Source organism: Hyla sarda, chromosome 9 (genome assembly GCF_029499605.1).
Source record: "Hyla sarda isolate aHylSar1 chromosome 9, aHylSar1.hap1, whole genome shotgun sequence".
NCBI lineage: Eukaryota > Metazoa > Chordata > Amphibia > Anura > Hylidae > Hyla > Hyla sarda.
Genome location: NC_079197.1, coordinates 18,725,648 through 18,788,078, shown reverse-complemented (window position 1 = coordinate 18,788,078; position 62,431 = coordinate 18,725,648). Strand labels below are relative to the sequence as shown.

Here is a 62,431-nt window from a genome sequence, read left to right as displayed (position 1 = left end):
CCGCTAATTAGTACTGGAAGGATTAAGATTTTTTAAATAGAAGTAATTTACAAATCTGTTTAACTTTCTGGCACCAGTTGATTAAAAACCTTTTTTTTTTTTTTCCAGGGGAGTACCCCTTTAAGTGTTTAACACTTACCACAGTGTTTCTCAACCAGGGTGCCTTTAGCTGTTGCAAAACTACAACTCCCAGCCTGAATGGTGTATGTGCTCATGCGCGTCCTCCATTCTCGGATGGCAGAATTAGTAGACGTATCTGTTGTTCAGGAGTCTGGGAAAGCTGGGTGACTACCTGTATCAGTATAGAGGTCACTCAGCTTTCTCAGACTTTAGGCCAGTAAATCTGCTTACATTTGCAGGGGAACATTTTAAAAAAAAAATCTGGACAGCCAACGGCCGTCAGGGCATGCTGGGAGTTGTAGTTTTACAACAGCTGGAGACACACTGTTTGGAAAGAGGTTGACATGCTGAAGTCTTTCCCCTTTTCCTTGTAGCTGGTGATCGCAGCCTTGAAATGTCACAAGTACGATAAAACCATCCAGGTTACCGGGAGTGCAGCCCTCTTCTACTTGACGAACGCCGAATACCGCGGCGAGCAGAGTGTCCGGCTCCGGCGACAGGTTATCCAGGTCGTGCTGAATGGCATGGAATCCTACCAAGAAGTCACAGTAAGCTGTTATTCATACTGTATTGTACTTTATATGCAAAGCAGAGAAGTTTTTGCAGAAGCCCATTTTTTTTTTTAAAGTCCATCGGAGTAATACAAAGATAGGGGGGAAAAAAAATAAAAAACAGGATCTGATGATGTCATCACATCTATTAAAGCAACATTATTTATTACATTTTTTGGTCCACGTTTTTTTGATCCTCACATTCTAAGACACATGACTTTTTATTTTTTTATTTTACCACTGACAAAGTTGTATTAGGGCTTCTTATTTGCGGGACTCGTTGTACTTTTCATTGGCGTGTACCGTATTTTTCGCCCTATAGGACGCACCGGCGTATAAGACGCACCCAATTTATAGGTGCAAAATCTAAAAAAATAAAGATTTTGAACCCAATAGTGGTCTTCAACCTGCGGACCTCCAGATGTTGCAAAACTACAACTCCCAGCATGCCCGGACAGCCGTTGGCTGTCCGGGCGTGCTGGGAGTTATAGTTTTGCAACATCTGGAGGTCCGCAGATTGAAGACCGCTGCATAGGCGGTAATACTCACGTGTCCCCGCCGCTCCGGACCCGTCACCGCTGCCCTGGATGTCGCTCCATCGCTGTCGCCGTTTCCCCGTCGCTCCGGAACGTCTCTGCTGCCGGCTGGGTATCCTCGCTCTCCGTCGCCGCCATCACGTCGTTACGCACGCCGACGCACGTACGCGACGACGTGATGACGAGGAAGGAGAGTGCCGGCCATACAGGGGATCTCTGAACGGAGAAGACACCGAGGAGGCAGGTAAGGTCCCTCCCGGTGTCCTGTAAGCACTAACCCGGCTATTCAGTCGGGCTGTTCGGGACCGCCGCGGTGAAATCGCGGCGGTCCCGAACAGCCCGACTGAACAGCCGGGTTAGTGTCCCTTTCCCTTCAGACGCGGCGGTCAGCTTTGATCACTGCGTCTGAAGGGTTAATACAGGGCATCACCGCGTTCGGTGATGTCCTGTATTAGCCGCGGGTCCCGGCCGTTGATGGCTGCAGGGACCGCCGCGATAGGGGTGTATTCGCCGTATAAGACGCACCGACTTTTTCCCCCCAGTAAAATTGCCATCATATGTTGAGGGACCACTGTATTTGGCTTTTTTCCCCCCCACTTTTTATTACGTTTATTCAGGGACGTGATTTGACCAAAATCAGCAATTCTGGCATTTGGAATATTTTTGCATTTACACCTTTTAGCGTGCAGCATCAGGAATACGTTTTTTTTTTTATATGGACGTCAATGGGAAACGCACATGTATACGGTTCCATACGGGGAAAACATATATGTTTTTACTTTGCACATGCGCATTTGAATCCTAAAGTCCCCACCCAAGACCCCTCCCATTAAAAATGGACAGAATTTTCAAAAACGTATGGGATTTTTTTCTATAAAAACTGACGGAACTGTATGCACAGTATACTGTTTAAAAACGCATACAGTTTACTTTTTTCCATCCTGTTCCATCCGTTTTTTTGCCATACGGTCTTCTTTAGAAAAACGGATTGAAAACAGTATGGCAAAAACGTAGTGTGAACCCAGCCTAATTGTATAAGCCTCCACATCCGCTACTGTAGGAAAACCTATAATTGTCTCTGGATTCCACCAGGTGCAGAGGAACTGCTGCCTCACATTATGTAATTTTGGGATCCCCGAGGAGCTGGAGTTCCAGTACCAGAGAGTGAATGAGCTGCTGCTGAACATCCTCATCCCCACCCGGCAAGACGAGTCCATCCAGCGGATCGCGGTTCACCTCTGCAATGCTCTCGTCTGCCAGGTGGACAATGACCACAAGGAGGCCGTGGGCAAGATGGGCTTTGTCATGGTAAGTCAAGTGTTTCCCAACCAGTTGCTTCCAGCTGTTGCAAAACTACAACTCCCAGCATGCCCGGACAGCCTACGGCTGTCCGGGCATGCTGGGAGTTGTAGTTTTGCAACAGCTAAAGGCACCCTGGTTGAGAAACACTGTGGTAAGTGTTAGACACTTAAAGGGGTTCTCCCCTGGAATTTTTATTTATTTATTTTTTTAAATCACCTGGTGCCAGAAAGTTGGACAGATTTTGTAAATTACTTCTATTTAAAAATCTTTAATCCTTCCAGTACTTAGCTGCTGTATGCTCCACAGGAAGTTCTTTTCTTTTTGAATGTCCTTTCTGTCTGACCACAGTGCTCTCTGCTGACACCTCTGTCCGTTGCAGAAACCGTCAAGAGCAGGATAGGTTTGCTATGGGGGTTTGCTCTACTTCCCAAAATAGACAGAGGTGTCAGCAGAGAGCATTGTGGTCAGGCAGAAAGGAAAAAAAAAAAAAGAACTTCCTCTGTAGTATACAGCAGCTGATAAGTACTGGAAGGGTTAAGATTTTTAAATAGAAGTAATTTAAAAGTCTTTTTAACTTTCTGGCACCAGTTGATTTAAAAAAAATGTTTTCTGGTGGAGTAAAATCATTTATTTTATTTGCATGTTTGTTTGTTTGTTTTTTTTTTTTTTTTTTTTTTTTTTTTACACTAAGCCTTTTGCTTTTATCTGCACAGACTATGCTTAAGCTGATTCAGAAGAAGTTACAGGACAAAACAGTAAGTAATGTCACTTCTGCCTTGTATGTGTGTTTGTTCCACCATCCTTTCCCAAAAAAATTAAAAATAATGCACTACTCAATGTAGAGTGCAGATGTGGGTAACGTCATCCAAAGGCAAGTGGCCCTAATGATTTACCGTATATACTCGAGTATAAGCCGACCCGAGTATAAGCCGAGGCCCCTAATTTCAACCCAAACTCCCAGGAAAAGTTATTGACTCGAGTATAAGCCTAGGGTGGGAAATACATCATCCCCCCCTATCATCATCCAGAGCCCCGTCATTAACATCATCATCATCACCACCTGTCATCATCCAGACCCTCATCATCATCACCTGTCATCATCCCCTTGTCATCATTCCACACCCCCCCCTTCATCATCCCCTTGTCAACATCCCCACCCCCCTTCATCATCATCCCACACCCCCCCTTCATCATCCCCTTGTCATCATCCCCACCCCCCTTCATCATCCCCTTGTAATCATCCCACACACCCCCCTTCATCATCCCCTTGTCATCTTCCCCACCCCCCTTCATCATCCTCTTGTCATCATCCGCCCTCAGTGGTCTTCAACCTGCGGACCTCCAGAGGTTTCAAAACTACAACTCCCAGCAAGCCCGGGCAGCCATCGGCTGTCCGGGCTTGCTGGGAGTTGTAGTTTTGAAACCTCTGGAGGTCCGCAGGTTGAAGACCACTGCGGCCTTCGACATCATCCAGCCCCCTCTCACCCCCTTTAGTTCTGTACAGTACTCGCCTCCGCTCGGCGCTGGTCCGGTGCTGCAGGACTGTCCGGTGAGGAGGTCGTCCGGTGGGATAGTGGTTCCGGGCTGCTATCTTCACCGGGGAGGCCTCTTCTCCGCGCTTCGGGCCCAGAATAGACGCGTTGCCTTGACGATGACGCAGAAGTACGTTGGTAATGAACGTACCTCTGCGTCGTCGTCAAGACAACGTGACTATTCTGGGGCCGGGCCCGAAGCGCTTAGAAGAGGCCTCCCCGGTGAAGATAGCAGCCCGGAACCACTATCCCACCGGACGACCTCCTCTCTGGACAGTCCTGCCGCACCGGACCAGCGCCGAGCGGAGGTGAGTACTGTACAGAACTAAAGGGGGGTGAGAGGGGGCTGGATGATGTCGAAGGCCACAGTGGTCTTCAACCTGCGGACCTCCGGAGGTTTCGAAACTTCAACTCCCAGCAAGCCCGGACAGCCGATGGCTGCCCGGGCTTGCTGGGAGTTGTAGTTTTGAAACCTCTGGAGGTCCGCAGGTTGAATACCACTGCGGGTGGAGAGTTCACTCGAGTATAAGCCAAGGGGGGTGTTTTCAGCACGAAAAATCGTGCTGAAAAACTCGGCTTATACTCGAGTATATACGGTACATCTATAAGGCCATGTTCACGTGGCGTAAAATGTGCGGAATGTCTGCAAGGAAGACACAGACAGACATTCCGCACATTTGAATAATCCTGCAGGCGCTAGGACCGCTCAGAAATGCACCATCCCATAGACAGCAATACATTTTCGAGTGAAATCCGCAAAAAGGACGGACAAGTCCTTCTTTTTGCGGGCGCCGGAATCTGGATTTCTGAATTTCCTTTCTGTCTGACCACAGTGCTCTCTGCTGACACCTCTGTCCGTTTCAGAAACTGTCCAGAGCAGGAGAGGTTTGCTATGGGAATTTGCTCCTACTCTGGACAGTTCCTAAAATGGACAGAGGTGTCAGCAGAGAGCACTGTGGTCAGACAGAAAGGAAATTCAAAAAGAAAAGAACTTCCTGTGTAGTATACTGCAGCTGATAAGTACTGGACGGGTTAAGATTTTTAAATAGAAGTAATTTTGTGAACAGTGCAGCAGAATCCGATTGAAATCAGTGACACTCTGCTGCAACAGTCTGTGCAGAATAATAAGGCAGAATTCCGCACAAACATTCCACCGTGTGAACATAGCCTAATGCTGCAGATATCCCTTAAACTATAACACTGCAGATATATCTAATGCCACTCCAGTCCATAGGCTGTGTCTGGTTTGCAGCTCAGCCCCATTATAGTGCATGGTGCGGAGCTGCAAAACATATATGGCCCGTGAACAAGAGTAGTGCGGCTTCCTAAAATAAGCAGACCCTTTATTCTGATCTCAGAACAGCTCTTCATTTGACATGCTCAGAAGTTATTAAAGTGTTATTCCCATCTCAAAATATGATGGCCTCGCTTTATGATCAGGGCAGCTCGGTGGTGAGCACTGTTTGCTTGCAGCGCCGGGGTCCTGGGTTCAAATCTCACCAAGGACAATATCTGCAATGAGTTTGTATGTTCTCCATGTGTCTGTGTGGGTTTGCTCCCACACCACAAAAACGTACTGATAATATGTGAAATTAGATTATGAGCCCCAGTGGGGAACAGTGTACACTGCTGCGGAATCTGTGTGTGCTATGTAAAGTAAAGACTTATTATTAGCAGTGGTCCAGCCTCTGGGACCCTCACTGATCTTAAGAAGGAAGGGCTTGTTGCAGCTTTATACATCTTATCCCCTATGCAAAGGATAGGGGATAAGATGTATGATTGTAGGGGTCCTGCCGCTGGGGATGTGACGCCACGCCCCCTCCATTCATGTCTATGATAAGATGTATAAAGCCGGAATACCCCTTTAAGTCAATTGGGACGGCTACAGTTCCTTATACATCTAGTGGCCAGGGTCCCACTAGGTTATGAAAATTTTAAGACACAGCATTAAATCACCACTGGGGCTCCGTAATTCTCTGGATCAGTGGGGTCTCACAGGTCATACCTACTATAGTAGCAATAGGACATCATGACCTAGTAGCAATTTGACATAACTTTATGAGATGGAAACAGCCCTTTAGTAAATTCTTGGACTCAGTGCTGTTAGGGTATGTTCACTCTACGTAATTCCCACGGAATTCTGCGCACGGAACGGAATTACGTGCTGTGAACATAAACATCAGCGTGAATGGTTTTCCGTGAGACCCGTTCACACTGCGGAATTTCAGACAATTCCGCCGCTGAAATTGTTAAGCGCAAAGAAAGAACATGTTCATTCTTGGCGTGGAAGTCCGCGAACACTGAATAGCCGCCAATGCGCAGTGCCGTGCGTTCCTAGCGCCGAAGTATTGCGGTGGCAGGCGCCAGAATGGAATCTCCGCTTGTGGAATTCTGAGAGATTCCGTTCGTAATCCGTAGTCTGAACATATCCTTATAAGAAATGGTTCATTCCCTTTTTTCTTACTTGGCAGTGTGACCAGGTGATGGAGTTTTCCTGGAGCGCCCTATGGAACATCACAGATGAGACCCCAGATAACTGTGAGATGTTCCTCAACTATGGCGGCATGAAGCTGTTTCTCGACTGTCTACGTGTGAGTGTACCCACTTTCACTTCTTTGCATCTTTCTTTCGCACTGGTGTAAAACATAACCAAGTGCTCCCTTTGTAATTCTCAGGAATTCCCAGAGAAGCAGGAACTGCATCGTAACATGCTGGGACTTTTGGGAAACGTGGCAGAAGTCCGCGAGCTGCGCCCCCAGCTGATGACATCACAGTTTATTACTGTTTTTAGGTACTTTCCTTTGCCTTAGTTGCATTCTGTTTTTTTTTTTTTTTTTGTTTTTTTTTACAGGCGGGATATTGTTCTAACTTTTGCTCTTCTTCCTCTTGTCAGCAATCTCCTGGAAAGTAAAGCTGATGGGATTGAAGTCTCCTACAACGCCTGTGGGGTGCTGTCACACATAATGTTTGATGGTCCTGAGGCTTGGTTTATTGCAGAACCCACACGCCAAGAGGTGGACGAACGCATGTGGGACGCCATTCAGAGCTGGGATATAAGCTCCAGAAGAAATATCAACTACCGGTCAGAGGAACAACTATTTTACCTTTTAGTTTTCCCTTTTGTACTCAACCTTCTTTTGTTTTCTCTCTTCTGTTCTGGCCAGCTGTGGAAAACGTCCCCTGTGACTACTTACCTGGGTCCTAGCAGCTTTTCTAAATTATGACCTGAAACCGAGCACATCAGATTAAACCAGTGTTTCCCAACCAGGGTGCCTCATTGTTGCAAAACTACGGCTGGCACCCTGGTTGGGAAACAATGGATTAAACCATAGTGTATTGGGACCCTGCTCCTGTTTCATGCTGCCTGTGGTTTGGGCAGCATGAAAAAGATGACAGATTCCCTTTAAATTGATTATCCCAAGATCAAATCTTATTACCCCTACACAGGATAGGTGATAAGTCTGATCTGTGGGGGTCTGACTGCAGGGACTTCCACCGATCACAAGGACAGGAGTCCTTTGTCATCTCAGTGAATACAGCTGTGGTCATGCATGCATGTATGTTTCATTCCCTATCCTTTGGAAAGAGGACAAGATGTCTAGGAGCAGAGTACCCCTTTAAGTACCTATCCTGTGGACAGGTGGTAAGTTGGAATCTTGGGATAATGCCTTTTAATAAGGAGATTTTTTTTTGTACTCCCCATAAAATCTCTTTCTCGTAGCCTTGATTGGGGAACACCTATACTGATAGGTATATGCTCTTGCCACTAGGAGGCGCTGACACTAGGAAATAAAGTCGGCACCTCCCTGGCACGATATACCCGCCCACTGGAAGTGAGGTAATCAGTTTTGTCACAATGCAGTAGGAGAAGCCAACCAAGAAATATGTCCAAAGGACCTTGAAAGGAATCCCGAATAAAAAAAAAACAATAACCGTAAAAGAATAACAGGACAAATGCAGAAATGGGTGGGTGCGGTGTCCCCCAATGAAGGCTATGAGAAAGAGATTTTACAGTGAGTACAAAAATATCTCCTTTTCTTGGTTGCTCTTCATTTGGGACACCAAAGGAAGGGACCGTCCGTGGCAGAGACTCTAAACCCCCGGTATAGAAAGACAAGAAAGAGTCGACCAATAAGCAAGATGGGGCGGAACCATGGAGGTAGGAAATCAACTCCAAGGAACACAGAAGTAGACAGAGTGCTAACCCGGCTGTAAAACAAAAATGGAAAAAGGCACAAAAAGAGAACCCTATCCAGAGTCAACCGAGAAGAGAACATGGCGGAAAAACACCAGGAAAGCAGCGTACGCCTGAGCAGAAGGCGAGCACAGAAGGCGGAGACCAGAAAACCACTGGAAAAAGACGGAAACTAGTTGGTGCAGTAGATCGATGGCCTGGTGCAGAAGATCGATGATCTGAACATCTGCAGACCCAAAACCCCCATCCAGGGGCCTCCAATGAGCCCCCGGGAAGCGAAACAGCTGGACAGGCGTAATATGGACGACCAGAACGCCCTCCATCTCGAGAAAAGATGGACCCCGAAGGAGGAGACGGAAGGTAATAACGGCTAAAAAAGGAGCGGAATGCCCTGAAAAGGGGACATCCCGGAACACCGGAGCGACAGACATGTGAACTGGAGGTTCCTGAGTCACCTCGAAGATGGACACGGAAGAATAAACGGTCAAGAAAGGAGCGGAAGACCTTGAAAAGGAGCATCCCGGAACACCTGGGCAGCCGAAATGGGAACTAAAGGTTCCAGAGTCTCCTGGTGTTCCAGAGTCTCCAAAGGGTTAGTAAAACCAACGCTCCAGGTGACAAACATCCGTGCTGAAACTAGAAGAAGTGCAGTACAGAAAGACCGCCCCATAAATGGATTGCGGAGAAGTCTGGGTAGGACCGCTACACATGCCCAAGACCTCAACTGTCGCTAAAGCCCAAGGAACCAGGATGGCCGACCTAGAAAAGAAGGCACGCCAAAGCATCCCAAAATAGTGTCCAAGATAAGGAGACCAACTGGTCTTGGACCCTTGGTCCAAGCAGACCAGAGAGCTCCGAAACAACAACCGTCAGGACGGGAACGGAGAGGGAAGCAAAAGGGAACCCGGCTGAGACTCCCAGGCTCTGGAGAGGAAGGTTACTCCAGAAGACTGCGGTGTCAGTGTAGCGCAACTGACACCGTCATGGGAAGAAGGAACACACCTTACTAGGGAGATTGTGCCGAGGGGGGGGGGGAGGAGAGCAATGGCAGGACCCAAATGACAGACAGTGGCTAGACCAGCCGTCGCCGAGCCATACCTGATTGCATAAACCCCTCCAACAGAGGAGAGTGCCAAGGCTGCATGAGCAGCAGTAGATAACCAAGAAACAGAAATAGAGCCAGGCTGCAATAGTGGGCAGAAAGCACACAGGCATAGACAGCGGAAGGCTCTTTTGAATGCTCCCAGCCAGAAACTCAACCTATATAGCGGGAAGAGAGATGGCTCCAACTTGGCAGTAGAAAGCGCCCAGTGAAAAAGTCCCCCTAGTGGAGGGGAAAATAAGGGGTGGTCAAGATCAGGCACTGACCATGCCAAGCCTTCTGATCCCCATACCCCAGTATGAAGATCAGAAGGAGCAGCATGGTACTGTAGGAGCAGCAGATGGGCGCCAACTTAGCCAGTCCGGTCATGTGTAAGGCAGCAGAGCCAGGCGCCAAAAAATACCTGGAGGCATGGGGGGGGGGGGGGCGCTGAACTGACTGTGGTGCCCCGCAAGGCCCCATGCCAGAACAGAGGTGCTTAACCGCCACAGACCTTTGGAAACAAGATCAAAGGAAGGCCGGAGGCACACCCCACCGACAGAAAGGAAGGTGGGCTCCACAGGTGCAAAGGGATGGTAGTATACGTAGGGACACAGACATGGATTCCTCCCTAAAGTAGTAGGGTACCAAGACAGCCGGTCCGAAAGAAACCGCAGATCATCCAAAAGTCCGGCAGTATGGAAGACAGTGGAACTCTTAGAAAGGTGAACAGAGTGTGCTGCTGCTGCATACTCTCCTCAGTTGCCACGTACTCACCCCTTGACGGCTTCAGCCAGCTTATGGCCACGCTGCATCATACCAGGCTGAGATAGTGGGGCGAGCAGATGCAAGTAGGGGACCCGGACCCAGGGTACAACCTCCAAGCGCTGGCTGTTGTTGAGAAGGGGTTAACAGTACATACTTGTAGCCTGTCTGTGCTCCTTTGTTGCATATGGGGGAACAGGTAGCGCCATTATCCTGAACCCCCACCTGAAGAAAAAGGGAAATAAAAGGGAGATAAAAAGCCTAACTAAACATCCCTTACTTGAAAATGATAAAAAAAAGGACCAGGTCTGGGGAGCACCCAGACCTGTGTCTTGCCTCCTACTGACACTAGCTAAAACTGATGACCTCACTTCCAGGGGGCGGGTATATCCTGCCAGGGAGGAGACGACTTTTTTACCTAGTGTCAGCGCCTCCTAGTGGCAAGAGCATATACCCATCAGTATCAGTGTCCCCCAATGAAGAGCGACCGAGAAATGACTTTATCACAGGCTTGGTTTCTGCATTTTGATACTAAGTTCCAAATCAAAGTTCACAGACACTTGTCCAGCTCACCAAAACCTCTCCAATGTGCACGGATCGGTGTCCAGCCAACACCCAATAGTAGAACAAAAAAGCAGGAGATCCAGCACTATTCTTTGCAGCTTTATTGCAACACAGCACTCAGATAAAATCGGCCAACACATCAAACGCGTTTCGAGCGCATGCGCTCGAAACGCGTTTGATGTATTGGCCGATTTTATCCGAGTGCTGTGTTACAATAAAGCTGCAAAGAATAGTGCTGGATCTCCTGCTTTTTTTGTTCTAAGTTCCAAATCCCCTGAAGCCCCCACTAAGGGGAACGTGCTTTATGCATTTATACATTCCAGCCGGGCATTGGGACTACAGAACATGGCACATTTCAAGGATGGAAGCCACATCTTATAATAACCACCAGAATCTCTGATGTTTTACAATGATTCCTAATACCCTCAAATTTCTTTTTTTTGAAGGTCATTTGAGCCAATTCTACGGCTTTTGCCCCAGAGTGTTTCCCCTGTGAGCCAGCACTGGGCGACGTGGGCCCTATACAATCTTGTATCTGTATATTGTGAGTATTACGTCCCATCCTATCTTATTACTGAATAATTATGGGAGATAATACATTTTATTTTAGGTAACAGAAGTCATCTATTGGAGTAAGAACAGGCATAGGTGCACATCTGTAATAATGGGGAGCATGGGGGAAGGGCTGCTACAAGGAATAAAAGGGGTAGCATAAAGTTATGTAAACAATTACTAAGTACGGCGTACAATTGTATAAAGAAATTGATGGCCGCATATACCCAGTGTACAGCTAGATATGTCCAAAAACCAGGCACATGAAGGACTAGGTGCCAAATTTACAGTTCTCCTGGTCTTGAATTTGACTGGTATAATGGAATGAGAACCCATTCGTGTTTCTAATACATTTTTCTTGCCTTTACTTTAGCGGACAAGTACTGCCCCCTGTTGATCAAGGAAGGAGGACTCCCTCTGCTGCTAGATGTGCTCAAAATGACCACTACACGCCAAGAAACCAAGGATATGGCCAGGTATTGTACACCACATCCTAGACGCATGCTATCAATGGTTACACTTATAAGGTTTTATATTGACAAAATATAATTAATTAAAAAGTTATTTTTTTTCAATTCAGTGACATTAGGATACGCCATAACTAGTTACTAGGGGTACTCCGGTGGAAAACTTATTTTTTTTTTTAATGAACTGGTGCCAGAAAGTTAAACATATTTGTAAATTACTTCTATTTTAAGGGTACCTCTCATCAAAAAAACTTTTGATATATTATAGATTAATGTATGCAGAATAACTTTACAATTGCATGTTATTAAAAAATATGCTTCTTTCTATTTAATTTTCCATTTTGAAGAAATGACCACTAGGGGTCTCCCTACCAGTCCTGGCAGCAAGCATTTCAGACTCATGCTGGAGTCCTAAACACTACGAGCTGCCAGTCTGCTTTGTTCACAAAGGAGAACACTCAGAGCTGCCAGCCTGCTTTGTTCACAGCCTGTTTGGCTGTGAACAAAGCAGGCTGGCAGCTCTGAGTGTTTAGGACTCCAGTATGAGTCAGAAATGCTTGCTGACAGGACTGATCGGGAAAAATACAATAGATAGAAGCATATTTTTCATTAACATGCTATTGGAAAGTTATTCAACATTCATTAATCTAAAATATATCAAAAGTTTATTTGATGAGAGGTACCCTTTAAAAATCTTAATCCTTCCATTACTTATTCGTAGCTGTATGCTACAGAGGAAATTATTTTCTTTTTGAATTTCTTTTTTTTGTCTTGTCCACAGTGCTCTCTGCTGACACCTCTGTCCGTGTCAGGAACTGTCCAGAGCTGCATAGGTTTGCTATGGGGATTTTCTCCTGCTCTGGACAGTTCCTGATACGGGCATCAGGTGTCAGCAGAGAGCACTGTGGACAAGACAAAAAAGAAATTCAAAAAGAATAGAATTTCCTCTGTAGCATACAGCTACTAATAGGTACTGGAAGGACAAATATTTTTTAATAGATGTTATTTACAAATCTGTTTAACTTTCTGGCACCAGTTGATATAAAAAATATGTTTTCCACCGGAGTACCCCTTTAATGGGTGTGAAGCCGACCCTTGGGGCCCCACTAATCACAACCTTTAGGGTCTATTCACACGGACAGTTTTCTGCACAGAATTGATGCGCAGGATTTCAAGCTGTGTTCAGTCATTCAGTTTACATTGAAATCTGCAGCAGAAAATCCTGCGCATCAGGGGTACTCCGGTGGAAAACAGTGCTCTCTGCTGACACCTCTGTCCGTGTCAGGAACTGCCCAGAGGAGCATAGGTTTGCTATGAGGACATTTCCTGATACGGACATCGGGTGTCAGCAGAGAGCACTGTGGACAAGACAAAAAAGAAATTCAAAAAGAATAGAATTTCCTCTATAGCATACAGCTGCTAATAAGAACTGGAAGGGGAAGGGTAAAGATTTGTTAGTAGAAGTAATTTACAAATCTGTTTAACTTTCTGGCACCAGTTCATTAAAATAAAAAAAACATTTTCCACCTGAGTACCCCTTTAAGGCTCTGCAGCACTAGTGACTGTGTATTTTAGCACTGGTAAAGCACAGTAGACCAAAATTTGTTCCCTGCGCAGTGTCCCCCCCCCCCCCCCCCCCCCTCTGGATCAGGCCCAATTTACTTAAACTAGTTTATGTCACCACATTTTAGGAAGCTGTAATAAGACTATGCTGGGAACAGCGCCAAAGTTCTTTAAAGTCCCTGAGGGTTTGGAGAAGATGCAGACAACAGTTTATTAATATACTTAATATTGGGCATAAAACCTTACATCTTAAAGATTGCAAGAGGATATTTAACAGGGGACAAGTTAATTTGTAAATGTACTGTGTAAGTTGGCTCTGCCCCGATTGCTGCGTCTAGATCAGTGTTTCCCAACCAGGGTGTCTCCAGCTGTTTCAAAATTACAACTCCCATCATTCCCGGACAACCAACGGCTGTCCGGGCATGCTAGGAGTTGTGGTTTTGCAACAGCTGAAGGCACCCTGGTTGGGAAACACTGATCTAGATGATGGCCCTTCAGGCATATATGCATGTGCTATGCAAAAGAACTCATGTCAGCCTTGTAAGTTATCGATCCTGTGCCCCAATATGAATGACATTGTGGCCCTACAACAGATGTTCTTGTACTTATAAAGGAAAGACTTGAGGGCATTCTAAGCCAAGAAGGATAGGGTCACATGTTCACGTCTCATTTATTTTTTTTGGCTAATAAAAATAATAGTTGTCCAATTAGACAAAAAAATTTTGATGCGCTATCCACATGGTAGGCCATCAATAAATGATCGCTGGGATGCCAACACTTGGCACACCTGACGATCAGCTAATGGGCAGAAAATAAACAATGTTCAGGAGCCAAAAGCCTTAAAGGAGTACTCTACTGGAAAACATATTTTAGTTTTTTTAATCAACTGGTGCCAGAAAGTTAAACTGATTTGTAAATTCCTTCTATTTAATAATCTTAATCCTTCCAGTACTTATCAGCTGCTGTATGCTCCACAGGAAGTTCCTTTCTTTTCTTGAATTTCCTTTATGTCTGACTACAGTGCTCTCTGCTGACACCTCTGTCCAGTCTCTGAACTGTCCATAGAAAACCTCTCCTGCTCTGGTCAGTTCCTGACATGGACAGAGGTGTCAGCAGAGAGCGCTGTCGGTCAGATTGGAAAGAACTACCCCGCCTTCTCTGGAGCATAAAATAGCTGATAAGTACTGAAAGGATTAAGATTTTTATATAGAAGTCATTTACAAATCTGTTAAACTTTCTGGCATCAGTTGATAAAAAAAAAAAGTTGAGTGGAGTACCCCTTTAATTCCATACGCTCTATGTAGTGGTGATGCTGGGTAACTGCAGAGCAGCTCTTTTTCAATGGGAGCTGCTAGTCTGTTACAAGGGCTGAGTCTTCCAACACCATGGCTCTTCTGATCTGCGGAGGTGCCCATTGGAGAATCAATTATTAATGGCTTGTTAGGCCAGAAAACAACCTAAAGATGTGGTATATACTAGTGATTTGTTTCATTTTACAAAATGACTAGAGATGAGCAAACTTACAGTAAATTTGATTCGTCACGAACTTCTCGGCTCGGCAGTTGATTACTTATCCTGCATAAATTAGTTCAGCTTTCAGGTGCTCCCGTGGGCTGGAAAAGATGGATACAGTCCTAGGAGACTCTTTCCTAGGACTGTATCCACCTTTTCCAGCCCACCGGAGCACCTGAAAGCTGAACTAATTTATGCAGGATAAGTCATCAACTGCCGAGCCGAGAAGTTCGTGACGAATCAAATTTACTGTAAGTTCGCTCATCTCTAAAAATGACTTCTATCTCTCTTTTTTTTTTCCAGGAAAGTGATCGAGCATTGCAGTAGTTATAATGAAGAGAGTATGGACACATTACTATAAGGAAGCTGAAGGCAGCCACATGTATCCTTCTGTGCCCCCCAACACCAAGAACACTTCTATTCTACTGTGACACCAGGAGGGGGGGACGTGTGCACCCAGTACCACCAGACACCAGAAAGAAGTTACTTTGCACAAGAAACTATTGTTATTGGTGTTTTATTTCTCTCCGTTTGGGTTGTTTCCTAGAGAAAGCTACGTCAGCAACCAAGTAAGCAAGACTATAATCCCATTGGTAACCCTACATCTGATGTAGACTTCTATAAAAGCCTCCGGGCGGGGGATGTGGTAAACAATGAAGCCACCATGAAGACGGGCTCCTCGCACCTTACAGACAGCTACACTCCGTGAATCTAGGTGATAGAAAGATCAATGAGCCCTATGTACTTCCACTTGTCACCAACCCTACCATGGCCATAGTTCTCCAGCCAAAAAGAAATGGAAGAGCGCTCCGTAGCGTAAAATCGCCAATGTAAGGTTCAAACTAGTGTAGTGAGGAACTCTTACCAGAGGCGGTTGTGTGAACTCGCACACAACAATAGTCAGCGTGAGTGAGTAAGTGCCTGGTCTGCAGCCTCCCCCGACTATACGAGACAAGACAAGTGAGAACTTCCACAGAGCGGTGGGTGGATATCGGCGCTGACCAGGATGAGACACGTCATCCAGTGAGTAAAAAGGGGATTAAAACAAATGCAACCCGTTTCACCGCGCTTGCGCGGCTTCCTCAGGCAACGCCTGAGGAAGCCGCACAAGCGCGGTGAAACGCGTTGCATTTGTTTTAAAGGAAAACTGTCAACTTTCTCCCCCCCGCACTAACCAGCAGTACTGGCTGGTAGTGCAGTGGACACTGATCAGTTTGATCCTTACCGTGCCCGGATCCGCTGCGCAGTACTGCCGTAATCTTCTATTTTTAGCATATGTAAATGAGGTGTTAACTGGCACAGACCGGGCTAACTGGCAATGTGACGTCAGTGCTGCCGGCCGCAGCACCGCCCAGCTCGTTAATATATTCCTCCCCGGGGAGAAGAGGGAGGGGAGGAATATTGATGAGCCGGGCGGCGGCGCTGCGGCAGGCGGCACTGACGTCACATTGCCAGTTAGCCTGGCCGGTGCCAGTTAGCACCTCATTTACATATACCAAAAATAGCAGATTACGGCAGAACGGCGCGGCGGATCTGGGCACAGTAAGGAGCAAACTGATCAGCATCCCCAGCACTATCAGCGAGTACCACTGGTTAGTGCGGGAGGAGAAAGCTGACAGTTTGCCTTTAAAACAAATGCAACGCGTTTCACCGCGCTTACGCGGCTTCCTCAGGCGTTGCCTGAGGAAGCCGCGCAAGCGCGGTGAAACGCGTTGCATTTGTTTTAATAAATCCCCTTTTTACCCACTGGACGCGTCTCATCCTGGTCAGCGCTGATATCCACCCACCGTCTGTGGAAGTCTTCACTTGTCATAGTTCACCAGACGACAGCTTGGCAAGTATACTTCCCACCTTTTTCTGCCAGACTGGTTTATTAAGCGTCACGTGGAAGTAAAATGGCAGCTCACACTACAGAAACCCTATGTGTTAGAACCAATACATTACATCACTCCTCCAGAAGATATAAAACTGCCTCTCTAGTGCCACCTATAGGGGACTATTCAAGGAAATTCGGTACCCTCCAAGAGGTAACACACATACAACGTTATAATGGAAAGTGTTTTGTGGCATGGAATAGCTTCCAAGAAAACAATATGGTGACAGATGACGAAAGCCACAAAGAAACCGCCAGGTCCTAGGCTTAGTCGCTATATGAGAAGCCTGAAGAAAATCAATACACAAAAGAGCAGAAACTGTACACGGCCACTGCCAATGTTTCCTCCACAGGGCACCATGAGATCGGCTCGGGCCAAATTTCCCATATGCTTGCAATTACCGCTCACTGTAGTCTGTACTGAATTTTTTATAAGTTATGACATTGCCAGGTAATCACGGCCTATTCATGTGTTCTTACCGAAAATTTTCACGAAGGATTTCAGTGGAGGACGTTCACCTTGTTCTTACATGTTTGCAGTGATCTTGGTAGTAAAACGGCATAGTGTATTGTCTATAAGCCTTTGGCTGTGCGGGCATGCTGGGAGTTGTAGTTTTGCAACAGCTGGAGGCACACCAGTTGGGAAGCACTGGTCTATAAGGGTATGTTGACACTACTTAATTCCCGCAGAATTCCGTGAGCGGAATGCCGCGAACGGAATGACGCGCTGTGAACGTAAACATCAGTGTGAATGGGTTTCCGCGAGACCTGTTTACACTGCGGAATTTCCGCCGCTGAAATTGTTCCGCGCAAAGAAAGAACATGTTCATTCCTTGCGCGGAAGTCCGCGAACACTGCGTAGCCGTCATTGGTGACAGTGCGGTGCCGCGCGGTCCTACCGCCGAAGTATTACGGCGACGGCAGCCAGAATGGAATCTCCGCTTGCGGAATTTTGCGAGCGGAGATTCCGATCATTATCCGTAGTGTGAACATACCCTAAGAGACAATAGGCCTGTCATATAGGAGATTATGGCACGCCAGGACGAGTCTGCAAAAATCATGGCCTCCTGATTTTGGACAACCCCTTTAAAAGCCTAATTCTACTCAAAACCTGACAATTAGTATCAATATATCATTTAAACAGTTAAACAGATTGGTAAATTACTTCTATTCAAAAATCTTAATCCTTCCAGTACTTGGCTGCTGTATGCTCCACAGGAAGTTCTTTTCTTTTTGAATTTCCTTTCTGTTTGACCACAGTGCTCGCTGCTGACACCTCTGTCCATATTAGGAACTGTCCAGAGTAGGAGCAAACTCCATAGCAAACCTCTCCTGCTCTGGACAGTTCCTGATGTGGACAGAGGTGTCAGCAGAGAGCACTGTGGTCAGACAGAAAGGAAGTTCAAAAAGAAAAGAACTTCCTGTGGAGCATACAACAGCTAATAAGTACTGGAAGGATTACGATTTTTAAATAGAAGTCATTTACAAATCTGTTTAACTTTCTGGCACCAGTTGATTTAAAAAAAAATGTTTTCCACGGGAGTACCCCTTTAAGTGTTTCTCAACCAGGGTGCCTTTAGCTGTTGCAAAACTACAACTCCCAGCATGGCCGGACAGCCAACGGCTGTCCGGGCATGCTGGGAGTTGTAGTTTTGCAACAGCTGGAGGCACACCGGTTGGGAAACACTGGTCTATAAGAGACAATAGGTCTGTCATATATGAGATTATGGTACGCCAGGGCTACTCTGCAAAAATCATGGCCTCCTGATTTTGGATAACCCCTTAAAAGCCTAATTCTACTCAAAACCTGACAATTAGTATCAGTAAATCATTTCTATATAGGTCAAGGGTGCTGAGCCCTACTCTGTTGTATGCTGAGTCTGTGCATTAAAGGGGTACTCCGCCTCTAGACATCGTATCCCCTATCCAAAGGATAAGGGGATAAGATGTCTGATCGTGGGAGTCCCGCAACTGGGACCCCCGCAATCTCTGTGCAGCACCCAGCGTTCGTTTAGAATAGGGATTGACCGATACTGATTGTTTAGGGCCGATACCGATAATCTGTAGACTTTAAAGGGGTATTCCAGGCAAAAACTTTTTTTATATATATCAACTGGCTCCGGAAAGTTAAACAGATTTGTAAATTACTTCTATTAAAAAATCTTAATCCTTACAATAGTTATTAGCTTCTGAAGTTGAGTTGCTGTTTTCTGTCTAACTGCTTTCTGATGACTCACGTCCCGGGAGCTGTCCAGCTCCTATGGGGATATTTTCCCATCATGCACAGCTCCCGGGACGTGACATCATCATTGAGCAGTTAGACAGAAAACTTCAGAAGCTAATAACTATTGGAAGGATTAAGATTTTTTGATAGAAGTAATTTACAAATCTGTTTAACTTTCCGGAGTCAGTTGATAAATAAAAAAAAGGTTTTGCCTGGAATACCCCTTTAAGGCCGATAGCCGATAATTTATACCGATATTCTGGTATAAGTTATCGGCTATTTCAGCGGGCGCTATAAATCAATTTACTGCATCAGGTTTTGTGGGGCCAGAGGCCGCCCCCGCCGCCCGCTTCTCTCCCCCTGCCGGTCCTTAGTCCAACCACCGCCGCTGCCCCATTGCCTCCCCCATCCCCGGTTTTATAATGACCTGTTCCCGGGGTCCGCGCTACTTCTGGCTCCAGCAACGTCCAGAGCTGTCACTGTGCGCACTGACGGTGTCCTCGCGTTGAGGACGTCACTCGTCACTGTGCAGCGCACAGCGTAAGGTAGGAGCCAGAAGTAGCGCCGACCCCGGGAACAGGTAATTATAAAACCGGGGATGGGGGAGGCAATGGGGCGGCGGCGGCGGTCTCTGGTCGGGGGGGGGTGCGGGGCATTATCGGCAAAGTCCAAAATCGTGAGTATTGGCCGATAATCGGTCGATCCCTAGTTTAGAACGCTGGGTGCCGGCGGCGGGGGTCGTGACATCACACCACGCCCCCTCAATGCAAGTCTATGGGAGGCTGTGGATTACGTAGAAGCGAACGCCATGCGCAGCACTTGTGCCTCCGTTCCTATTAAATGAGAGGGGGTTGGGTCATGACGACGTCCACAATGTTATCAGAGAAAATCAAAATGGCCGCTCAGTTGTGAAGCTAGCAATGTCGCAGTCATGGATTTTACGCTGTAATTATGTATGTGTATTGTCTCATTTTCTGTTTTGTCTCCTCTTATGAACACTTTCCCTCCCCCATAACCTTTTTTTTTTTGCTTGTTCTGAAGTGTTCCTTAGAGGGTCCACATCTGTGTCTTCCCTACAAGGACCGCCAATAGCAAAGCAAACTAAGCAGAGACTTCACCTTTTACCTTCCTTTTGTGCCTAAGGCAGAAGATAAGCGCGACCGTGGAGCAGGAACACCCCATGCTCTTTTTTGTATCACAAATTTTTGGGACTTTTTATAGCCATAGATATTCGGGTACTTATTATCGTGGACGGGCATTCCACTGCTGGGCCTCCTGAACACCTATAAGATCGTTGAAGTTTTGGAAATCGCTCCGTCATTTTTTTTTTTTTGCACCAAGTCCACTCCGTAACTTCAAATTTTCAAATTCAACTTTTACAAGCTGAATTATATTCACGGTGTGTTGTTCATTTCTATAGGTGTTCTATCTGGATCGGGTCTTGTTACCTCCTGCAGGGGGCGGCATGCTGAACAAAGTGGGTGTAGTAAGGCCAGGTGTAAATTAGTGCTACTGTGCATCATGTTTTGTAAAAGCCTCAATCGATGACCTAAAATAATAAAAGCCCCATGTTAAAAAGGAATAGTCTGTGTGTTGTATTCTCATGGCGGGTTAAAGTTGCGTTGCCTTCAGCTGTTGCAAAACTACAACTAGTAGTTTTGCAACAGCTGGAGGCAACACTGGTTGGGAAGCTATGTCACCTCCAGACCTAACTAACTAACTAACTGTTATTCAGGGTGGATGTGCAATACTACGCACAACCTGTGGACAGCGGTGGCGCTGTTTTTGTAACTAACGCGGATCTTATTTCTATCTTTACATAAGGGTTGACACATTTCTGCCAATCGGTAGATAAAGAAGTGACCGCGCCGTTAGATAAGAGTAATGCTGCTATTAAAGGGGTACTGTACTAAACTGTTGTATGCTCCAGAGGAAGTTGTGTAGTTCTTTCCAGTCTGACCACAGTGCTCTCTGCTGCCACCTCTGTCCATGTCAGGAACTGTCCAGAGTAGCAGCAAACCCCATAGCAAACATCTCCTTCTCTGGACAGTTCCTGACATGGACAGAGGTGGCAGCAGAGAACACTGTGGTCAGACTGGAAAGAACTACACAACTTCCTCTGGAGCATACAGCAGCTGATAAGTACTAGAAGGAATAAGATTTTCTCGGTCGGCTCCATTGGGGGACACAGAGACCATGGGTATATCTTGCTGACACTAGGCAACAAAAAGAAAGTCTGCCCCTCCTGGCAGGATATACAGGCTCTGAGCTAATCTGTTTTTAGCTTAGTGTCCGTAGGAGGCAAACACATGCCTGGAGTTCTCCAGACAGAACGGGTCTTTTACTTTCTTATTTTCTATTCTAGGGACGTGTATGTAGATTTTTTCCTCCCTTTTAATTTCTCTCTTTTTAGGTGGGGGTTCAGGAGCATAGCGCTCGCTGTTCCCCCATTTGCAAAGAAGGGACACGGGCATCGAGTTATGCACTGTCAACCCCTTCCCGCCACCAGCCAGCACCTGGGGTTGTACCTTGGGTAGGGTAGGGTCCCCCTACCTTCCCTGCTCATCTCACTGTCTCAGCTTGGCATGATGCAGGTGCTTAATAGCTGGCTGAAAACATTGGTAGGTAAGTTTTCCTGGGACAGGATATTTTCCCCCTCTTTCCTCATTCCCCCTCTTTTTCCTGGGGTCTTTTATTGGGGTTATAAACATTTGGAGTCCCCCTGTTTTGGGCCCACTCCTCCAAACCTCATGTTCCAGGGACCGGTTTTCCCCTGCTTGGCCATCCTAAAGTCTGGGGTGCTCTGTCAGTCTCCGGGGCCAGCACTCTTTACCCAGGTGCATTTTTCAGAGCCCCACAGCCCGCAGTTCCTCTTGTATAAGCGAGCGATGCACTGGCCACCGCTACCTTCAACCTATGTGCCCTTTCCCTGTCGGGTGCGCTGCACGAACGCGGCCGGCAGTTTACTTTCACTTTCGGCCGCCTCCACTTGTGAGGCGACTGGAGTGCAGTGGGTCACTAATTGAGGCCGCGGCTGCGGCCTAATCGCGGCATTTAGCTCTGCCCACTCCCCGCCGGCCAGGCATTTCGGATCCATTTTCTCTTTGCACTTCATTTTTGGCCTGCACCTATGTCCGAACCCAGACCCGACTCCCCCTCCAGACAGGTCACTGCGGCCCTGGTCACTTATTACTAGTTTGGGCTGCAAAACTAAAATGCCTGGTGGTTCTGCTGAATCCACCTGTCCTGCCTGCACCACTGCATGTCCCTGCATCCCGACAGCGCCCCTGCTCTAGGGGTCGCTCTTCTGGTTGCCGTCCTAGGTCTCCAGGTCTACGTGCCAGGTCTGCCTCGCCTTCATCTAAGGCTGCCTCCACCCGCTCTCATTCTCCTTGGGAGCTGGAAGATGAGGCTTCAGGTTCTGCCTCTGATCCAGAGGACCGAACCAGCGTTTCCGACATGGTGGACAGCTTGGTATCAGCTATCAGGGACACCTTTCACCTAGAGGACCCTGGAACTTCGGACCCAGCTCCAGAAGTTTCCTTCCATCGCTCCCGTCGCTCTCCTAAGGTATTCTGCTCTCATGCTTAATTTGACACCTTGATGGAAGCCGCATGGAAGCATCCAGACAAACACTTCCAAGGGTCTAAGAAGGTTCAGGCACAGTTTCCTTTTGCCCAGGAATTGCAAAATGGATGACACCGCCTGCTGTGGATCCTCCGGTTTTCAGTCTGTCAAAATCAACTACTCTACCATTGGCGGATGCGGCCTCCTTTAAGGATCCGGCAGACAAGAGGATTGAGAATCTGGCCAAGTTCGCCTTTTGAAGCGGTGGGTTCATCCTTACTTCCTGCTTTCGCTTCTACTTGGTCTACAAAGCCCTTTCTATTTGGGCTTCCCAGCTCCTCCCGGGCATTTTGTCTGGGGCCCCTTCGGAAGATTTGGCGGATCTTGCACTTCAACACTCCAATGCTGGAGACTACTTGTGCTCTGCTTCCTTGCAGTCTGCCTGTTGTATGGCTTTTGCCAATGGTATCCTGGTGGCGATTTGTCGCTCCATGTGGCTGAAGGCTTGGGATGCCGATGCCGCTTCTAAGAAGTCTGTCATGGATCTTCCTTTCTCCGGGACCCGGCTCTTCGGAAAACGCTTGGACAAGATTAACTCTGAGGCTACTGGAGGTAAGAGCTCCTTACTACCGCAGAACAAGTCCAGCCGTACCGATTCCCGCCAGAAGTCAACCTCCTTTTTGGTCTTTTGGTTTGGGTCGGGCAGCCAGGCCGGCACCCTCACAGGATAGGAAGGTCCCTTCCTTCAAGGCATGCCCTTCCTGGAAGTCGGATAACCGTTCAAGCCGCTTTGCAGCCAAGTCAGGCACCCGTAAGCCTCCCTCCGCCTGAAGGTATGCCCCCCACCCGAGAATTCTTTTTGGGTGGGAGGTCATTTGTCCCTGTTCCGGGACGTTTGGCTGGCTCAGGTGCAGGACTCTGGTCCGGAATGTCGTTTCAGACTGCTATTGGATCGAGTTTGTTTCCTTTCCAAGGGACCGCTTTTTTCTTTGTCGACCTCCTTGTTTTCCTTCCTTGGCGACGTCCTTTCGGGTCGTACTTCGGACCCTTCTTGCTCAGAGAGTGTTTGTCCCAGTTCCTCCCAGGGAGCGTTTTTCAGGGTTCTACTCAAATCTTTTCATTGTCCCCCCAAAAAGTGGCTCTGTCCACCATATCCTGGATCTGAAGCTCCTCAACCGCCACCTACTCCTGCTTCATTTCCGTATGGAGTCTCTCTGTTCTGTGGTGGTGTCCATGGATCAAGGAGAATTACTTTCATTGGTGGATATCCGGGACGCATGTCTTCACATCCCAATTTTTTTTCCGGCTTATCAGTGTTATCTCCACTTTGCCGTTCTGTAGGGCCATTTTCAGTTTGTGGGCCTGGCCACGGCCCCAAGGGTCTTCACCAAGGTCCTGGCGGCAGTGATCGCCATCCTTCGAGCCTGGGGTGTATCCGTGATCCCTTACCTGGATGACCTCCTGATCAAGGCTCCAACCAGGGACCAGAATCAGGAGAGTTTCCTCCACACTCTTCAGACCTTGTCTCGTTTCAGCTGGGTGATCATTCAGGGAAAGTCCAACCTGACTCCCACTCAGTCCCTGATCTTTTTGGGACTCCAGTTCGACACAGCTGCCTCCCAGGTCTGGCTCCCGCCGGACAAGCGCCGCTCTCTGTCAGCAGGTGTTCACCTTCTCCGTTGTCCTGTTCCAGTTTCCATTCAATTCTGCATCGAAGTCCTGGGTCGGATGGTGGCGGCCATGGAAGCCGTCCCCTTCGCCCAGTTTCATTATCGCCTTCTTCAGCTGGCCCTTCTGTCCCGGTGGGACAAGTCTCCGCTTTCCCTCGATCGCAGGATTCTTCTCCCCCCCCCCCCCCCAGGATTCACCAGTCCCTCCTGTGGTGGCCCCAGTCTCCTCTTCCTCGGCAGAGACGGTCCTTCCTGCCCCTCACTGGCAGGTCATCACGACAGACGCTCTTCTTCCCATCAACATTCTGGAACTCCGGGCAATTTACCTTTGCCTCCTCCATTGGGAGCGGCTTTTCCAGAACCGTCCTGTTCGTGTTCAGTTGGACAACTCCACGGCTGTGGTGTATGTCATTCACCAGGGCGGCACTTGCAGTCCTGCGACAATGTCCGAGGTCTCCAGTATCCTGCTCTGGGCGGAACTTAGAGTTCCCTCCATCTCAGCGATTCACATTCCGGGGGTGGACAATTGGGAGGCAGACTTCCTCAGCTGCCCCTCTGCCGAGCCCGGCGAGTGGTCTCTTCATCCGGAGGTGTTCGCGGAAATCTGCAACCTCTTGGGGACTCCAGACGTAGACCTCTTCGCGTCTCGCCACAACCAGAAAGTTCCTTGCTTAGTCGCAAAGTCCTGCAATCCTCTGGCTCTGGCTGTTGATGCCTTAGTGATCCCCTGGTCGCACTTCGTCCTCCCCTATCTCTTCCCTCCTCTTCCTCTCCTTCCCAGGGTCCTTAGGAAGCTCAAAGCGGAGGGCGTCTCTGCCATTCTCGTGGGTCTTGACTGGCCCAGATGAGCGTGGTACACCGATGTTGTTCGCCTAGTGGCCAATGTGCCACTTCGTCTCCCAGTTTGTCCCGACCTGCTTTCTCAGGGTCCCCTTTGCCACCCCAATTTACTTTCGCTGCAATTGACGGCGTGGCGGTTGAAACCTCGGTTCTGAGTGCCAGAGGGTTCTCTTCCCAAGTGATCCGCACTATGATCAGGGCTCCTAAGCCCTCCTCTGCAAAGACTGTACTTGGGGTCTTACTTTCCCTGTAGTGAATCTCAATCATTCTCTCGAGTTATCTTCTCCCTTCCGCACCTTCTTTCCTTTTTACAATCTGGACTGGAGCAACATTTGACTCTCAGTTCATTTAAGGGTCAGGTGTCTGCTCTCCGTTCTCTTTCAGAGCCCCCTGGCGTCCGATCCACACCTCCGCACTTTTCTGCAAGGCATAGCTCATGCGGTTCCACCGTATAGATCCCCTACTCTTCACGTCCTTTCCTGGAAAGTGGCCTTTTTCATTGCTTTCACTTTCATCCGGAGAGTTTCAGAGCTGTGTCCCCCAATGGATCCACCGCGAAAGAGATTTTTACGGTAAGCATAAAAAAAATCTACTTTTTAAATAGAAGTAATTTACAAATCTGTATAACTTTCTGCCACCAGTTGATTAAAAAAATAAATAAATATATATAGTTTTCCACCGGAGTACCCCTTTAATGCTTCTGCTCAGCCACAGATCATTAACCATGTAATCGCCTGAAAGAAAACAAGTGGAGCCGACAGGAGGTGAAACGCCATGGTCATAGCAGTGGGACGCCCACCAACCAGACATCGGGGATATATACGTACTAGCAGTCTCATCCTTTACGTGGGAGTCGTCGTCTTCTATCAACCTGTTAAGAGAACATTTTTACAATATTAAAAATTTGCACTTTTTTGAAAATTGTTTAAACTTTTTTATTTTATTTTTTTTTATTTTGAGTTGCTTATTATTCTTCTTCATTTAGGTGAGTTTACATGTGTTTATATTGGGGAGAGGGGAGAAGGCTGCCACTAGTTCTCTCTGGAAATCTGCCTGCCTGATCCATTTTGGGAGGTTGCCATTCATAGTGGAAGGTGAGCTGGTCTCTCTCATCTTCACACGGCGGAATGGTCGCCCAGAAAATTGCCGGGCGGGCACTCCGCAGACAGTGGGTGCCAGCAGAACCTGTCGGCGCTAGGATCACTCGGAAATGTGCCATCTACATAGACTGCAATGCCTGGAATTTGATTTTCTGCAGCAGAGGTTTCTGCCGTGGAAATTCTGCCGTGTGCATGGTGCAGCAGAATCCTATTGAAAACAATGGGACTCTGCTGCAATGGAATTTCGCAGATGGATTTTTCTGGTGGATTTCGCTCGGAAATGTTACCGTGTGAACATGGCCTTAAAGGTGTACTCCGCCCCTAGACATCTTATTCCTTATCCAAAGGATAGAGGATAAGATGTCTGATTGTGGGGGTCCCCAGTGGCGGGACCCCCGCATTCTCGGCTGCAGCACCCCAGACATTCGGTGCACAGAGCGAACTTCGCTCTGTGCTGGATGACTGGCGATGAGGAGGCTCATGATGTCACGGCCACGCCCCCCTCAATGCAAGTCTATGGGTGGGGGAGTGATGTGAAAGATTCAGTATAATGTGTAGTTAATGGATCTATATCTTTTCTCACTTTGGGTCTAGGAGTCCAGTGGGCGGTCCTACTCTGTGATTTATAGCCTTCCCTGTAGCTTACGGATGAAGATAGATGCCAATTGTTTATTAGGACCGCCTGCTGGACTGCTTGACATGCAGTGGCCAATGGCTGCATAATGTTGCAGCAACGTTGTGTAGACGCCATAGATTTGCCCAAGTGTGGTGGTTACAATATATATAGTACCGGCCACACAGTCTGTCCCCATCAAGCAGGAATTAAGGTATACTGCTCTGTCGGCACGCTCCCTAGAAAGTTTACACTGCAGGTAAGCAATATCTGTTTTCGCTGGAAAGCAAAGATAAGCAATATCAATTTTTTTTTTGTGCTTGGATAACCCCCTTCATCACTGACTTTGTGTTTTATCCAGTCCCTTTGCCCCAGGTGTATAACATCCATCCCCTACCACTGCAGTCGCCTTTTACAGACATTATTGATAGAATGGATCATTCTATAGCGCTCACTGTAATAGGGTCCACCGCTGCAACAAGTCACTTCCTGAAATGTCTTTCTTCCTAGATCAGTGGTCTCCAACCTGCGGACCTCCAGATGTTGCAAAACTACAACTCCCAGCATGCCCGGACAGCTGTTGGCTGTCCGGGCATGCTGGGAATTGTAGTTTTGCAACATCTGGAGGTCCGCAGGTTGGAGACCACTGTCCTAGATCTTCCATCATCACTGAGGAACCACAGCAACTCAGCCATGTAGTGGAGACCATGTAGAGTTACAGAACAGGGTCACTGTGTGCTGAGGAGTACAATGTATAGAAGTCACCAACGCTATGCTGACTTCATAACTGCAGAGACCAAACATTATCTGGTATAAAATCAACAAGAATACTGTGGCCGCTGGGAGCTTCATGGTATGGGTCCGTGGCCCAGCAGCTACATGCCAGCCCTACATCACCAAGCCAAGTGTCAGATGGAGGGGATCAACAATGCCAAGTGTCAGATAGAGGGGATCAACAATGCCAAGTGTCAGATGGAGGGGATCAACGATGCCAAGTGTCAGATGGAGGGGATCAACAATGCCAAGTGTCAGAAGGAGGGGATCAACAATGCCAAGTGTCAGAAGGAGGGGATCAACAATGCCAAGTGTCAGATGGAGGGGATCAACAATGCCAAGTGTCAGAAGGAGGGGATCAACAATGCCAAGTGTCAGAAGGAGGGGATCAACAATGCCAAGTGTCAGAAGGAGGGGATCAACAATGCCAAGTGTCAGATGGAGGGGATCAACAATGCCAAGTGTCAGAAGGAGGGGATCAACGATGCCAAGTGTCAGATGGAGGGGATCAACAATGCCAAGTGTCAGATGGAGGGGATCAACAATGCCAAGTGTCAGATGGAGGGGATCAACAATGCCAAGTGTCAGATGGAGGGGATCAACAATGCCAAGTGTCAGATGGAGGGGATCAACAATGCCAAGTATCAGATGGAGGGGATCAACGATGCCAAGTGTCAGATGGAGGGGATTAACAATGCCAAGTGTCAGATGGAGGGGATTAACAATGCCAAGTGTCAGATGGAGGGGATCAACAATGCCAAGTGTCAGAAGGAGGGGATCAACAATGCCAAGTGTCAGATGGAGGGGATCAACAATGCCAAGTGTCAGATGGAGGGGATCAACAATGCCAAGTGTCAGATGGAGGGGATCAACAATGCCAAGTGTCAGATGGAGGGGATTAACAATGCCAAGTGTCAGATGGAGGGGATCAACAATGCCAAGTGTCAGAAGGAGGGGATCAACAATGCCAAGTGTCAGATGGAGGGGATCAACAATGCCAAGTGTCAGAAGGAGGGGATTAACAATGCCAAGTGTCAGAAGGAGGGGATTAACAATGCCAAGTGTCAGATGGAGGGGATCAACAATGCCAAGTGTCAGATGGAGGGGTATAAAGCGCCACCACTGGACTGGAATCACTGGAGCAGAGGAGACGTGCTCTTCTTCTCTGGCATCTGGTGGACCAGTCTGGGTTTGGTGAATGCCAGGAGAATGTTACCTGCCTGACTACATTGGGGAAGATTTATCAAAACTTGTGCAGAGGATAGCAACCAATCAGATCGCTTCTTTCATTTTGCAGAGGCCTTGTTAAAAGTGAAAGAAGTGATATGATTGGTTGCTAAGGGCAACTGGGCAACTTTTCCTCTAGACAGGTTTTGATAAATCTCCCCCATTGTGTCAACTGTAAAGCGGTGGAGGAGGGATAATGCTATGTGGTGTTCTTTAGGGGTCGGCCCTGGCCCCCTAGGTTCAGTGATGGGAAATCTTAACCCTTCCAGTACTTGTCAGCTGCTGTATGCTCTAGAAGAAGTTGTGTAGTTCTTTCCAGTCTGACCACAGTGCTCTCTGCTGACACCTCTGTCCATTCCAGGAACTGTCCAGAGCAGGAGAGGTTTGCTATGGGCATTTGCTGTTTTTCTGGACAGTTCCTGACACGGACAAAGGTGTCAGTAGAGAGCACTGTGGTCAGACTGGAAAGAACTACACCACTTCCTCTGGAGCATACAGCATCTGATAAGTACTGGAAGGATTAAGATTTTTTTTTAATAGAAGTAATTTACAAATCTGTTTAACTTTCTGGCACCAGTTGATTTGAATTATTTTTTTTCCTCTGGAGTACCCCTTTAAAGCGAGATGTCAATAGAAATATCAGTGTAGAAGGGGCCTGTGCAGAGGATCTGTGTTCACTTCTTGATTCTTCCACAAGGAGGTAATAGAGTCCTCCAATCTCGGGTGAAAAACAGGTTAATAATTTTGAGTTTTTTCCACTTGGGAGGAGACCGGCCTCCTCCTCCTCCTGATCCCATAGTCCAGTCAGGGATTCCATGCATTCCTGCCTAGTGTGGAGCACCCACAGCCTGGCACCTTCTCGTCTCCCACACACCTACAGCAGAAGACAGGGGTAAGTGGGAGTTCTTCATAAACCTTATTGCACAATATCTAGAACAGTGTTTCCCAACCAGTGTGCCTCCAGCTGTTGCAAAACTACAGCTCCCAGCATGCCCGGACAGCCAACGGCTGTCCGGGCATGCTGGGAGTTGTAGTTTTGCAACAGCTGGAGGAAACACTGGTTCGGAAGCTATGTCACCTCCAACCAGGGTGCCTCCAGCAGTTGTAAAACTACAACTCCCAGCATGCCTGGCCTGGAGTTGTAGTTTTGCACCCTGGTTGGGAAACACTGCTCTACATTAGACATCAGAGGTTTCTATTATATCAGCTTGGACAAAGCAGCTGCTGAAGAACCTCTTTAATAAAGAGAAAAGCAACGCCTGTATCACACTGCTCATCTCTGTCAATCACCACGTTCCGTTTATACAGCTTTTAGTTCAGTGTTTCCCAACCAGGGTGCCTCCAGCTGTTGCAAAACTACAACTTCTAGCATGCCCGGACAGCCGTTGGCTGTCCGGGCATGCTGGGAGTTGTAGTTTTGCAACAGCTGGAGGCACTCTGGTTGGGAAACAATGTTTTGGTTACAGTGAGTATTAAAATACCACTGACATTTACTATATTCACATAATGCCCAGAAGGGTGCCATTGTTCTCTTCCTCTCCGTTCTTTTTGTTTTTCTAGGATAAAGTATGGCTATAAATACCAGTGCGGACATCCCATTGGGACCCATGGAGACCATGAACCTGATAGAAGACTTGGAACAACGTTTGAGGGGTCGGGTTAACAAATTGGAGCGGCTGAAGCTGCGTGTGTCTGAGGTGCGGATTCCATATACCTACAATAGGGGGCGGTAGGTGCCATCGCTATAAGGGCCAGCCTTGAACTATGACAACCTGAGGCTCAGGGTTTACATTCTGAAACTGGTTCTCGGGTCATATAACTGGTACTTGGGTTCCATTTATGTATTATGACGTTCTGCGACAACTGAGTAGTGTATAATGGTTTTCTGCAGAAGCTGAGGAGTGTTTAATGATGTTCTGCAGCAGCTGAGGAGTGCATAATGATGCTCTGCACCAGTCGAGGAATGCATAATGATGTTCTGCAGCAGTTGAGGGGTGTATTATAATGTCCTACAGAAGCTGAGTTGTGTGTTATGATATTCTGCAGCAGATAAGTTCTGTATAATGATGTTCTGCAGCAGCTGAGGGATGCATTATGACGTTCTGCAGTGTGGTGTCCCGGTACAGGACCTTGTCCTGTCCCTTGTGTTAAAGGGTACCTCTCATCAAAAAAACTTTTGATATATTATAGATTAATGTATGCAGAATAACTTTACAATTGCATGTTATTAAAAAATATGCTTCTTTCTATTTAATTTTCCACTTTGAAGAAATGACCACTAGGGGTCTCCCTACCAGTCCTGGCAGCAAGCATTTCAGACTCATGCTGGAGTCCTAAACACTACGAGCTGCCAGTCTGCTTTGTTCACAAAGGAGAACACTCAGAGCTGCCAGCCTGCTTTGTTCACAGCCTGTTTGGCTGTGAACAAAGCAGGCCGGCAGCTCTGAGTGTTTAGGACTCCAGTATGAGTCAGAAATGCTTGCTGACAGGACTGATCGGGAAAATACAATAGAAAGAAGCATATTTTTCATTAACATGCTATTGGAAAGTTATTCAACATTCATTAATCTAAAAGATATCAAAAGTTTATTTGATGAGAGGTACCCTTTAAGTCCCCTCAGCTAGAGCTCCTCCATCTCCACAGGGCTCTCCTGCAGGGATTGCCCCTTGGTCGCCTCATATAATTGTATTTACATGTCTATTATTTAATGTATAGGTAAGATAAATGTATAGGACCTTCCCAGGTCATGTGATCTACAGTTGTGAATGTACATATGTTTAAGGACCTTCCCAGGTCATGTGATGTACCCAGAGTTCACTGGGTTCAGGACTTACAGGTTTGCTGGCCAAGAGCTTAGTCCAGCCCCCTTAATATATAAAGGGCTGTAGTCTGTACATTCTCTCTCTTGGTTCCTGTTCTTCGTGCCGGACTACCAACCAAGCACATTCAGCACATCTAAATTCATCGCAACTAGGCCAAAGCCTAAAGGATCAGCAGGCACTAAAACCGTGAGTTACAAAGCTCAACCTACAAATCCTGTGTGACTACTATTCCTTTCAAATCTTATAATTAGTAGCACGGTGGCCTGCATAAAGCTCATTACTACCCGTCCCAGCAAAGCCTGTGAGGAACCTGCATCCCGGTTACCTCGAGAGACACTGTATAATTGTAAAGACTGTTATGTAAAAGTTCAAGTAATAGTTTCCAGTTCTCATAAATTCTGCTGTGGACATTCCGTTAATTATCCCTGCCATTTGTGGGTCGGTTGGCGGCAAGTAAGAGTTAATATCACCAGATCCTGTAATATCATTGCAACACCCCCAGACCCCCAGACACCACCGCAGCACCTGAGGTTTATACACCGCTCAAAACAAATAAAGGGAACACTGCGATAACACATCCTAGATCTGAATGAATGAACTAATCGTATGAAATATTTTCCTCTTTATATAGTTGAATGCGCAGACAACAAAATCACACAAAAATTATCAATGGAAATCAAATGTATCAACCCATGGAGGTCTGGATATGGAGTCACAATCAAAATCACGGTGGAAAACCCCACTACAGGCTGATCCAACTTTATGTAATGTCCTTAAAACAAGTCACAATGAGGCTCAGTAGTGTGTGTGGCCTCCACGTGCCCGTATGACCTCCCTACAATGCCTGGGCATGATCCTGATGAGGTGGGGGATGGTCTCCTGAGGGATGTCCTCCCAGACCTGGACTAAAGCATCCGCCAACTCCTGGACAGTCTGTGGTGGATGGAGCGAGACGTCCCAGATGTGCTCAATCGGATTCAGGGGGGAACGGGCGGGCCAGTCCATAGCATCAATGCCTTCCTCTTGTAGGAACTGCTGACACACTCCAGCCACATGAGGTCTAGCATTGTCTTGTATTAGGAGGAACCCAAGGCCAACCGCACCAGCATATGGTCTCACAAGGGGTCTGAGGATCTCATCTCAGTACCTAATGGCAGTCAGACTACCTCTGGCAAGCACATAGAGGGCTGTGCGGCCCCCCAAAGAAATGCCACCCAACACCATTACCGATTTGCCAATCTTGGTGTTCTCTGGCAAATGTCAAACGTCCTGCACGGTGTTGGGCTGTAAGCACAACCCCCACCTGTGGACGTCGGGCCCTCATACCACCCTCATGGAGTCTGTTTCTGACCGTTTGATTGGACACATGCACATTTGTGGCCTGTTGGAGGTCATTTTGCAGGGCTCTGGCAGTGCTCCTCCTGCTCCTCCTTGCACAAAGCGGAAGTAACGGTCATGCTGCTGGGTTGTGCCCTCCTACGGCCTCCTCTATGTCTCCTGATGTACTGGCCTGTCTCCTGGTAGCGCCACCATGCTCTGGACACTACGCTGACAGACACAGCAAACCTTCTTGCCACAGCTCACATTGATGTGCCATCCTGAATGAGCTGCACTACATGAGCCACTTGTGTGGGTTGTAGACTCCGTCTCATGCTACCACTAGAGTGAAAGCACCGCCAGCATTCAAAAGGGACCAAAACATCAGCCAGGAAGCATAGGAACTGAGAAGTGGTCTTTGGTCACCACCTGCAGAACCACTCCTTTATTGGGGACGTCTTGTTAATTGCCTATAATTTCCACCTGTTGTCTGTTCCATGTGAAATTGATTGTCAATCAGTGTTCTTCCTGAGTGTACAGTGGGATTTCACAGAAGTGTCATTGACTTGGAGTTACATTGCGTTGTTTAAGTGTTCCCTTTATTTTTTTGAGCAGTGTATTATAATGTTTTGCAGCAATTCAGGTGGGTGTTATGAGATTCTGCAGCAGCTGAGGTGTGTGTATAGTGATGTTCTGCAGCAGCTGAGCGGTGTAGTATGATATTCTGTAGAAGTTGAGGTGTGTATAATGAAGTTCTGCAGCAGCTGAGGGATATATTATGATATTATGTAGCTGCTGAGGTATGTATAATGAAGTTCTGCAGCAGCTGAGGTATATATTATGATATTCTGTAGCTGTTGAGGTGTGTATAATGATGTTCGGCAGCAGCTGAGGGGTGTTATGATATTCTGTAGCTGTTGAGGTATGTATAATGAAGTTCTGCAGCAGCTGAGGGATATATTATGATATTCTGTAGCTGTTGAGGTATGTATAATGATGTTCTGCAGCAGCTGAGGGGTGTTATGATATTCTGTAGCTGCTGAGGTATGTATAATGAAGTTCTGTAGCAGCTGAGGGATATATTATGATATTCTGTAGCTGTTGAGGTGTGTATAATGAAGTTCTGCAGCAGCTGAGGGCGCACACTATGCGTATACTGTATTGAATAGGAGAAGTGGTTGCCCTATAGGCTTATGTATGTAACTAGCAGTCGATAGTAGAGTAGAGCTGCAGTGTAAAGCACCAGATCCAACATCAGACTCTATGCTCTGCATATTAACCCTTTCCTGCTCTGTCCTTCAGGCCCTTGTCAGTAACGGGAACAGCACCGGCTTCAGCTACCTGGAACATAACAGCGCGGACTTGAGATTGGGTTTAGCGGAACATTTAGGATTTCTCTGCGACCTTAATAAACGTGTGAAAACAATGGAGGTGGACACCGCGCTCCTGGTACAGGTACATAGCTAGTACATCAGGGACATAGCTAGTGGGTGTATATACATCATTGTTTTCCAATCAGTGCGCCTCCAGCTGTTGCAAAACTACGACTCCCAGCATGGCCGGACAGCCGAAGGCTGTTCGGGCATGCTGGGAGTTGTAGTTTTGCAACAGCTGGAGGCACACTGACTGGGAAACACTGAATTAGAGCAATATTCCCCAACCTTTGTCTGTCCAGGCATGCTGGGAGTTGTAGTTTTTCAACAGCTAGAGGCACACTGATTGGGAAACACTGAATTAGAGCAATATTCCCCAACCTTTGTCTGTCCAGGCATGCTGGAAGTTGTAGTTTTTCAACAGCTGGAGGCACACTTATTGGGAAACACTGCATTAGAGCAATATTCCCCAACCTTTGTCTGTCCGGGCATGCTGGGAGTTGTAGTTTTTCAACAGCTAGAGGCACACTTATTGGGAAACACTGCATTAGAGCAATATTCCCCAACCTTTAGCTGTCCGGCCATTCAAGGCAAGCAAGGGGTTGAGAAACCTGGACCAAGCTGCAGTTCTTAAAGGGGTACTTTGGAGGAGAAACTGGTGACCAAAAATTATACAGATTTGTAAATTAACACCTTAAAGGGGTACTCTGGTACAGATTTGCAAATGACTTCTATTAAAAAATCATTACCCTTCCAGTACTTTTTAGCAGCTGTATGCTACAGAGGAAATTCTTTTCTTTTTGAATTTCTTTTTTGTCTTGTCCACAGTGCTCTCTGCTGACACCTGATGCCCGTATCAGGAACTGTCCAGAGCAGGAGAAAATCCCCATAGCAAACCTATGCTGCTCTGGACAGTTCCTGACACGGACAGAGGTGTCAGCAGAGAGCACTGTGGACAACACATAAAAGAAAATTCAAAAAGAAAACAATTTCCTCTGTAGCAAACAGCCACTAAAAAGTACTGGAAGGGTAAAGATTTTTAATAGAAGTCATTTACAGATCTGTTTTACATTCTGGCATCAGATGATTTAAAAAAAAATAAATGTTTTCCACCGGAGAATGATGAATTTCTCCTTGCAGACATGTCCAAAGCCTAAGATGTGGGGAAGCAGGCGGACGTCGAGACCATACAGAACACAATCTCACCTCTGTGAGGACACCCAGTCTGAACTGGGATGGAGCCCGGCCTGGCGGCGAAGGAATAGTGACGCCGCTTCTGAGATGTCCTGTGCTTGGTGACCGAGGGGCCGGAATATCAGGGGCCCTGGATTACAGGAGACATAGAAGATGTGAAAACTGTACAGTCTACAATAAAATAGTTAAACACGACATATTACTATCTCTCTTTGTTACCATGCAAAGAAGGGGATAAGATGTCTCACCGCGGGGGTCCCGCCGCTGGGGACCCCTGCAATATTGTATTCGCCACCCACCTGTTCAAGCTGCACGCCGCGGTGCCAGCTCACAAACAGCCACGGGGCCGGAGTATCGTGACGTCACCCTCCGCCCCCGCTATGCAAGTCTATGGGAGGGGGCGTGACGGCCGTCACGCCCCCTCCCATAGACTTGCATAGCGGGGGCGGAGGGTGACGTCACGATACTCCGGCCCCGTGGTCGCCACCCGGCTGTTTGTGAACTGGCACCGTGGCGTGCAGCTCAAACAGGTGGGTGGCGACGGGACCCCCGCGGTGAGACATCTTATCCCCTATACTTTGGATAGCGGATAAGATGCCTCAGGACCGGAGTACCCCTTTACTTTGAGCTAGGCCTCTCCTCCGAGCACACAGCACAAGACACCTGAACCGAACTGTGGCTCAGACTTAAACTGAGAAACTCCTCCCCCCCACTACACTACATAGGGGAGACTTTAGGGGTTCCCATTGGTAGGCTGGGACACATGGGGTTCACTGCTCTCATTTAAGGGTACAGTAACACATAAAAACATATATACATATAACAAGACTATAATTGATGTAGAAAAATATATTACTTTGCAATAGAATACAATCATGATTAATAGAACAGTAAGTACTTTGGTGGACCCAACACCTTTGTGCTACCAAGCTGCCCGAGACAGTCCAAAGCCACAGGACAGCTACTGGTGCTGGGACACCACAGTGGTTTTCTCCAGCGGACATCTAGGCATGGTAGGACATGTGTTGCCACATATTATATAAAATAAAACTTAGTGATATGTTCCCTTTAATACTATAGGGGTCCTTTATCTACCGTACGTCCCTGATCTGACCAGTTGACAGACTATTCATACAATTGTTCTGACCCATAAGCAAAGGGCTGCATTATGGCCAATCCAGATCTTAAAGGGAACCTGTCATGACTTTTACCCCTGTACAAAAACAAGGAGAGATCTATTAAAGGGATACTCCCCTGCCCCAGCGTCCGGAACATTTTAGTTCCGAACGCTGGGTGCGGTCTGCAGGGGTTGTGATGTCATGGCCCTTGTGATGTCACGCCACGTCCCCTCAATGCAAGTCTATGGGAAGGGGCCTGGCAGCCTTCACGCCCCTCCCATAGACTTGCATTGAGGGGGGTCATGGTGTGACGTCATGAGGGGGCATGATCATGACATCACGACCCTCGCAGCCCCCACCCAGCGTTCGGAACTAAATGTTCCGGATGCTGGGGCAGTGGAGTACCCCTTTAAGTCTGGTGGGGTGGGAGGAAGCTGCCAGGGACCGCCCAATAACTTGTGGTTCAGGCAGCATAAAAATCATGACTGGTTCATAATGGGGCATTCTGGTGTTTATGTTATTGGGGCCAGGTTAAAATAATAAAAATAAAAGCCCTTTACTTATCTAGCCCCAGTCCCCACAACTCCTGTTTGGCTCCATCCGGTCCTGCGATCTTCTGTCTTTTTCCTGCCTATGAAATGGGCACTTCATAAGGACCTGCTGGTTCAACCAATCAAAGGCCACAGTGGTGTCCCCTCTGGACCAGTGATTGGCTGTGCCGGCAGGTCTTGTACCCAGCGCTCATCTTGGAAGCAGGAAAAAGACAGAAGACTGCAGGACCAGATGGTTCTGAACAGAAGCTTTAGGGGGACAGGGGGTAGGTAAGTATCGGCAGCTTTTTCTAATTTTATCCGGCCCTAGCAACATATTTATATACACCTACAGAACTGTGTGAGGACGTGTTCTTCCCATTACATCATCTTATTCCAGGATTTCTACTAAAGAATGTGAGGTAAAAATGTTGGACAAAAAGCGCAGACACATATATAGATGTATAGATATAGATATATTTCCATTATCTCATATAGGCCTATGGTCTTTCTAGGCTCTCCTGGATTACTCCTTTTTCTGGTGTCCTCCTCTCACTCTTCCTCCATGACCAGGACAGTAGATGAGAAGTCGTACTCCTCGTAATAGGCCACTAAAAAAACAAGAACATGAATCCGCTGCTCTATATTACATGGTGACCAAAACCCCAACCTGCCGGCTCCATTCTAAGTTGTCATTACATGGCTCATCGCCGGAGGCAGCCTCCAGGTCCCCAAGCCAAGCATGGCCGCTCTTCCTTCTAAAATAGAAAAACAAAGAGTGAGAAGCTATTCCAATAAGGCTTGTGTGACCACGACCACATAGCTCTAGTGCAGTAATGCAGGGACTTACCCGAAAATTTTATACAGGGCAAAGCCCACCCACAATATAGCGCTGAACGCTCCCACACACGCAAAATAGAAATCTATTACAGATAACAGAGAAACAATGGTTAAAAATAAAGGAGCAGCATTTCATATCCTTGATAAATCCAGGGCGGCAGCCTCAGGAATCTACACCAGCCTGGAACTGACACACATTTACACTATATTTTATCCCTGCCCCGCCCCCTTATCGCTAAACCACGCCCCCTCGGATGATAAGGTCAAAATCCAGATATTTTACATCAAATAAAACCCCCAGAGATAAAATAATAAGGACAACACTTACCAGACATCTTGTCTCGCTCCTTCACAAACCCTCAAAGACTCAGACAGCGGATGGAACCTTAGTGCAACCGCCGCCATCTGTGACATCACCGCCTTGTGTACCCTGGTCATGTGACATATATTTTATACTGTCCATAGACTATAATGGTAACATGCTGGACACCACTGGGGGGGACTTACTGTATACCGTAATATACTGAGCTGAATAAAGACACATTATATACCCCGACCATCATGTGATATATATTATATACTGTCCATAGACTATAATGGTAACATGCTGGACACCACTGGGGGGACTTACTGTATACCGTAATATACTGAGCTGAATAAAGACACATTATATACCCCCGACCATCATGTGATATATATTATATACTGTCCATAGACTATAGTGGTAACATGCTGGACACCACTGGGGGACTTACTGTATACCATAATATACTGAGCTGAATAAAGACACATTATATACCCCCGACCATCATGTGATATATTATATACTGTCCATAGACTATAATGGTAACATGCTGGACACCACTGGGGGGACTTACTGTATACTGTAATATACTGAGCTGAATAAAGACACATTATATACCCCCGACCATCATGTGATATATATTATATACTGTCCATAGACTATAATGGTAACATGCTGGACACCACTGGGGGGGACTTACTGTATACCGTAATATACTGAGCTGAATAAAGACACATTATATACCCCCGACCATCATGTGATATATATTATATACTGTCCATAGACTATAATGGTAACATGCTGGACACCACTGGGGGGGACTTACTGTATACCGTAATATACTGAGCTGAATAAAGACACATTATATACCCCCGACCATCATGTGATATATATATATATACTGTCCATAGACTATAATGGTAACATGCTGGACACCACTGGGGGGGACTTACTGTATATACCGTAATATACTGAGCTGAATAAAGACACATTATATACCCCCGACCATCATGTGATATATATATATATATATATATATATATATATATACTGTCCATAGACTATAATGGTAACATGCTGGACACCACTGGGGGGGACTTACTGTATACCGTAATATACTGAGCTGAATAAAGACACATTATATACCCCCGACCATCATGTGATATATATTTTATACTGTCCATAGACTATAATGGTAACATGCTGGACACCACTGGGGGGGACTTACTGTATACCGTAATATACTGAGCTGAATAAAGACACATTATATACCCCCGACCATCATGTGATATATATATATACTGTCCATAGACTATAATGGTAACATGCTGGCCACCACTGGGGGGGACTTACTGTATACCGTAATATACTGAGCTGAATAAAGACACATTATATACCCCCGACCATCATGTGATATATATATATACTGTCCATAGACTATAATGGTAACATGCTGGACACCACTGGGGGGGACTTACTGTATACCGTAATATACTGAGCTGAATAAAGACACATTATATACCCCCGACCATCATGTGATATATATTATATACTGTCCATAGACTATAATGGTAACATGCTGGACACCACTGGGGGGGACTTACTGTATACCGTAATATACTGAGCTGAATAAAGACACATTATATACCCCCGACCATCATGTGACATATATATATACTGTCCATAGACTATAATGGTAACATGCTGGACACCACTGGGCGGGACTTACTGTATACCATAATATACTGAGCTGAATAAAGACACATTATATACCCCGACCATCATGTGACCTATATTTTATACTGTCCATAGACTATAATGGTAACATGCTGGAAACCACTGGGGGGGACTTACTGTATACCGTAATATACTGAGCTGAAGAAAGACACATTATATACCCCCGACCATCATGTGATATATATTATATACAGTACATAGACTATAATGGTAACATGCTGGCCATCAAATTTCAGATTAGACATTCTTATAATATGTCAACAAAAGTTAGATTTTATTTCCATCATTTACACTTTCAAAATAACAGAAGACAAAAAAATGGCGTCTGCAAAAGTTTGGGCACCCTGCAGAGTTAATATCTTGTACTGCCCCCTTTGGCAAGTATCACAGCTTGTAAACGCTTTTTGTAGCCAGCCAAGAGTGTTTCAATTCTTGTTTGAGGTATCTTTGCCCATTCTTCCTTACAAAAGTCTTCCAGTTCTTTGAGATTTCTGGGCTGTCTGTCACGCACTGCTCTTTTAAGGTCTATCCATAGATTTTCAATTATGTTGAGGTCAGGAGATTGTGAAGGCCATGGCAAAACCTTCAGTTTACGCCTCTTGATGTAATTCCCTGTGGATTATGAGGTGTGTTTAGAATCATTATCCATTTGTAGAAGCCATCCTCTCTTTATCTTCAGCTTTTTCACAGATGGCATCAAGTTAGCATCCAAAATTTGCTGAAATTTTATTGAATCCATTTTTCCTTCTACTCGTGAGATGTTCCCTGTGCCACTGGCTGCAATACAACCCCAAAGCATGATTGATCCACCCCCCATGCTTAACAGTTGGATAGAGGTTCTTTTCACTAAATTCTGTTCCCCTTCTTCTCCAAATGTACCTTTGTTCATTCCGGCCAAAAAGTTCAATTTTAACCTCATCGGTCCACAGAACTTTTTTCCAAAATGCATCAGGTTTGTCTATAAGTTCATTTTGCAAAGTTCAAATGCTGATTTTTGTGGTGAGGACGTAGAAGAGGTTTTCTTCTGATGACTCTTCCATTAAGACCATATTTGTACAAGTATCTCTTTATAGTGGAATAGTGGACCACAACTCCAGTGTCTGCCAGATCTTTCTGGAGGGATTGTGCAGTCAAACGTGGGTTTTGAATTGTTTTTCTCACAATCCTGCAAGCTGTTCTGTCTGATATTTTTCTTGGTCTTCCAGATCTTGCTTTAACTTCCACTGTTCCTGATGACTGCCATTTCTTAATTACATTCCGAACAGAGGATATTGACATCTGAAAATGTTTTGCTATCTTCTTATAGCCTTTTCCAGCTTTGTGAGCGTCAACTATTTTCAGATTTCTAGACAACTGCTTAGAAGAACCCATGGTGCTGATTGTTGGGGCAAGGTCAGATGAGTCTGGGCATTTAAAACCATTGAGATGGACATCACCTGGTCTTACCAGATGATTGAGAACAATCCATGACACTGGCAGGTCTCAGCTTTGCAAAGGGGGCAGTGCATGCTATAAATTCTGCAGGGTGCCCAAACTTTTGCAGACGCCATTTTTTTGTTTTCTGTTATTTTGAAAGTGTAAATGATGGAAATAAAATCTAACTTTTGTTGACATATTATAAGAATGTCTAATCTGTAATTTGATGCCTTTTGGAGATTTTTCCATCTTTCCTTGGCTTCTTTATGTACATTAATACCGTACAAATTTTTACCTGGGGTGCCCAAACCTTTGATCCCCACTGTAGGCATGGTAGGAAATAATATAAACCTCTATTACGTGTTGCCACATATTATATAGAGTAAAACTTAGTGATATGTTCCCTTTAATACTATAGGGGTCCTTTAACTACTGTACGTCCCTGATCTGACCAGTTGACAGACTATTCATACAATTGTTCTGACCCATAAGCAAAGGGCTGCATTATGGCCAATCCAGATCTCAAAATCCTGTATCCAAACAAGGAGAGATCTATTAAAGGGATACTCCACTGCCCCAGCGTCCGGAACATTTAGTTCCGAACGCTGGTTGCGGGCTGCAGGGGTTGTGATATCATGGCTGTGATGTCACACCACGTCCCCTCAATGCAAGTCTATGGGAAGGGGCGTGGCAGCTGTCACGCCCCTCACATAGACTTGCATTGAGGGGGTCATGGTGTGACGTCACAAGGGGGCGTGGCCATGACGACACGACCCCCGCAGCCCCCACCCAGCGTTCGGAACTAAATATTCCGGATGCTGGGGCAGTGGAGTACCCCTTTAAGTCTGGTGGGGTGGGAGGAAACTGCCAGGGACCACCTAATGACTTGTGGTTCAGGCAGCATAAAAATCATGACAGGTTCATAATGGGGTATTCTGGTTTAGCTCCATCCGGTCCTGCGATCTTCTGTCTTTTTCCTACTTATGAAATGGGCACTTCATAAGGACCTGCTGGTTCAACCAATCAAAGGCCACAGTGGTGTCCCCTCTGGACCAGTGATTGGCTGTGCCGGCAGGTCTTGCACCCAGCGCTCGTCTTGGAAGCAGGAAAAAGACAGAAGACCGCAGGACCAGATGGTTCTGAACAGAAGCTGTAGGGGGACGGGGTTAGGTAAGTATAGGAAGCTTTTTCTAATTTTATCTGGCCTCAGCAACATATATATTTGCACTTTGCAGATGTTGTTTTTGGAGAGGATACTCCTTTAAAGGGGTACTCCAGTGGAAAACTATTCATTTTTTTAAGTAACTGGTGCCAGAAAGTTAAACAGGTTTGTAAATGAATTCCACTTAAAAATCTTAATCCTTCCAGTACTTATCAGCTGCTGTATGCTCAAGAGGAAGTTCTTTTCTTTTTGAATTTCTTTTCTGTCTGAGCACAGTGCTGTCTGCTGACACCTCTGTCCATTTTAAGAACTGTCCAGACTAGGAGCAAATCCCCATTGCAAAGCTCTTTCTCCAGCAGAGAGCACTGTGGTCAGACAGAAAATAAATTCAAAAAGAAAAGAATTTCCTCTGAACCATACAGCAGCTGATAAGTACTGGAAGGATTAAGATTTTTAAATTTACAAATCTGTTTAACTTTCTGTCACCAATTCATTTTTTATTTATTTTTATTGTATTCCACCGGAGTACCCCTTTAAGGACCAGGACAATTGTCTATCTCGCCTTTTTTGTGGGATCAATTGTTCTTTGGTAATATTTGTCTTACTACTTCTAAAATATTAAAAACTCTTTTTATAAAATAAACTCACATTTATTCGGACAACTATAAGTTTTTAATTTTTCCACCTACAGAACTGTGTGAGGACGTGTTCTTCCCATTACATCATCTTATTCCAGGATTTCTACTAAAGAATGTGAGGTAAAAATGTTGGACAAAAAGCGCACACACATATATAGATGTATAGATATAGATATATTTCCATTATCTCATATAGGCCTATGGTCTTTCTAGGCTCTCCTGGATTACTCCTTTTTATGGTGTCCTCCTCTCACTCTTCCTCCATGACCAGGACAGTAGATGAGAAGTCGTACTCCTCGTAATAGGCCACTAAAAAAACAAGAAGAACATGAATCCGCTGCTCTATATTACATGGTGACCAAAACCCCAACCTGCCGGCTCCATTCTAAGTTGTCATTACATGGCTCATCGCCGGAGGCAGCCTCCAGGTCCCCAAGCCAAGCATGGCCGCTCTTCCTTCTAAAATAGAAAAACAAAGAGTGAGAAGCTATTCCAATAAGGCTTGTGTGACCACGACCACATAGCTCTAGTGCAGTAATGCAGGGACTTACCCGAAAATTTTATACAGGGCAAAGCCCACCCACAATATAGCGCTGAACGCTCCCACACACGCAAAATAGAAATCTATTACAGATAACAGAGAAACAATGGTTAAAAATAAAGGAGCAGCATTTCATATCCTTGATAAATCCAGGGCGGCAGCCTCAGGAATCTACACCAGCCTGGAACTGACACACATTTACACTATATTGTATCCCTGCCCCGCCCCCTTATCGCTAAACCACGCCCCCTCGGATGATAAGGTCAAAATCCAGATATTTTACATCAAATAAAACCCCCAGAGATAAAATAATAAGGACAACACTTACCAGACATCTTGTCTCGCTCCTTCACAAACCCTCAAAGACTCAGACAGCGGATGGAACCTTAGTGCAACCGCCGCCATCTGTGACATCACCGCCTTGTGTACCCTGGTCATGTGACCTATATTTTATACTGTCCATAGACTATAATGGTAACATGCTGGACACCACTGGGGGGGACTTACTGTATACCGTAATATACTGAGCTGAATAAAGACACATTATATACCCCCGACCATCATGTGATATATATTATATACTGTCCATAGACTATAATGGTAACATGCTGGACACCACTGGGGGGGACTTACTGTATACCGTAATATACTGAGCTGAATAAAGACACATTATATACCCTCTACCATCATGTGATATATATTATATACTGTCCATAGACTATAATGGTAACATGCTGGACACCACTGGGGGGGGACTTACTGTATACCGTAATATACTGAGCTGAATAAAGACACATTATATACCCCGACCGTCATGTGATATATATTATATACTGTCCATAGACTATAATGGTAACATACTGGACACCACTGGGGGGGACTTACTGTATACCGTAATATACTGAGCTGAATAAAGACACATTATATACCCCCGACCATCATGTGATATATATTATATACTGTCCATAGACTATAATGGTAACATGCTGGACACCACTGGGGGGGACTTACTGTATACTGTAATATACTGAGCTGAATAAAGACACATTATATACCCCCGACCATCATGTGATATATATTATTTACTGTCCATTGACTATAATGGTAACATGCTGGACACCACTGGGGGGACTTACTGTATACCGTAATATACTGAGCTGAATAAAGACACATTATATACCCCCGACCATCATGTGATATATATATATATATATATACTGTCCATAGACTATAATGGTAACATGCTGGACACCACTGGGGGGACTTACTGTATACCGTAATATACTGAGCTGAATAAAGACACATTGGGACAGATTTACTAAGGCTGGATTCACACTGTGGAATGCGGCTTCAGTATTTTCCTTTAGTATTTGTTCCCATAATTAGAAGTGGAGCCAATGGAGAAAAGAAGATAACAGATTTGTACCTCTTACAGACAAAAATCAGCATGAAAAACAAAACACGTGGCCAATTTTTCCGCTGTGTGAACTCGGCCTAATCCTATATAATTCAAAGACATTGTAGACTTAGACCAGACAGTATAAAGATGCGCCAAATTTATCATCCAGAGTTACTGGGATAAATCTGACACATTATTAAGCTGTCCATAGTATGTTTAGGCCTCTTATTAGTCGGTTTAGTTTTAACCAAAATTGTGCGGTAAAATATTTTGATGCACTAAATCACATGCAAGAAACAGCCCCTTCCCTGACAGACCACGCCCCTTTTAGTGAGGACACACCCCCTTATCAAACTTCGAACAAAAGTATCTAAAAAAGCATAAAAAAAACAAGTAATATATGTGGAGTAAGTCGCGTGTGCCTCTGGTAAATCTGCCCCATTATGTAGTAAGTAACTCGGCTCCCTCTAGTGGTGGCTGCAGGGACATGCAGGGGATTTGGAGCTCTGAACTTTGACTGTTAGAAGGAAATGACCCTTTAGTTAGAACGCAATGAGACCCTTCTACAAAAAGGAATGTAGTCTCTAAACTGTAGACTTGTTGCAAAACTACAACTCCCAGCATGCCCGGACAACCATAGGCCCTTTCCAGTTAAGATTGTCTATCGAACGTTCTGCCTGCGGTCAGCTCTCCTGTGATACATGAACAATGGATGTCAGGTGACCACCGCAGCCAATCAGCTTCCTCTGCGATCACCTCTGTACTCAGAAATATAAAACATGACCATCGAGGCTGCTGATTGGCTGCTGTGGTCATGTGACATTCAATGCTCCTGTAACACTGGAGCACCGACCAAAGTCATTCGCTGCTGAACATCAGATGAGGGCGTCACTAATGACTGTGACACAGGGAGAGATGAGGGGACACTAATGACTGTGACACAGGGAGAGATGAGGGGACACTAATGACTGTGACACAGGGAGAGATGAGGGGACACTAATGACTGTGACACAGGGAGAGATGAGGGGACACTAATGACTGTCACACAGGGAGTGATGAGGGGACACTAATAACTGACACAGGGAGAGATGAGGGGACACTAATGACTGTGACACAGGGAGAGATGAGGGGACACTAATGACTGTGACACAGGGAGAGATGAGGGGACACTAATGACTGTGACACAGGGAGAGATGAGGGGACACTAATGACTGATACACAGGGATAGATGAGGGGGACACTAATGACTGATACACAGGGAGAGATGAGGGGACACTAATGACTGTGACACAGGGCGAGATGAGGGGACACTAATGACTGTGACACATGGAGAGATGAGGGGACACTAATGACTGTGACACAGGGAGAGACGAGGGGACACTAATGACTGTGACACAGGGAGAGATGAGGGGGACATTAATGACTGTGACACAGGGAGAGACGAGGGGACACTAATGACTGTGACACAGGGACAGATGAGGGGACACCAATGACTGTGACACAGGGAGAGACGAGGGGACACTAATGACTGTGACACAGGGAGAGATGAGGGGGACATTAATGACTGTGATACAGGGAGAGACGAGGGGACACTAATGACTGTGACACAGGGACAGATGAGGGGACACTAATGACTGTGACACAGGAAGAGATGAGGGGACACTAATGACTGTGACACATGGAGAGATGAGGGGACACTAATGACTGTGACACAGGGAGAGACGAGGGGACACTAATGACTGTGACACAGGGAGAGATGAGGGGGACATTAATGACTGTGACACAGGGAGAGACGAGGGGACACTAATGACTGTGACACAGGGACAGATGAGGGGACACCAATGACTGTGACACAGGGAGAGACGAGGGGACACTAATGACTGTGACACAGGGAGAGATGAGGGGGACATTAATGACTGTGATACAGGGAGAGACGAGGGGACACTAATGACTGTGACACAGGGACAGATGAGGGGACACTAATGACTGTGACACAGGAAGAGATGAGGGGACACTAATGACTGTGACACATGGAGAGATGAGGGGACACTAATGACTGTGACACAGGGAGAGATGAGGGGACACTAATGACTGTGACACAGGGAGAGATGAGGGGACACTAATGACTGTGACACAGGGAGAGATGAGGGGACACTAATGACTGTGACACAGGGAGAGATGAGGGGACACTAATGACTGTGACACAGGGAGAGATGAGGGGACACTAATGACTGTGACACAGGGAGAGATGAGGGGACACTAATGACTGTGACACAGGGAGTGATGAGGGGACACTAATAACTGACACAGGGAGAGATGAGGGGACACTAATGACTGTGACACAGGGAGAGATGAGGGGACACTAATGACTGTGACACAGGGAGAGATGAGGGGACACTAATGACTGTGACACAGGGAGAGACGAGGGGACACTAATGACTGTGACACAGGGAGAGATGAGGGGACACTAATGACTGATACACAGGGATAGATGAGGGGGACACTAATGACTGATACACAGGGAGAGATGAGGGGACACTAATGACTGTGACACAGGGCGAGATGAGGGGACACTAATGACTGTGACACAGGGAGAGATGAGGGGACACTAATGACTGTGACACAGGGAGAGACGAGGGGACACTAATGACTGTGACACAGGGAGAGATGAGGGGGACATTAATGACTGTGACACAGGGAGAGACGAGGGGACACTAATGACTGTGACACAGGGACAGATGAGGGGACACCAATGACTGTGACACAGGGAGAGACGAGGGGACACTAATGACTGTGACACAGGGAGAGATGAGGGGGACATTAATGACTGTGATACAGGGAGAGACGAGGGGACACTAATGACTGTGACACAGGGACAGATGAGGGGACACTAATGACTGTGACACAGGAAGAGATGAGGGGACACTAATGACTGTGACACAGGGAGAGATGAGGGGACACTAATGACTGTGACACAGGGAGAAATGGGGGTAATAACATATTTGTCTGGCTCCTAGATTCACAACAAATGTATCAGCTCTACTATAAAATGACATATTGGTTCATATTTATCAATCAGCCTGAAACCCTAATTTTCAGTTTTTTCCCATAACAACCAATCACAGCTCAACTTTCACTTTACAAGAGTTTGTTAAGAAATGAAAGTTGAGCTGTGATTGGTTGTTATGGGAAAAAACTGAAAATTAGGGTTTCAGGCTGATTGATAAATCTCCACCATTAACTTCATTATGTCAGTATGGTTAAAATGTTGAGCTGTTAATTATGTCTGGCTCTATGGGGGTTATTGTGTATTGTTCTGTTATGTGGTTCATTGTTTCTGGCTTTATAATAAGGGGATTGTGTCTGGCCCTGTGATGGGGGGGGGGGGGGGGTATTGTGGCTGGCTCCGTTATGGGGGTAGTAAGTCTGGCCCTGTTATGGGGGGTATTAGCGGTTGGCTCTGTTAAGGGGTATTGTGTCTGGCACTGTTATGGGGGGTATTAACGGTTGGCTCTGTTAAGGGGTATTGTGTCTGGCACTGTTATGGGGGGTATTGTGGCTGGCTCTGTTATGGGGGGTATTGTGGCTGGCTCTGTTATGGGGGGTATTGTGGCTGGCTCTGTTATGGGGGATATTGTGACTGGCCCTGTTATGGGGGGGGGGGGGGTATTATGGTTGGCTCTGTTATGGGGTATTGTGGCTGGCTCTGTTATGGGGGTATTGGGGCTGACTCTGTTATGGGGGTATTGTGGCTGGCTCTGTTATGGGGTATTGTGTCTGGCTCTGTTATGGCGGTGTATTATGGTTGGCTCTGTTATGGAGTATTGTGGCTTACTCTGTTATGGGGGTATTGTGTCTGGCTCTGTTATAGGGTATTGTGGCTGGCTCTGTTATGGGGGTGTATTTTGGCTGGCTCTGTCATGGGGTATTGTGTCTGGCTCTGTTATGGGGGTATTGTGTTGGCCCTGTTATGGGGGTGTATTATGGCTGGCTCTGTTATGGGGGTATTGTGGCTGGCTCTGTTATGGGGGTATTGTGGCTGGCTCTGTTATGGGGGTGTATTATGGTTGGCTCTGTTATGGGGTATTGTGTCTGGCCCTGTTATGGGGGGTATTATGAATGGCTCTGTTATGGGGTATTGTGTCTGGCCCTGTTATGGGGGGTATTGTGCCTGGCCCTGTTATGGAGGGTATTATGATTGGCTCTGTTATGGGGGTAGTGTGTCTGGCCCTGTTATGGGGGGTATTATGGTTTGCTCTGCTATGGGGTATTGTGTCTGGCCCTGTTATGGGGGGGGGGGTATTATGGTTGGCTCTGTTATGTGGTATTGTGCCTGGCCCTGTTATGGGGGGTATTATGGTTGGCTCTGTTATGGGGTTTTGTGTCTGGCCCTGTTATGGGGGGTATTATGGTTGGTTCTGTTATGGGGTATTGTGTCTGGCCCTGTTACGGGGTGTATTATGGTTTGCTCTGTTATGGGGTATTGTGTCTGGCCCTGTTATGGGGGGTATTATGGTTTGCTATGTTATGGGGTATTGTGTCTGGCCCTGTTATGGGGGGTATTATGGTTTTCTCTGTTATGGGGTATTGTGTCTGGCCCTGTTATGGGGGGTATTATGGTTTGCTCTGTTATGGGGTATTTTGTCTCGCCCTGTTATGGGGGGTATTATGGTTTGCTCTGTTATGGGAGGTATTGTGTCTGGCCCTGTTATAGGGGGTATTATGGTTTGCCCTGTTATGGTGTAGTGTGTCTGGCCCCGTTATGGGGGGTATTATGGTTTGCTCTGTTATGGGGTATTGTGTCTGGCCCTGTTATGGGGGTATTATGGTTGGTTCTGTTATGGGGGGTATTATGGTTGGCTCTGTTATGGTGTAGTGTGTCTGGCCCTGTTATGGGGGGTATTATGGTTGGCTCTGTTATGGGGTTTTGTGTCTGGCCCTGTTATGGGGGGTATTATGGTTGGCTCTGTTATGGTGTAGTGTGTCTGGCCCTGTTATGGGGGTATTATGGTTGGCTCTGTTATGGGGTTTTGTGTCTGGCCCTGTTATGGGGGGTATTATGGTTGGCTCTGTTATGGTGTATTGTGTCTGGCCCTGTTATGGGGGTATTATGGTTTGCTCTGTTATGGTGTAGTGTGTCTGGCCCTGTTATGGGGGGTATTATGGTTTGCTCTGTTATGGTGTAGTGTGTCTGGCCCTGTTATGGGGGTATTATGGTTTGCTCTGTTATGGGGGGTATTATGGTTGGCTCTGTTATGGTGTAGTGTGTCTGGCCCTATTAGTGGGGGTATTATGGTTTGCTCTGTTATGGTGTAGCGTGTCTGGCCCTGTTATGGGGGTATTATGGTTGGCTCTGTTATGGGAGTAGTGTGTCTGGCCCTGTTATGGGGGGGTATTATGGTTTGCTCTGTGTATTGTGTCTGGCCCTGTTATGGGGGGGGGGGGGTATTATGGTTTGCTCTGTTATGGGGGTATTGTGTCTGGCTCTGTTATGGGGGGTATTATGGTTGACATTGGTATTGTGTCTGGTCCTGTTATGGGGGGGGGGGGGTATTATGGTTTGCTCTGTGTATTGTGTCTGGCCCTGTTATGGGGGGTATTATGGTTTGCTCTGTTATGGGGTATTGTGTCTGGCCCTGTTATGGGGGGTATTATGGTTTGCTCTGTTATGGTGTAGTGTGTCTGGCCCTGTTATGGGTGTATTATGGTTGGCTCTGTTATGGGAGTAGTGTGTCTGGCCCTGTTATGGGTGTATTATGGTTGGCTCTGTTATGGGAGTAGTGTGTCTGGCCCTGTTATGGGGGGTATTATGGTTTGCTCTGTTATGTAGTGTGTCTGGCCCTGTTATGGGGGGTATTATGGTTTGCTCTGTTATGGGGGGTATTATGGTTGGCTCTGTTATGGGAGTAGTGTGTCTGGCCCTGTTATGGGGGGGTTTTATGGTTTGCTCTGTGTATTGTGTCTGGCCCTGTTATGGGGGGTATTATGGTTGGCTCTGTTATGGGGTATTGTGTCTGGCCCTGTTATGGGGGGGTATTATGGTTTGCTCTGTGTATTGTGTCTGGCCCTGTTATGGGGGGTATTATGGTTTGCTCTGTTATGGGGTATTGTGTCTGGCCCTGTTATGGGGGGTATTATGGTTTGCTCTGTGTATTGTGTCTGGCCCTGTTATGGGGGGTATTATGGTTTGCTCTGTGTATTGTGTCTGGCCCTGTTATGGGGGGTATTATGGTTTGCTCTGTTATGGGGTATTGTGTCTGGCCCTGTTATGGGGGGTATTATGGTTTGCTCTGTTATGGGGTATTGTGTCTGGCCCTGTTATGGGGGGTATTATGGTTTGCTCTGTTATGGGGGGTATTATGGTTGGCTCTGTTATGGGGTATTGTGTCTGGCCCTGTTATGGGGGGTATTATGGTTTGCTCTGTGTATTGTGTCTGGCCCTGTTATGGGGGGTATTATGGTTTGCTCTGTGTATTGTGTCTGGCCCTGTTATGGGGGGTATTATGGTTTGCTCTGTGTATTGTGTCTGGCCCTGTTATGGGGGGTATTATGGTTTGCTCTGTGTATTGTGTCTGGCCCTGTTATGGGGGGTATTATGGTTTGCTCTGTGTATTGTGTCTGGCCCTGTTATGGGGGGTATTATGGTTGACATTGGTATTGTTTCTGGCTTTGTTGGGGAGAACTATAGTAAACTTATGGGGAAGGAAATACGAGGCTGAAGTTAGTTTCTTATTCGTCCAGTATTCTCTGAAGTTGGTTTCTTATTCGCGCGATGTCTTATAGATGACTGTGACTAATAAACCTTTTCTCCTCTTATTCCTCAGCGGAAAATCTGTTTTTTATACATAAATGTTGAATATTATTTGGGAACAAGGAAATACTCAGCACCCACAGACAGCACGATAACACACTGCCCTCTACAGGACGCTATAACCAGCAGCTATTGGCCAGCGATAGATTTTCCGGCTGCTGCTAACCAATCAAATTCCGCAGATTGCCGTCCAATCCAGGGCTGTTACCATGGTAACATGCTTCCGTGTTCCGCAGCCTGCTCGTGGCTTCCGGGTTGGTTTCTCCGGCCTTCGGGCTGGCGGAGCGCGGCGGATGCCCGGGGTCTTAGAGACGTCATGTTCCACAGCGTGTGGGGCTCCGGGTGCGGGATACGGACGGTGCACACTCTGCTGACGTGCGGGGTGTCCCTGGTGCTGCTGCTGCATGACACGGGCAAGTGTCCCCCACCGTGTGCCTGTATACTGGCTGTCTAGTCCTATCAGTATGTGGGAAAGCTGGGGCCAATATGGCTGCCATCACTGGGTGACTTACACAGCCTTATGTATATGTATGCTTTGCCGTATGGTCGCCATTATATGACATTGCAATAGTAGATCTGTCTGGGTATTTACTGCTGGTCCAGTGGGGGGCGCTATGCGGATCGATCGGGGTCTCACACTTGTAATATTGATGCATATGTGGCATCGCCATGGAACCGGTGCACTAAGGGTTAATACGGATGCAAAAGTTCGTCACTATAACCCTCATCGGAAACTGGTAACATTGTCCGCCAAAAAACAGCGCCACGCCTTACCTCAGGTTGTGTGTGGTATTGCAGCTCAGTCCCTTTGGGCAGTGTTCACATATTGCGGCTAATTAGCGATACGGCAAATAGTAACCGTCTGCGTTTTCTGCCAAAATCGAGGTGAAGATGAGGCACTATACTGAGTGGTAAACGCAGCCATTTTGCGGTAAGGCATGGCCAAAAGAACACATGCGGTAGGTAATTAGTTGCGGTACAGTTAATAAGCCGCAGCGTGTGAATGGAGCCGAGTTGTAATACCGCATGCAACCTGAAGACAGATGTGGCGCTGTTGCGGTAGAAATTGTGCATTTTACTGCGATTATGCTAGTGACGTAAATTGGGGTAAAATGTGCACACTTTTACCGCAAAAGAGTAAACGATAACTAGTCACGGTACCGCAACGTGTGAACACAGCTTAAAGGGGTACTCCACTGGAAAACATTCTTTTTTTTTTTTTTTTTTTTAAATCAACTGGTGCCAGTAAGTTATACAGATTTGTAAATGACTTCTATTAAAAAAAAATCTTAATCCTTCCAGTACTTATCGGCTGTTGTATGCTCCAGAGGAAGTTATTTTCTTTTTGACTTTCCTTTCTGTCTGACCACTGTGCTCTCTGCTGACACCTCTGTCCATGTCAGGAACTGTCCAGAGCTCCTCATTTGCTCCTACTCTGGACAGGTCCTGACATGGACAGAGGTGTCAGCAGAGAGCACTGTGGTCAGACAGAAAGGAAAATAAAAAAGAAAAGAACTTCCGGTGGATCATTCAGCAGCTGATAAGTACTGGAAGGATTAAGATTTTTTTTTTTTTAATAGAAGTAATTTACTAATCTGTTTAACTTTCTGGCACCAGTTGATTTAGAAACAATGTTTTCCAGTGGAGTACCCCTTTAAGGATAAACCTCTGTGATAAAGTAATTTATTGCCAAACTACAACTCCCAGCATGCCCGGACAGCCAACGGCTGTCCGGGCATGCTGGGAGTTGTAGTTTTGCAACATCTAAAGGGCTGCAGTTTGGAGATCACTGATTTATGGATTAAGCTCCTGGAGGAGTCATGTGGGCGGGGCCTATTACTTTTGTCCATATATGGTATAATTAGTATTTTGCTTAGTAATTTTAACCCTTTCTTCTCTCTTTCAGATCTTTATTCCCGGGAGGATGTTTGGATCCAGCCGCGGCCCCTGGTCTTTGTGTTGATGGTCACCTGCTCCACGGCGCTGTATTATGGCGTGTCGCTCATGGACCCGGGCTTCGTGCTTACCGACTGTGATGATAAGGTGAAATGCCTTCACGTATATTGTGGTGCCACCGATTAAAATGTGGCCCCGCGCTGATCCACAGGATTGTAACGTCGTTGTTTTTCTCTCCAGTACCTACCTCTCCCAACGAATGAGCAGCAGGAGGTGACATCACTGAACCCCGGCGCAGTGCGGATGAGGCGCTGCGGCTACTGTCTGCTGAAGGTGTGTAGTAGGGAGTTTTCTGTCAGGACTCCACAAATCCCAGACGCCAGGTCGTCCTGACGCCTTGGTTTTTGTCAGTCTTTTCTATAAACACCTTCCGTGACATAAATTTAGAGAATTTGACCCGTGCCTGCGCCATATCTGCAGCTGACACCTGCTGGTAATGACAGACCTTCAGAGACCACCATAATGTCTGTCATTTAACTGTTTAAAGGGGTACCCCGGTGGAAAACTTTTTTTTTTTTTTCTATCACCTGGTGCCAGAAAGTTAAACAGATGTGTAAATTACTTCTATAAAAAAAAAAAAATCTTAATCCGTCCAGTACTTAGTTGCTGAATACTACAGAGGAAATTCTTTTCTTTTTGGAACACAGAGCTCTCTGCTGACATCACGAGCACAGTGCTCTCTGCTGACATCTCTGTCTGTCTTAGGAACTGTCCAGTGCTGCATTTGTATGCAATGGGGATTTTCTCCTACTCTGGACAGTTCTTAAAATGGACAGCGATGTCAGCAGAGAGCACTGTGCTCGTGATGTCAGCAGAGAGCTCTGTGTTCCAAAAAGAAAAGAATTTCCTCTGTAGTATTCAGCAGCTAATAAGTACTTGAAGGATTAAGATTTTTTAATAGAAGATATTTACAAATCTGGCAGCAACAAAGACGTGGTCTCAAATGGCAGGAGGTGCTTAGCAACAGACTACAAGGGCAGGATCTGCTCCCCCAGTATAAATGCACAACTGCATTTGGGGTTGAGCACCTCCAGCCATTTGAGACCACGTCTTTGTTGTTGTTTAAATCTTATACTTGGAGGTGTGTAAACTCCATATGTAATGCACCTTGATCACTATTAAGGCAGCATTAAGGTTCACCTGTGAGGCCGGCAACATATCAGCCAACTCAGGTGGGGCTTGTAGTCTGAGTTGGCCTAATGCTGCCGTAATTGCCCACTGGCCCCTGTTTTGCTTATCAAGCACAGGTAGGTTAGTGTTGGGTCCCGCGCCATTTGGGAAACCTTGGCGTTGGTGTGCGGGCTCAGGTATGTCCTTTATATAAGGATATACTGGCGAATGTCTCAATTTTAACATCAGTGTTGAGGGATTAGCCAATGTCATTGTTTACATCTACCACAGTAGTGCACCTAAATTCCTGTATTGTAACTTTCTGGCACCAAAAAAAAATAAATAAATAAATAAAGTTTTCCGCCGGAGTACCCCTTTAAATGCTGCAGAATTGAAACAGTTATTGTGCGCATACTTGGTGACCTGATCGGCCAATCCGCAATGTCATCGCTGGGGGGCTGATCAGGGTACTAGAGCCCGTACTAGACCTTGGTGAGTCTGCAATTGATACAGCTTCAGGCAGGCTGTAGCAATAGAGTGCCTATCTGATAGATCTGTATAATGCTAATCCATTACATAGATCTAATGGATTATAGGAAATCAAATAATTATAAAGTGTTTAAAAAAAAAAAAAAAAAATTGTAAAATATACCCCCCCCCCTTCATCCTCCTTCAATAATAATTCAAAACGCCACCTTTTCGTATTTCCAAATAAAAAATTCTTAAAGGGGTACTCCGCTGGAAAACTTTTATTTATTTTACTTTTTTAAGTCAACTGGTGCCAGAAAGTTAAACAGATTTGTGAATTGCTTCTATTAAAAAATCTTAATCCTTCCAGTACTTTTCAGCTGCTGTATGCTCCACAGGAAGTTATGTAGTTCTTTCCAGTCTGACCACAGTGCTCTCTGCTGACACCTCTGTCCCTGTCAGGAACTGTCCAGAGCAGGAGCAAATCCCCATAGCAAACCTATCCGGCTCTGGACAGTTCCTAAAATGGACAGAAGTGTCAGCAGAGAGCACTGTGGTCAAACAGAAAATAAAAGAACTACCTGTGGAACATACAGCAGCTGATAAGTACTGGAAGGATAATATTTTTTAAATAGAAGTAATTTACAAATCTTTTTAACTTTCTGGCACCAGTTGATTTTAATTTTTTAATTTTTTCCACCCAAGTACCCCTTAAAAGAGACTGAAGCCCTGCTCTTGGCCTAGTCCTTACACACTTGAGTAGTTGTTACAGTGTATTAGTGTTAGTAGCAGCTATCAGCCCAGAGTCGGTATAAGGGAGAGATGATAGATCAGTGTTACCCAACCAGGGTGCCTCCAGCTGTTGCAAAACTACAACTCCTTGCATGCCCAGACAGCCTATCATGTATTTATTAGAAGTAGAGCAGGAAAAAATCCTCAGGTATGGCGCCGCAGACTCTAGTAGACAGATGAGGCGGATGCCAAAGGTAATAGGAAAGTCCTCAGCAGGACATTTTATTAAAAAAACAATAAAATGGACAAGATTACACGTTTCGGGAGGATCCCTCCCTTCCTCAGATCAGGATCCTGATCTGAGGAAGGGAGGGATCCTCCCAAAACGCGTAATCTTGTCCATTTTATAGTTTTTTTTTTTTTATAAAATGTCCTGCTGAGGACTTTCCTATTACCTTTGGCATCCGCCTCATCTGTCTACAAGAGTCTGCAGCGCCATACCTGAGGGTTTTTTCCTGCTCTACTTCTAATATTGACTCCCAGGACGACTTGTTTCCTCCTGCAACCTATCGGCATAGCAGCGACTTGCACTACAGTACCCCGATTATATCGTGGGTGATATGCTTTTTTGCATAGATCTCAAGGTGAGCGGCCATCTATGAGCCCCGTGGGGTTGCCCCCCCCACCCACCACCCGATCTATTGAGGGTAAATACACGAGGCGCCGTCCGTCAGTCCTTTCTTTTCTCTACAGATTTATCATGTATTTATACCTCAGAGCCCCTCTCGTAGGATGTCTAATCTCGTTAATGCCATTTTATCCCATAGCAGCCAATGAGGGCTCGGCACTGCAAATCCTGCCGGCGCTGTGTGCGGAGATACGATCACCACTGCCCCTGGATTGAGAACTGTGTGGGAGAGAAGAACCATCGCGTCTTCATCCTGTACCTGGCTCTTCAGCTGGTAGTGCTGCTCTGGGCCATCCGCATTGCTTGGTGAGAACATTCATACAACATCTTGTATGTAACATAGACGTGGAGGTCACCCTGTGGTGTTAATGGAGAAAAGGCCACAACAGCCCAGTGCGGCTCTCCCCTCTAATTGTCACAGCTCCACCCTGACAGACCATCAAGTAGCAAATGTATAATATGGGATCTAACTCAGGAACAAGAATATACATACAGTGACTCCACCAGGAGAGTAGGGAGGATATAACTCAGGACAGGATAAGAAATGATAATAATTTTATTTATATAGCGCCTACAGATTCCGCAGAAATGTATGTATACATGAGCAGATGATATACACAATACAGTACAATCTGCAGGTAACATGTTATAGAGCAGGAGGAGCTGAACAGATGATATATACAATACAGTACAATCTGCAGGTAACATGTTATAGAGCAGGAGGAGCTGAACAGATGATATATACAATACAGTACAATCTGCAGGTAACATGTTATAGAGCAGGAGGAGCTGAGCAGATGATATATACAATACAGTACAATCTGCAGGTATCATGTTATAGAGCAGGAGGAGCTGAGCAGATGATATATATACAATACAGTACAATCTGCAGATATGTTATAGAGCAGGAGGAGCTGAGCAGATGATTTATACAATACAGTACAATCTGCAGGTATTATGTTATAGAGCAGGAGGAGCTGAGCAGATGATATATACAATACAGTACAATCTGCAGGTATCATGTTATAGAGCAGGAGGAGCTGAGCAGATGATATATAATACAGTACAATCTGCAGGTAACATGTTATAGAGCAGGAGGAGCTGAGCAGATGATATATACAATACAGTACAATCTGCAGGTATCATGTTATAGAGCAGGAGGAGCTGAGCAGATGATATATATACAATACAGTACAATCTGCGGGTATCATGTGATAGAGCAGGAGGAGCTGAGCAGATGATATACACAATACAGTACAATCTGCAGGTAACATGTTATAGAGCAGGAGGAGCTGAGCAGATCATATATATACAATACAGTACAATCTACAGGTATCATGTTATAGAGCAGGAGGAGCTGAGCAGATGATATACACAATACAGTACAATCTGCAGGTAACATGTTATAGAGCAGGAGGAGCTGAGCAGATGATTTATACAATACAATACAATACAATCTGCGGGTATCATGTTATAGAGCAGGAGGAGCTGAGCAGATGATATATACACAATACAGTACAATCTACAGGTATCATGTTATAGAGCAGGAGGAGCTGAGCAGATGATATATACAATACAGTACAATCTGCAGGTAACATGTTATAGAGCAGGAGGAGCTGAGCAGATGATATATACAGAACAGTACAATCTGCAGGTACCATGTTATAGAGCAGGAGGAGCTGAGCAGATTCTGTAGCGGTTAATCTCTTTATGGCAGGATGCTAAACTCCAAATTCCCTGCAGAGACCTACATTTAGAAGTAGGTGACCTGCTGCAGCCACCACTAGTGGGCGCTGTCTGCATACCAAGCTATTGAGTGTAATGTATTACTCTTATCAGCACATTTCTTTTATGCGCAGTGCTAAACCTGCTGCACAAGTGTGTGGTTTTTCCAGCAGTTGCGCAAAATGTATTATGTTACTCACATTGCTTCATAAATTTGTGCAAATAAGAGGAAGCCTATGCATAGTGTGTGTGGGGGGGAAGTGTAGTTTTCTTTGTGGGTTTTGATTTCCAGCAGGTATTTACTAAGGTTTCCCTACATTTTGCACTTTTCCCTACGTTTTTATTATTATTTTTTTTTTCTACACATGCTCTGATCTGTCAGGTTTTCCTCAGCTCAAATTCACCACATTTTCTGTGGAAACCTTAATAAATGTTGGGATTTTTCTAAACTGTTTGGACCACGCCCACTTTCTCCCGGGACCACGCCCTTTTTTTCTATTTTTTTCCTTGTAAAATGGAGGGTTTTGTTTTTTTTTGGTTGCAAATTGTGTCGCATGGAAACCAGAGAAAAAAAAAAGTCGGGCTCATGTTTGTAAATAATAAACCCCACTTGAGTACACGAGATAAGGAGTAGATGTGATTAAACCAGGGTGGCTACAGCTGTTGCAAAACTACAACTCCCAGCATGCCCAGACAACCTTTGTAGTTTTGCAACAGCTGGAGGCACCCTGGTTGGGAAACACTGGATTCTGTAGGCACCCTTTCACATCTGCATTGTACAGTATGAGTTTTCTTTGTACAGGTCTGGATTTTACTCTGCAGGGACCTGGAGCGAGTGGCTGCGCACTAACATCTTCTTGCTGGCGGCCTCCATGGTGATCGGGTTCGTCACGACGGTGGTGATTCTGCTGCTGGTCAGCCACCTCTACCTCATCTCCTGTAATGTCACCACGTGGGAGTTCATGTCCTACCATCGCATCTCCTACCTGAAGGACTGCGACTCTGACGCTAACCCCTTCGACAGGGGCGTCCTCCGGAACTTGTGGGGCTTCTTCTGTACGTGCGGTAACGTGGCCTGGGAACGGGTCTATTCCAGAGACACTTATAATACCGTATGAGAGGGGAACAAAACAGACTTATCCCCTACAGAAAGGGAAGGATTGGGTGATCTCTACATCACAGCAATGGTCACAAGCAGTATTGGCCATGTTGCCTCTCAGGACATATCTATAGGAACAGCGTCAGTCTGGACCATTGATCCCTCCACATGACGGTAAAGACCAGAATATATATGGAGACCTACACTGGTATTTACAGAAATCTACCGTGTTGTGTACACCGCTCCTACTGACCTGTGTGAGTACACAGATATGAGTAAACCTCGCAGCTCGGCTGTTGATTACTTTAGTCTGCGTAAAAATATTAGTTCAGCTTTCCAAGGTCTCTGGTTGCCTGGAAAAGTCCGGGATGACAGTCTTAAAAGGGGTATTCCATGAAAAAACTTTATATTTCAACTGGCTCCAGAAAGTTAAACAGATTTGTAAATGACTTCTATTAAAAAATCTTAATCCTTTCAGTACTGATGAGCTTCTGAAGTTAAGGTTGTTCTTTTCTGTCTAAATCCTCTCTGATGACACCTGTCTCGGGAACCGCCCAGTTTAGAAGAGGTTTTCTATGGGGATTTGCTTCTAAACTGGGCGTTTCCTGAGACAGGTATCAGAGAGGACTTAGACAGAAAAGAACAACTTTAACTTCAGAAGCTCATAAGTACTGAAAGGATTAAGTTTTTTTTTTTTTAATAGAAGTAATTTACAAATCTGTTAACTTACTGGAGCCAGTTGATATATATAACAGACCTGGATAACCCCTTTAAGTCTCCTAGGTCTGTATCCACATTTTCCAGGCAACTGGAGCCCTTGGAAAGCTGAACTAATTTGTGCAGACTAAAGTAATCAATAGCCGAGCTGCGAAGTTCGCTACAAGCCAATTTACTGTAAATTCGCTCAACTCTAGTTAAAAAATACAAACCCTATGTGTAAGGCAGGGGTCGCCAAACTGTGTCTGTCTCAGATGTTGGAAAACTACAACTCCCAGCATGCCTAGACAACTAATGGGCCTCCAGATGTTGCAAAACTACAAATCCCAGCATGCCCGGACAGCCGTTGGCTGTCCGGGCATGTTGGGAGTTGTAGTTTTGCAACATCTGGGAGGTCCGCAGTTTGGCGACCACTGCTGAAGGTAGGTCCTGCAGTTCTGTAATGTTAGCAAAAAGAGTCTGCCCCAGATAGATCATCAACAGACAATGCATCTGATTCTGCGTTGTAAGTCTGCATTAAAGGGGTACTCCACTGGAAATGTTTTTTTTTTTTTTTTAAATCAACTGGTGCCAGAAATTTAAACAGATTTGTAAATTACTTCTATTTAAAAAAAATGTATGTTAATGAATCCATCCAGTACTTATCAGCTGCTGTATGCTCCACAGGAAGTTGTGTAGTTTTTTCCAGTCTGACCACAGTGCTCTCTGCCGACACCTCTGTCCATGTCGGGAACAGTCCAGAGCAGGATAGATTTGCTCCTGCTCTGGACAGTACCTAAAATGGACAGAGATGGCAGCAGAGAGCACTGAGGACAGACAGAAAATAACTTTCAGTGGAGCATACAGCAGCTGTTATGTACTGGAAGGATTAAGATTTTTTTTTTTTTTATAAAAATAATTTACAAATCTGTAACTTTCTGGCACCAGTTGATGTAAAAAAAAATAAAAAAATTCAGGACCATTACTTAAAGGTGTACTCCGCTGTTCAGTGTTTGGAACAAACTGTTCCGAACGCTGGAGCCGGGAGCAGGTGATTTAATAGCCCCGCCCCCTTATAATGTCAAGCTCCATCCCCCTCAATGTAATTCTATGGGAGGGGGCGTGACAGCTATCACGCTCCCTCCCATAGACTTGCATTGAATGGGCGGGGCTATGTCACGAGCTCCCGACGCCGGCTCCAGCGTTCTGAACAGTTTCTTCCAAACGCTGAGCAGTGGAGTATCCCTTTAAAGGAGTACTGCAGTGTCTGATTGCAGATGAGTCCTAACTCTGAGCGCCCCTGCGATCTCCTGTACAGAGGCCCTAGTGGCCAACACGCCCCCTCCATCTCTCTATGGGAGAGGCGGAGTTGCAGCGTTCATGCGTTCCGCCTCTCCCTTAGAGCTGTATGGAGGGGGCGTGTCTACTTCAGCGAGGTCGACAACATGTCCACCACTAGCCACGCAGAGCTGCTGCAAGACCAGGTCCCCGTACAGAGAGGGGGGGGGGGGGGGGGTCCTAGTGGTTGGACCCCACACAATCCTGCAGATAGGGGGATAAGTATCTAACACTGCATATCTCCTTTAACAATTGCAAAGGGTATATCTGATAACTTAGTGTTTAGAGTGGGCATATAGGGCGAGCGGTGGGCACCTTGCAAAACTTGACTCCCAAATGGAGCTGAATGCAGATATCTTATTGCCAACTATAGGTTAAGAAGATATCTACCAAACCATATAGGCAGCAAATTCCTTTGTAGAGAAAGGCTTGGCCTACAGAGATTCCTTCCAGGTCTATAAACCCCTTTTCCCCCCTCTATATGGGTTAAGACTTATGGCCATGTTCACACAGCAAAAAAATGTGCGGAATGTCAGTCCTGGAAAAAAAAAAGAAAAAAAAAAAAAAACACACACTGGCGGACATTCCGCACACATGAATGCTCCGGCAGGCGCTAGGACCGCTCGGAAAAGTGCCGTCTCAGATGGCAATGCTGCAGCTCAATATTCCCGCAAAATTCTGCCTGGGGAACAGCCATAGGCTTCCTCCTTGCTGAAACCATTTGCCTATAAAAACCAGTAATGCAGCTCCATGTGCCATCTGCTGGTGAAATGTAGGAATTACATGCT

The 62,431-nt window shown here is 46.2% G+C and overlaps 2 protein-coding genes and 2 long non-coding RNA genes across 5 annotated transcripts in view; 2 read left to right on the top strand and 2 right to left on the bottom strand.

The window, feature by feature from the left end:
• ZER1 (zyg-11 related cell cycle regulator) overlaps window positions 1-15,769 on the top strand; it is a 35,114-nt gene extending 19,345 nt beyond the window's left edge. The window contains exons 8-16 of the mRNA XM_056538831.1: window positions 495-668; window positions 2,300-2,515; window positions 3,223-3,264; window positions 6,513-6,632; window positions 6,717-6,832; window positions 6,935-7,123; window positions 11,093-11,190; window positions 11,572-11,674; window positions 15,044-15,769. Coding sequence (XP_056394806.1) covers window positions 495-668; window positions 2,300-2,515; window positions 3,223-3,264; window positions 6,513-6,632; window positions 6,717-6,832; window positions 6,935-7,123; window positions 11,093-11,190; window positions 11,572-11,674; window positions 15,044-15,101 — 1,116 coding nt within the window. The 3' untranslated portion in view covers window positions 15,102-15,769. The remainder of the gene's footprint in view (window positions 1-494; window positions 669-2,299; window positions 2,516-3,222; window positions 3,265-6,512; window positions 6,633-6,716; window positions 6,833-6,934; window positions 7,124-11,092; window positions 11,191-11,571; window positions 11,675-15,043) is intronic.
• Window positions 15,770-37,279: 21,510 nt separating this feature from the next.
• Window positions 37,280-38,231, bottom strand: LOC130291602 (uncharacterized). Its single transcript, XR_008847978.1, has 4 exons — window positions 38,152-38,231; window positions 37,834-37,906; window positions 37,683-37,741; window positions 37,280-37,594 (listed from the first exon to the last, which is right to left on the bottom strand). It is a non-coding gene; the product is annotated as an uncharacterized LOC130291602 (long non-coding RNA).
• A 4,816-nt stretch (window positions 38,232-43,047) lies between these two features.
• Window positions 43,048-44,154, bottom strand: LOC130290681 (uncharacterized). The gene is made up of 4 exons (XR_008847663.1): window positions 43,950-44,154; window positions 43,632-43,704; window positions 43,481-43,539; window positions 43,048-43,389 (listed from the first exon to the last, which is right to left on the bottom strand). It is a non-coding gene; the product is annotated as an uncharacterized LOC130290681 (long non-coding RNA).
• A 7,906-nt stretch (window positions 44,155-52,060) lies between these two features.
• On the top strand, window positions 52,061-60,068 carry ZDHHC12 (zinc finger DHHC-type palmitoyltransferase 12). Of its 2 annotated transcripts, none has more exons than XM_056538634.1 (5): window positions 52,061-52,244; window positions 53,738-53,874; window positions 53,968-54,060; window positions 56,928-57,091; window positions 59,313-60,068. In XM_056538634.1, exons 1-5 carry the CDS (start codon window positions 52,148-52,150, stop codon window positions 59,626-59,628), a joined length of 807 nt encoding a protein of 268 aa, XP_056394609.1. In that variant the 5' UTR covers window positions 52,061-52,147; the 3' UTR covers window positions 59,629-60,068. The 2 variants fall into 2 exon arrangements, with proteins under 2 accessions (XP_056394609.1, XP_056394608.1); XM_056538633.1 differs by having other exon boundaries at window positions 56,925-57,091; window positions 59,313-60,067.
• The last annotated feature ends 2,363 nt before the right edge of the window (window positions 60,069-62,431 follow it).

What these genes read in the sequence shown, in the direction of transcription:
- ZDHHC12 (XM_056538633.1), top strand. Translation starts at nt 52,148, where the DNA reads ATGTTCCACAGCGTGTGGGGCTCCGGGTGCGGGATACGGACGGTGCAC. An exon ending in TTACCGACTGTGATGATAAG is followed by an intron (nt 53,875 to 53,967) that starts GTGAAATGCCTT and finishes TTTTCTCTCCAG; the next exon opens with TACCTACCTCTCCCAACGAA. An exon ending in TGGGCCATCCGCATTGCTTG is followed by an intron (nt 57,092 to 59,312) that starts GTGAGAACATTC and finishes TTCTTTGTACAG; the next exon opens with GTCTGGATTTTACTCTGCAG.